General features: G+C 36.4%; 1 protein-coding gene across 1 annotated transcript; it reads left to right on the top strand.

Annotated features, from left to right (window-relative positions):
* Nucleotides 1–9,900: 9,900 nt before the first annotated feature.
* Nucleotides 9,901–45,655, top strand: TRAT1 (T cell receptor associated transmembrane adaptor 1). Its single transcript, XM_082625376.1, has 6 exons — nucleotides 9,901–10,039; nucleotides 21,012–21,122; nucleotides 28,747–28,783; nucleotides 35,213–35,274; nucleotides 37,364–37,452; nucleotides 43,535–45,655. The coding sequence occupies exons 1-6, from the start codon at nucleotides 10,033–10,035 to the stop codon at nucleotides 43,787–43,789; spliced, it is 561 nt and encodes a 186-aa protein (XP_082481502.1). The 5' UTR covers nucleotides 9,901–10,032; the 3' UTR covers nucleotides 43,790–45,655.
* The last annotated feature ends 23,178 nt before the right edge of the window (nucleotides 45,656–68,833 follow it).

Below are 68,833 nucleotides of genomic sequence, written 5' to 3'. Positions count from 1 at the left end.
TTGCCATTGCTATGTGGCAAATACTCCTTAACTGTCAATCATTGATACTATGTATAAAATAGACAACTGAGGGGAACATACTGTATAGCACAGGGAACTTTACTTAATGCACTGTGGTATCCTAAATGGAGGGAAATCCAAAAGGGAGGGGCTATACGTATATGTATGGCTGATTCATTTTGCTGTGTAGTAGAAGCTAACATGACATTGTAAAGCAACTATACTCCAATAAAAATTTAAGTAAATAAATAAAACTTAAAGATATAAAATAAAATGTCAGTTGGATCCTTTTTACAATGTTCAAGGCTTCTATGTCCTTACTAATTTTCTTTCCATTTCTATCAATTACGGAGACAGGAGTTGCTAAGTCCCCAACTCTGGCTATTGTATTTTCTATTTCTTCTTAAATTCTGTCAGTTTTTGCTTCATTTATTTTTGGGGCTCTGTTGTTACGAGCATATACATTTGAAATTATATCTTTCTGATGTATTGACCCTTTTATCATTATGAAATGTTACCAACAAAATCATCTCTAGTAATATTCTTTGTCTTGAGGTCTATTTCACCTCATATAATGTAGCCACTCTAACTCTGTTATCATTACTGTATACATGCATTTTTTCCCATTCATTTTACCCTCACCTATTTGTATCTTTGAATTTTACATATTTCTTTTGTAAACACAGAGTAAGATCTTGGTGTTTTGGGGTGTTTTTTAAATCCCTTTACCTCTGCCTTTGAGTGTTCAGCTCACTCATATTTAATGTAATTATTGATATAGTTGGATTTATAGCCACTATTTTGCTTGTTTTCTTCATATCTCATTTTTTTGTTCTTCTATTGCTCCATTACTGTCTTTTCTGTTAAACAAAAACTTTTCTGATACCATTTTAATTCCCTCATTGATCATTTTAGCTGTATTCTTTGAGATTTTGTGTTGTTTTTAGTTGCTCTAGGGTTTAAAATGTTCATTTTTAACTTTCACAATTCAAGTTAGCACTGACATAATTTCATTAAAATATAGCATACTAGTAAAGCCCTATGTCATTTCTCCTTATCCTTCTGTGTTATTGACATATGTATAAAACCTTCATATATATTGTAAATCTAATAATACTGTTAGAATTATGACTTTAAACAATCTTCTAATTTTAAAGAAATTAAGGAAGGAAAAGAAAAAAATTATACATACATGCATATAGTTCTTATTTACTCACATATTTCTGGTGACCTCCATTTTTTCCTGTGGATCTGAATTATTGTCTGGTGTCATTTCCTTCAGCCTGAACGACTTCCCTTTTTTTTGTCAGGTCTCCTAGCAGTGAATTCTATCAATTTTTGTTTATCTAGAAATATCTTTATTCTGCTTTTTTTTTCTTTCTTTCAGCACTTTATGTCATTTTTCCTTCTTGTGGGCTCTATTGTTTCTTAGGAGAAGTTAACTATTAATCACATTGTAGTCCCCTTTTATACGAGTTGTGTTTCTCTTGCTGCATTCAAGATTTTCTCTTTTCTTTGGATTTCAAGAATTTGAATATAATGTGTCTAGTTGTGTTTTCTTTTGTTTGTGTATCAGCCTGGTGTTCATTGAGCTTCTTGGTGTTCATTGGGTCTGGAAATAAATGTTTTTCACTAAAATGGGACGTTTATAGCCGTTATATTTTAAAATAATTTTCTACTTCCATATCGCCCCTCCTTTCATGACTCCCAATAGATATATTCTTGAAATTGTTCTATAGATCTTTGAGACTATTTCTTTTAATCTCTTTTATTTTTGTTCTTTGGATTAGACAATTACTATTGATCTATCTTCTAATTCACTGACTTTTGCTATTTCAAATCTGCTGTTGAGTCTCCCTAGTGAATTTTTTATTTCATTTACTATACTTTTCCAATTTAGAATTTCCATTTGGTTATTTCATCTGGGTTTTCAAGAGTCAATTTTTACTGACTACTTTGTTTTCCCTGAATATGGGTCACACTCTTCTGTTTCTTAGCATGTCTTGTAATGATTGTGTGAATTTTAGATAAAATTGTAGCACCTGTGCATTCTGTTTTATTTTTCTAAGTCTCAGTGTTTTGTGGTTTTCTATTGTTTGTTTCTTTGTTTTAGTAACTTGCCTGGACTTAAACCACAGGATATCTTCTTCTGAAGCTGACAATGTATCTGGTCTTTTTTTTAAGTATTTCTTTTTTGGGGACCCCTCTGTCTGCATGGTTTAGTGGTCAGCCAGTGATCTGGGCAGACACCTTAATTATCTAAGGCTTCCTCAGATGTTGCCAGTTGAGGTATGTGTGTGGAGAACACCTTCAAAGTTGCAGCCAGTTCTCAAGTCTATCTTGGTGTACCATATCAGGAGATACATGACTTTAGTTGTTTCATTACTGATAACATTAACACTGATACTTAGTTAAGATTATATCTGCTAAGTTTCTCTACCAAGACATTAATATTTTCCTTTTAAATTAATAAATAATTTGTAGACTTTTTGGTCAAAGTTTGTAATTTTAAAATAGGTAAATATCGGGCCTCCCTGGTGGCGCAGTGGTTGAGAGTCCGCCTGCCGATGCAGGGGATACGGGTTCGTGCCCCGGTCTGGGAGGATCCCATATGCTGCGGAGCGGCTGGGCCCGTGAGCCATGGCCGCTGGGCCTGCGCATCCGGAGCCTGTGCTCCGCAACGGGGGAGGCCACAACAGTGAGAGGCCCGCATACCGCAAAAAAAAAAAAAAAAAAAAAAAAAAAGGTAAATATCACTTTGCTCATTGATCATTTACTTACTAGCTTAGCACCTACTGACTATTTTTTCTGAATCAGTTATTAAGTTGATAGATGGTGGATGTTCTAACTCCATTATTCCTTCCACTCTATTCCAAGAAACAATTTTCCCTTTTTATTTATTCATCCATTTCTTTATTTACTTATCAACATGGACACATAGATTCTTTTTTTTCTCTTTCCTATCTCCAAATTTTTGGTTTGGGTTTTTTTTTTTTTTTTTTGCGGTATGCGGGCCTCTCACTGTTGTGGCCTCTCCCGCTGCAGAGCACAGGCTCCGGACACGCAGGCTCAGTGGCCATGACTCACGGGCCCAGCCGCTCCGCGGCACGTGGGATCCTCCCGGACCGGGGCACGAACCCGTGTCCCCCGCATCGGCAGGCGGACTCCCAACCAATGCGCCACCAGGGAAGCCCTCCAAATTTTTAAAGTTAGTCTTACCAAAGTATAATTTTACACAGAGTAAAAATAGACTGTTTTTAATTTTTCCCAAGAGAGTTCCCTTTTGTCCTTTTTCAGCCAATCTCTCTTCCAACCTCTAGCCCCCCAAACCTACTGATCTCATTTCTGTTCCTATTTTAATATTAATTTCTGGTTTTTTGTTGCTAATATAAAATTTTATATATTAATCTTATATTATGAAACCCTGCTACACTTGCTAATTAATCCTAGCGGATTGTTTTTTGTAGCTTCCATAGAATCATGTCACCTGTGAGACCTCTTCCTTTACTTCTTGCTTTCCAGTCCAGATGCATTTGATTTCTTTTGCTTATTGCTTGGGCTAGAACTTCTAGTACAATGTTGAATTAAAGTGGTGAGAGTATATATCCTTGCCTTATGTCTATATTAGAGGGAAAACCTTCAGTAATTGACAAGGATAACATCCTTAATGATTAAGGATGATGTAAGTTGTAGGCTTTTTTCAAGTACTCTTAATTATGTTGAGGAAGTTCCCTTCTATTTTTAGTTTCCTGAGAGTTTTATTTTTTTAGACAGGAATGTTGAGATTTTGTCAAATAGCTTTTCTGCCTCTACTGAAATGATCACATGGTTGTTTTTGTTTTTTGAGGTTTTTTAGTCATTAACCTGATGATTTATATTGATTGATTTTCTAAGGTTAAACCATCTTTTGTTCCTGGTGTAAATCCCACTCAGTCATGATATATTATCCTTTTAATATGTTGCTGGATTAGTCTTGCTAAAATTTTGTTAAGAGTTTTCCCGTGTATGTTTATGAGGAATGACTTTTCTGTCATTTTCTTTTCGTGTAGTGTCTTTATCTTATTTTGTTATCAGGTTATACTGACAGCATCAACATCTATACTTACTATTTCACATATAGCAGACACTGTTCTAAGTAATTTACATATAGTTATTCCTTTTTACATTTGGCATTATTTCAGACTTCACAAAACAACTGCAAGAATAATACAGGCTAGTCTCATATACTTTTCATTTAAACTTCTCAAATGTGAACCCCTTGCCACATTGGCTTTACTGTTCTTTCTCCCCTCTGGCCACCTTTGAGTCTTTTCACTTTAAAATTTTTTTATTTTTCTTAAACTCTGGGAACTTTTCACACATAGTTTCCTTTATTATATACTCCTTCCATCATTTTAATACAATCTCTGGATAAATTTTATCCTTAGTTTTCCTGTGGCAGAACCAACTTATCACTTAGGACATCTCAGATATTATTATAGGGTCAATGATATTGTCTTGATGAATCTAGTTAAAAATTTCAAAATTGATTGCTCTTATTTACTCTTCTGTGCTCTGGAGAATAAGTCTACTTACAAAATTATAAAGTCCATGTCTGGCAGGACAGATAGTATCTACTTAAAATTAAGTTCATTCTCAGCACCCCTTACTCACATATTTCTCTCTCCAGGCCCATTCTCTGTTCTTCACCTTTCTTAGATCATGTGAGGCTGACTTCTACAGACCATATCCTGAGGGCTGCCTTTCCCTTTGACTTGACTGGGTTTGACCAATGAGGAAAATGAGTGGGAGATTGAGATTGGAGGGCAGAGAACAAAATTGGGTTGTTTTCCCACTAATCTCTCTTTGCCTGGTCATAACTGGAAATGGCTGCGTTTTTGAGGGGGAGAGGGGGGTTTTTAACTGAAAGCCATAGTTCCTGCCAGGCAGTCCTTTCTTACAGCTATATATAGTTCACTGGGTTCCAGTAACTGATACTTCTCTAATACCTTTAAGCCTAGGAGTTGTCATGGGCTCCCTCTGTTGTTAAGTGGCAAGTGCTTCACCATCTCCTGTTCTTTCCATTAGCCCTGCCTGCACCTCATTCAACTCCTCCTTTTGACAGGTGCACCTGTTTCTAGCCAGGATCCTGACTGTGCATCACTTCTTGGTGTTCCTGTTTCTACTTCTACTCTATGTTCCTCATCCTAGGGTCTCCAACTAGAGCTTACCTTCTCCTAGAAAGGTTCTAGCCCCAAATATCTTATTTTGTTCAAAATTTAATCTAACGCATGTCTCACCTGAAGGAGGATCCACTAGAATGAGTATCACTGTATAAGATATTCTAAGGATGCTAATTTTATTACCTGTCCTGGGGCATTTGAATTTTAAGGGCTAATTCCTTTATAATCTCAAGCAAAACATCTCAAGATGGAAATTCTTATAAAGGTGGTAAAGTTGATATTCTCTGTGGTGCCCCTCAAGTAAGCCAGGCCCCAAGTGTGGAAGGAGGCCAGAAGGTAAGAGCCTGTTCAACAAGAAGAAAAAGTTGCTAAAATACATACCTCAGAACAGTAGTTCTACAAAATGCTTTGAAAAAAATAAGGGAATTATTCTTTTATGTGATAATTTTTGGAAATGCTGCATAATAAATCTTCCTCTTGAGAAATTGCATATTAGCTCACTAAAACTATGAGAAGTCTTATGATAAATAAACTGGTTTTACTTTGTTTGAGCCAGTTGTGTTTCAAATAAGAACAAAATTTCTCAGAATGCTTTAACTTTGCTAATAACACTGCCTCTAGGGCATCACACAGAAATCTGTGTAATAGAGCAAATTGTTTTCTTCCATAAAATTTGGATGCTTAAGCATTTTACACATACGAAAATAGACTATATCTACTATTAGCTATTTCTCTCTTATTTCTGAATTTTTGTTATCCACTCTTTTATTTCAGTGTTTGATTTTCTAATAATTCTGGTTCTATATGGCTATAATAAAAGTAATAAAAAGATCTGAGAATCTCATGCCAAATCCATGCAGTGTTCTATTGCTTTTAACTTTTTTCTTTTCTGTCTGAATAATTACGTTTTCTGGAGGATCTTATAGTGTAAACTCGATGAAAATACGAATCATCAATATAGTCTGATTAGATGCAACTGTAACACTATAATTAATTCTGAATAATTTCACATTTTAAAACAGCATAATTAGAAGCACAGGGGCCCCTTCCCTCTTGTCTTTCATAAAGTTGTTTGCTTACTTTGTACTAGCTTCAGTCTTAACAAAGAATGATTTACCAGAATAAAGAAAAAAATCACCCAGAGCGATAAATTCTGTTTCTATAAAATAAAGGTATTTTCAAGAGTCTTTAAAATAAGGAAGCATTTTTTATTCCAACTATAAAAGTAGTACAAGTTACCGTAAATAAGTTTAAACAATAGATAAATATATAAAATGTAATGTCAAAGTCCCAGATAATCCCCTGCTAATACCTACTCTTACTACTTTGGAATTCCTTGGACTTAAAAATTATGTGTGTGTGTCTGTATAATATATCTGTGTGTATATACAGATATAAATAAATACACTATGGTGATAAAGATTAATTATAAAGCTAATAGATAACCATAAAAAAGAGGTTGGAAACCGGGCCTCTTTTTATACTCTGTGACCCATTTTTCTGAGTGTGGAAGCTCTGAATGGTAGCTGCCATTTTGATATGCTTTCTAGTTTCTTTTGGCAACAAAACGTCAATTTTGTTGGCCTTAAAATCCTCATTTCTTGACAGGTGCCCATCAAAACCACATAACTTTCCCTCAAATTTCCTACAACATTTCTAATTTCTTCAGTCTTCTCAGGACGTTTCTGTTTAGTCTAACTATCTTCTAAACTTCATTACTATGACCCCTCTCATGAAAAAGCACTACAGAAGCCTCATGTTTACTTATTATTTGAACATGACTCATGAAGGCATCATTCAAATCTCTGAATGCACTAATATATTCCATAACGAACATATATCCGTAGGTGTTTTTATATTCTGATAACATCTTCATGTGTTCAGCCATCTATATTTAATGAAAAGCTATCACTTTTCCCCCCTGGCAAATTTCAAACATCTGTGGAGCTATCTAATGCACAGACATGAACTTTCTCTGTGACCTTGGACAATCTTGTTCTATCTCCTGAGGGTATAGATCTATGGCATGGGGAACATTGTGATGCAGATCACTTTTCAAGAACATTATAATAATTAGAAATTGTGAAGAGGTTCGGATTTATCAACCTAAGTTTGACTGTTTTAGAGATACCAATCATGCACATTATGTGTAATCATGTACATTAACCCTTCTAAGCCATTAGGTAATTACTCAACATGTACCACGGACTGCCTTATTGACCCAAAGTGGGGGGTTATACCCTTCCTCGGTCCCTGCCTGTCTCCTCTGCTCTTGTGTTCCCCAGATCTCTGCAGACTTGTGTGTGTGAGGCTGCAGACTTGAGACAGGCAAACCTTAGCCATCCTCAGGCATTGTCCCACTAGTGGGTTTTGTTTGTCTCTCTCCCTGTTGGGCTGTCCTGAGAGTTACACTTCTTGAGCTAAAACACAGAATTCCTACATTTTTACCTGAGTCATTATTGCTGAGTCTGACCTCTGCATCCAAAGCCAACTACTGAACACCCTTATTGTTTCTAGAATTGTGCTTTATGAATCAGCCAAGATGAGGGCATCCTCATACCTTTCTTTCCCATCCTCTGCACTGTTCTCATTCTAACAAGGGGATGCCTGCACCTCAGTTTCCGGTCTTGAGACCCTTTCTCTCTCCCATGTCCTCCGCATGCCCCAGTTGATAAACATGGGAATCTACTTTGCCCCTGTGCTAAGGTCCTGCTTGGGTAATCTATGCAGTTCCGTTTTGAGCCTGGGGCTTCTACCCTTCTTGCCAATCATCCTGTTTTAGGGCCCAAGGGTAACCCCTCATGGCTACCACACAGCTGGTCCCTCTCCTCTTGAACTGATGTGTCAAGTGTCCAAACCTCCCTGGAAGTTTGGGAGTCAGCTCTTTGACAGTCTCCATTCTTGGGTTCTATCTAATTCTTGGACGGATCCTTTTGATTCTCTGTTGTGCTCTGGTCTCTAAATGAACCTGAGATTTCTGTTCCCTTGAGCTCTTGGTCTGTGGGCATCCAGGCCTGCTTCATACAACCTGCCACCCTGCTAACGGATGGAAGCTGAACAAAAAGTTCTCTGAACAAACAGGTTTAGAAAAAGCTCTGGTAAGAAAGCTTCTCGGGTTTCCTCTTTTGTAGGACTTATCTAAGCCTTTAATATACTAATATGCATCCATAGAGGTGAAAATAATATACAACTTTTCCAAATATATTTGCTGAAGGAGTATTTTTTTCCAAGAGTTTCTTAAAGACCTAGAACAAAATGTGTTCTAGGAACCATATTTTGAAATTGCTTTTTTAGAAGATTAGACTAGGGAATCCCATGGTCTCTTTCAGTTTTATAGATTCTGATTCAATGACTCACAAGAACTATTTTGGGGGAAAGTGATCAAAGTGGAAAAATCTGTTAGTGTTTAGTTTAACTCTGTCCAAGGAATAGAGCAGCACTGTATTTTATTTCCTAGGGAGTTGTTTTCTATGATGGAGCAGGGAGAAAGAATAAAACTAACATTCTTTTATTTATTCAATCATTGTGAGAATATTTATTGAGACTCACAATGTGCCAGGCATTATTCTAGACACTGGACTGTTAATGATGGATAAGATCAGTGTTCTCCCTGCCCTCAGGAATCTTAGAGAAATCAGCCAGAGCAAGCCACCTAGTATCTTTGCTCTGAGTTTGTGCATCAAAAGTCTCATTTTTAAGTTTCCTTTAGAGTTTGAGTTCTTAAAGTTTTGAGTACATCTCTTTTTGTAATAAACTGGATTCAGACTTGTCATTCTTCTATAATTAAAGAAAATGGGTGAAGTTACATAAGCAAATATTCATAAGCACATAGTATGTAACAGGTATACATACACAGAAATACATACAAACTGTATACATAGATATGACCAGGACAATTTTTTATCTGACTGAGGCTAGAAATAAAATGCTACTATTCACACACACACACACACACACACACACACACACACACACACACATGAGTTTCTCAGAAAATTGTTCAGAACACCTATATTAAAATAAGCAAGGGTAATTGTGAAAATGCAGATTTCCACTCCAGGTATTCTAATTCAGTAGGGCTCAGGAATATGCATGTTAAATTAATCCCAAATAACATACTTATGCACACTAACATTTAAGAACTTCTGATATTGAGACTCGGGGGTGGGAGAGAGCTGGAGCTTGTCACCATGTGACCCTAGATTGGACAGAGGGACTCACATTGGCTGGAGCAAGGATTGGCGGGGAAAAAGGCAGGCACCCAATCTCCTCGTGGGATAATGTACAGAAGGTACCTGATAGACAGTAAGTGTTCAAAAAGTGTTAATTCTCTTCCTCTGACATGCCTCAAAGAAAACACAATCAACAGCTGAGCATGCCTGGGGGCTTCTTACTATTTCCTCCTCAGTTTAGTACATTTTATTTTGTTTTCATGTGACCTCACTTGGGAGGAGATCCCCAGATTCTCTCCAGAGAGACGGGAAATCCCTCCTAGTCTAATTTATACCTTGACTTTATTATATGTTTTAAAATTAGATTTAGGTACTGATAAAAATTCAAATAGCAGAGTACAGAGGCCTGTGGGATTTTTCTTCTCACGTTTCACAAAAAATTTAACAGCTTACTGGTTTCAGATCAAAACTCTAGAAGCCTCCATCACCACATTTCCTGTTTGTAACTGAACAAAGTACACACAAAAGATTTTAAGAAACAGAAGAGAGAAAAAACTGAGGTACAGATAAGACAAGGTTTACTGCCACACTGCTTCTAACATAACAGAGCAACATTACTTAGAAAAAAAGTTTGTGGGAGTATTTTTAATCCATACATTTGCCTATGGCTACATAAGAATTTTTCTGGGAAAAGAAGCATGCCAGGTAAGTGGCATTTTAAATTCTTGTGTTCAATTCCTATACCTAAGAATTTACATAATAATTTCCAAGCCTCTAGCAAAAAGACACTTAAGGTTTGGAAAGTAGTTTACAGAATTATTTTTTAAATGTGGGATAACTTTTACCACAATTAGAACATATTTTGAAATATATTAATAAGCATAAATTGACTACTTTCTCTTAAAAAGTTGGACAGCGTTTTATAATATAAAGCTAGTTGTAGCTATTCAGTAAGTGTTCCTTGATAATCACGTCATTTAAAGTACTTGTTTTTAAAGGAACTTTCGTTGACCATGCATATTCCTCTTTAGTTTAGTTCTAAAGCAGGTTAGGAGTAACAACATTCTGGGATTAACATGTACACACTGCTATATTTAAAATGGATAACCAACAAGGACCTACTGTATAGCACAGGGGACTCTACTCAATATTATGTAACAACCTAATCAGGAAAAGATTTTGAAAAAGAATAGAGACATATATACCTGAATCACCTTGTTGTACACCTGAAACTAACACAACATTGTTAATCAACTATACTCCAATATAAAATATAAAGTTAAAAAAAATAAAGCTGGTTAGGAGTAACAACATTCTAATTCCTTGGATTTTAGGCGCTATATTATCTTCTCAGAAATCAATTCAATCATCAACTTTCAGAGAGATGACAATATGCAAAGACCAGTGAAAATCCCATCACCTGTGGAATGGACTATGAGAGTTGAATCCACATTGATTAGCCGAATGTCTGCTCCACATTGACTATCATCTATCATTCCTCCTTTATTCTTTTATGTACTTTTAACTTCCTTAATAAGCATCTTTTTGTAATAAGAGAAGACATGATTATATAAAGTGGGAGAACTGTGAAATACATATGAAAAAAAATTTACATAGTTTTCATCACCTTAGAAAAATAAGATATTATGTCGTATTTCCTTCCAACTTTTGCTTCTATATATCTTCATGGTTTGCTTTTCATAACTGAAATAATAATGTAAATAAAATCATATGTTCAGCTTTTTCACTAACATAACCATCTCCATCTTTATGATAACTTCTGCTTAGTTGTTTTACATGAATGCACAAAGTGACACCTTTTGTGTTATAGTTTACTTAGTTGTTTATTGTTAGACATTAATGTTGTATACAGTCTTTTTATATTTTAAATGACAGAAAGATGAACAGCTCTATAGCGTTTTCTATATTAAGGGCTATTTTCTTAGGAAAGATTTCTAGACATGGATTACTGAATACGAAGTTATGAACATTTTTAAGTCTCATTATTGCCAAATTGCTTTTCCAAGGCTGATGCCAATTCACTCTCATCCTAGAGTGTTTCTCCTTAACAAGCTGGTCTCATTTTAAAAAATCTTTACTAATTTGATAAGCACAACATGCTAACCCATTGTTTAATATGTTTTACTTTGATTATAATGAGGATGAAAATTTTTGCATGGGTTTTTAAACTGTTTATAATTCTGTCATTTGTGAATTGTCTAATTACATTTTTGCTTATAATTGTGCTAATAGTATTTTTAATATCAATATGTATAAGCCATTTATAAAGACAATAGATATTTTAATTCCTGTGAATTTGTTTCCCAGTGTTTTGTTCCATGGATTTTAAAACTGATTGATTGGATTAATCACACAGGGAACATAAACTGATATATGGTTTTCACAATTCTCTTTATCTTTTCCAGGTACATATATTAGCAAAGAAATAAAACAATTGTTCCAGTTTTGCTAGTGCCCTGCAAGAAATGGACTTAGCAATACTATGAACAATTTCTATGAGCTGACAGTCATGGGGAACTTGGCAAGGGTGGGAAGGCTGAAGGCAGTGAATATGATGTTCAACTATTTCTCATTAATTAATTTTAAATTTGGAAGGGATGATAAAATTTCCTTCACAGTATTTCACAGTTTATGTTTAGATCCCTTCAGGTGTTATACAGGGGCTCCTCCATTGTCAGTTAAGACCTACAGTTCCACAGAAGAGATAAAATGTATACAGTATTTGCCATTAAAGCCCCATAGATCTTAAAAGCCAAGAAACAAAACCAAAAACCAAAAATCCTTAATGTGAAAGGAGAGACTCAGATTATAGTATTTTTTACACTAGATAGGTGAAGTAAAAAAGAAAATAAGTGTGAACACAATGGAAAAGTGAGATTATTCCTAGTTGAGTAAAACAATGTATGAAAAGAAAAACCCAAGTCTTTCCTTTTCTCCTACCTATATGCCTCGTAGTCACTGCATCAATAAATGTGCCAGCATCATACTTTCTACTGTGTTTTTGCATTCACATAAAATCAGTATTAGCTAAATCAAAGGCAAAAACAACTCCTTTGGGCTACCATTAATTTAGTTTAAACAATGATTCACAATTTAGTTACATATCGCTGTTTTTCATAAAAAAGGATTTTCATTGTCTTTTCTCACTTTTCTCTTCCCGTGAGCCTCAATCACCTTTTGAGAACAATGAAAGCCTGTCTTTTAGAGACTAGATAGGACTGATTTATGAATCATCTTTTAAATTCAGATGTTCTTTAAATTAAAAATAGGTCAAAGACAGTGTTTCATCATTTAATTTAGGTAACATTTGACAGGCGATTTCAAGAAAACTTGATCCAGGAATGATTGCCGCTTAAAGATCACAGCTGTAAGAAATATCCATAAATTGCTAGTTAATAATACATAAATAAATATTGGACTCTTTTCCAGGCATTTTTTTTCATTTAATTATTCATCATTCCTGAATTAAAAAGAAGAGAGAAAAAATTAACAGGCCTTCTTAAAACATTAAAGAAACATAGTAGTTACAGTACTTTGTTGGATGAAAGTTGCCACACACCCACGCCATCTTCAGAGGCTCTAACCAAGGTGCTTCTCCAATAGGAAACAATAAGTACATATACAAAATGGAGCAGCTACATACAGATAAAGAGAGGTTTGTCTACAGCAGGGATTTTGGCAGCACTTCAATCCCAGTAGGATTTCCCAAGTTTACTAATTCCAAGTTTAATTATGAAAGAGACAGAGTCTAGTACTGGAGGAATCATAACATACTGTCTTAAAATCGACCCTCCATCTCACTCCTGTATGTCCACTTTCCTCCACTAAATTCAGCAAGTATTGGTTAAGAGGAATCGTGATGTACTAGAAAGAGGGGACCTTCATGTCACACAGGTGGGGATCTGAACTTCAGTTTTACAGCTGGCTTAGTGTGAGGGTCAGCGTTTTGCAAAAAGTCAACAGCTAGTAAGTGACTTCACTCCTCTTTCCCGATACTATTTGAAAACAGATGTTCCAAAGCTTCATATTGTCATTGTCCCTCTCCCCATCATGGCCCCTCCCTGATATATATCATTCACTTCTCAAATAACCTTCTATTCATAATAGACACTCATTTAAATTGGGCAGTTTTCAAATTTTGCATTAAAAACAGTATCTTATTTACTTGAAAGCCTGGGACTAGATTTGAGAATCTCTTCCAGTGATTAGTCCACGACTCTAATGCCTTTTACTGATGGGATGATGGGGATGGATAGTGGTGGCAGAGGCTGTGTGGTCAGTGACAACATGCCACATCAAAGAGTCATCAAGAATGTGCCTAGTTTGACACCAAACGATCACCACAGTAGGAAACATTCATTTTACGAGTAGAATCCATGGGGATTGTAATATCAGAACTTTCATGTTGAACTTTCTAGGGTGCCTAAAATAAATATACACATTCATGGAATGCAAAGAAGAGATGGTCACTGCTCCGAGAGAGTTTACAAGCCAAGAAAGAGAAACCATCAAGGGAAGCCATATCCTATATACTATAAACTCACACACTTGTCTCAGTTACAGATCCTCTGAAGGAGAAACAATTAAGGCATTATATGTATTGCTCTTCCATTGTTAATTGTTTAAGGAAAGGCTCCTGTATGAATCAAACCTGCCAGCAGAAAGACATTACATTTGCTTAGCTGGGTTTCCTTCCAGAGTACATGTAATTGTGAATTCCAAAGACAGCGCCTGCCAAGAACTTTTGGCTTTAAATGAGTTAGAGGTCTTATAATTAAACCTACTACTATTAGCCCCTGGTAGTTGAAAGCTGTTTAGAAACTTAAATCATGGTTTTCCTAGCTGTCATTGCTTCACTAACAACTTCCCGATGCTTTTGGCTTTTTAACAGTATAAATAGTTAAATTAAAATTGTGTAGGAGTTCTTTTTAAATTGATAAAAGCTATGTAAATGAAAGTAATTGCAATTAATGAATAATGATACTAAAGATTGCATTTGTCGGGCAAGAATTTTTAGGTACTTTGCATACGCACTATTATAAGAGGGACTGTCTATATTGAATAGATACCCACATGGGGCTAGAGTACTTTCCATACAACATGTGGAAAGAAACTGGGTGAGGGGTGGTACAAAGTATGTGTGTGAGTGTGTGTATGTGAACATTTACACAAATCTACCATTCAAGTTGAAAGTCTCCATCATTTAGCTATTCAATATCTTCTTATCTCTGTTTTGTTTCATTTATCAAAATGGGGGCATTTATTGTTGTCAATCAACAAATTATGAAAGATACCAAGAATGTGATGAAATACAAAGCTTCTAAATGAAAATCTTCCTATTTGTAACTCAGATCACATTACAAAAGAAAAATATCTTGGAAAGCAGAAGGGTTAGAAAGGAATCATAGACTCCTAAAAAGAGAGGAAAACTGGAGACTATGCTAAACCAACCCCCCACATTAGAATTTAGCCTGTGTTTTAAAAGGCCTCCAATTGATTATGTAAAACAAATTTACTGTTACAGCAAAGACAAAACCCAGCCCTAAAGGAATGTGCAGTGTGGTCCATGTTCTTACCTTGGAGTTGCTGACATATTTCATGAAAATTATTAGGACTTTCCTAAAGCCTTTAGTATAAGTGTAGTCTTGTGATATTGGTTTGGTTATTTCTTTGTAGCTGAGAGAAAAATTATCTTCTTGTAGCAATTAATGGACTAATACAACTTTTCAGTGCATCCTTTAATTAAAAAGGAGAAAGGAAAATTTTTAATTGAAATATAATTTTTGTGAATGATAGGATAATTTCTAGCTAGAATTAGTGTAATTTTTAAAATGAAATTAGGGCTTTCTGCTTACTGCCTTGAAGTACACCTTTTTATTTTTTGATGATTATTTATTTATTTGGCCGTGTCAGGTCTTAGTTGTGGCATGCGGGATCATCACTGCGGCACGAGAGATCTTTCATTGTAGCATGCGGGCTTCTCTCTAGTTGTGGTGCAAGGGCTCTAGAGTGCACAGGCTTAGTTGTCCCACGGCATGTGGGATCTTAGTTTCTTGACCAGGGATTGAACCGGAGTCCCCTGCATTGGAAGGTGGATTCTTAACCACTGGACCACCAGGGAAGCCCTGAAGAACACCTTTTTATACTGTGTTATATTTTATTTACCCAAACCATGGTATATACTAAATACTAGATGCTGTGAGAAATGGAAAAAAACTAAGTACGAAGGAGATTGATTTTATTAGTTCTCCCAAAGGTAATAAATTCTAGAGATTTGTTATAATTTTCTATGTATTTATTTGCTCTCTTACCCTTCCCCCAGAAAGAGTGGTATTAGAAGTACACAGAACAGTATAAAGGACAACCAAATAAATCAACACAAAGAGAAAATAAGGAGCAAGGTGTATGATTAGTTCACAAATATGAATAGCATATAATTCCTAGAGATTTAGTTAAGATAGAGTGTGTGTCAGATGATACACAAGGCCAGACAGATGACCAGTGACAATATTCACATGGATTATAAGAGTAAAAATGTATCTGTTCTTGAGGAGATCCTCAGCTTCTTATACCTGATACCAAGTGATGTATTAAGCAATATCTTCTAGTCCATAGCATCTCTATAATTAATAAATTCAACAGCAAGTTTCGTACTGTTGGTTCTTTTTCTTAAAATGAGTTTTATTTTGCTCTGATGACAAAGACAGAAAATGTAGAAATGGAAGAGAATAAAAAGAGCAACAGAGAGTTAATTTTTATTTTCTGACTACAACCTGAAGTTTAGTTCTCTGTTGCTATTTTAGGCAGGTCATCAGCTGAGATGGAAGCAAGTTTGATACTCTCTTAAGAAATCTTGGGAACATAACTGGCACATGTGTCAGTATAGAAATCATCGAAGCCACCATTTAGAGATTGATCCAGGGAAAACCTACAGGGAGGGTCAAAAATCTTCCAAAATCAGTTTTGCACCCTTTAAGCATGTGTATAAATGAATGAACAAATTCCTAAAATATGTCATGGGGATTTGATGCAATAATTCTAGACTGGACTATTCCTAAAGCAAGGTTACAAGTCACCCAATTTGGCTAAAGGTAAGTTATCAAAACATCCATCAAATTCTTAATTTTAAGCAGTGCAGCTTTTTGGTCAATGTGTTGTGTTCTTAGATAAGTTATACTATACTACTTTATATTATGGTATATAATTTCTAGGCTGAAAATAAAAAGAAATAATAAAGAACACCTGCCAAAAACAATAATTTGAGTTTTAAGTGCAGTAGTTAATCTTCAGTCATTCTCTCTCTGACAATGGCTAGACAAAACAATTTCATGAGGTTACTCTTGGTTTATGCAGGTAGAACCACGTTTCAGCATATATGAAAACATCCATTTTTCTGTTCTCATAGTAGGAGAGTGTGCATTTAATACGTAAACACAAACATATTAGGTCTTTAAGGTAAAGGTTGAAGAAAAGAGAATGGAAGCATATCCCCATTTCATGCTTCTCAAAATTATTATGTGGTCTGTGAAGAGGCTGTTTCTACTCACCCTGACTCTTACGTTTTATGCAAGCATCCGAGTTTTATGCAAGCATATATGTCCTAGAGTTGCAATAGAGTTCACAGCTTAGCTCAGCTAGTGGTATTTTCTAAATCTCTTTTTCTGGAGATTTTAATGACACTAATCAAACTTCTCAAAGACTGATTTTCTAAACAAGAAAATAAAATTTTACCTTTATAGTTGTTACCACCCCTATAAATCTAATCAGATAGCTATCTGTTAGCTCCAACTACCTTGTATCAAGTTTCCTAGGAAATAAATAATAATCATCAGATGTTTTTGGCAATATAGATTCGGTGCAGAGAGAATTAGGTTGTGGTTGATGAGTAGTTTCACCAAAGCTACAGTGAGCACTCTTCTCACAGTGATCTGTTTCCCAGCCACTGGGAGATAGATAGGTCCTTTCTCAATAGTACTAGAGACAAATGTAGCAGAATCTTCACTTGGTCTTTTCCTGGGTTGTGGATGTGTCTAGATGTCATACTTGATCAGAACCTTTCTGTTGGCCCTGGTTATTACATTTATCCTTCTTCAGCCACTCTTCATTTACTTAGTTGGCACGTGTTTAGTGAGCACCTACTTTGTGCTGAATAGGTTGCCGAAATAATAGTGGGAGTCTTACTAGTAGTAAGATAATAATAATAACAATAGCTACCATTTATTGAGCATCTATTAGTGAGAAATGCTATTCTACAAATTTCATTATATGTCTTAATGAATACCCATAAAAATAGGTATAACGAGGAAATTAAAGAATGAAGACAAAGATCAATAAATCATTCTTTCTGTCCTTTGGGTAGCTCACAGTCTAGTGAGTGAGTGCTTCAGAAAGAAGGTACTTTCGAATAGTTTGTCAGATGGCCAAGGGGGAAAGTATTTCAGGAAAAGGGGCAAATATACAGACATAAAGGCATGAAATGGTAAGTATGGTATCTACTGAAAATTGCAAGTGCTTCAGAATGATTGGAGCATGGTACATTATTGGGTGGATATAGTAGGTAAGTCCTAAAAGACAGGCAGGAAACTTAAAGTAACATTTTGTGGAAATTACTCATGGTAACGAAAGAAAAGTGTTACATCCTCTATGTTTAGGGCAGAGATAGGAGCAGGTACCTTCTCCTGAAGGACCTATGTCACAGGCTCCAAAGAGAAAACAAAGGGACAACTTTCTCCAGAAACCATGGAGGAGAAGAGTGTATGGGGATCGTGTGTGTAAAGACAGTAGCTGGGTTAAGAGTGGTGTTTGATGGAGCAAGGATTAATGGAAAGAGCCATAAACATAAAGTCAGGGCCAATTGAACTAATAGGAACAGAGGCCAAATTGACCTGAGCAGGGTCTGCTTAGTATTGTGTTTTAAAATATTGGCCTTCAAGACACCAAAATTCTTTGAGATGTGCATGTCCTTTGATCCAGCAATTCACCTTCAGGGATTTTTACCTTAAAAAAAATTCAGGTTGGGTGTATAGTTTTAGCTAAAGCTAGTCATCACAAGATTTCTTATATAACTAAAAATTAGAAGCAACTTAAATGTCTAAGGATAAGGGATTGATTAAATAAATTATGGGGGCTTCCCTGGTGGCACAGTGGTTGAGAGTCTGTCTGCCGATGCGGGGGACACGGGTTCGTGCCCCGGTCCAGGAAGATCCCACATGCCGCGGAGCGGCTGGGCCCGTGAGCCATGGCCGCTGAGCCTGCACGTCTGGAGCCTGTGCTCCACAACGGGAGAGGCTACAACAGTGAGAGGCCAGTGTACCGCAAAAATAAATAAATAAATAAATAAATTATGGAAAATCCATACAGTGGAATAGACAGCAGCTAAAAGAAATGGAAGAATATTTTGCTTATAGGAAAAGACCCATGCTATAAAATTATCAGGGGAAATGTAAATAACAGTATAGTCAGTATAACTAAATTCTATGCCTCCGACCATAACAACTTCTACACAGAAAATAATAATAAGTTTGGAATTGTATTAACCAAGGTGTTCACAGTGATTGTCTCTTGATAGTAGGATTAGAGTTGATTCTTATCTTTTTGTTTTGCTTATCTGAGTTTACTAATTGTTTTTAACTTTGAAGATACATGATGTGTATAATAAGTCTGGCCTCTTTGTAGCAATTAAAGTTCATTTATTTCAGTGTCACCAAACTCTGACTGTAGAGGGTGAGTGATGAGAGTCTACATTTGGCTGAGTGAATAACCTAAAATGACAGTTGTAACATATCACAATAGAAAATATAGTGTGTGAACTCAAACTGCTTTAAAATGTGAATGAACTTAGAACTGTATCTAGACTGTGGGTCCTTAAGGGACATACACAAGGAAAAGAAAAGAAGAAAACTCTTTAATAATAGAATCATTAATTTAATCATTACTTTAATAACAGAAATCAGAAATTAATAACCCTATACTGTGACAGCAAAGAGGGAAACTGAGACCCATCTGGCAAGTGAGACAGCTTGCTGGCCCGATTGTTCACCATGATAGTTAAATCAACCACCTGAAAGGGGTTATTATCAACAGGAGGTGGGGAACAATCGAGCTCTGAAAGTTTGCCTTAAAAATTTGCTTTAACCCAGCAATTTTACTCCCAGGAACCTTTCTCCAGATAAGTTCACATACATGGAAAATGTCTATCCAATGGAGTTTCTTGCGTTATTGTTTGTAAGAAAAATGTTTTAAAAATCAGACTGTCCATCTTAGAGAATTGGGTATATAAATTATATTACAGTAACACTATGAAATTCTATGCAACCACTAAAAATAACATACTAACATGGTAAAAATCCCCCAAACACAGTGGTAAGTTTTTAAAAAAAGTCTAGTAAAGGGCTTCCCTGGTGGCGCAGTGGTTGAGAGTCCGCCTGCCGATGCAGGGGACATGGGTTCGTGCCCCGGTCTGGGAAGATCCCACATGCCGCGGAGCGGCTAGGCCCGTGAGCCATGGCCGCTGAGCCTGCGCGTCCGGAGCCTGTGCTCCACAAGGGGAGAGGCCACAACAGTGAGAGGCCTGCCTACCGCAAAAAAAAAAAAAAAAAAAAAAAGCTAGTAAGTGTAATATTAGTGTCCCATTTATGTTTTCATAGAGGACCTTAAATGTTACTCTATATTTGGAATTTTTAAAATTTATACTCAGCAGGCACTTGTTTTTTAAATAAACAATTAGACATAAAAATCAAATCTAAAAATATATGCAGTATCATATAACTAGAATTTTTAATATATTTAAAATAGTTTATTATATTATAGAATTCTATAAGTATTTATGGGACTATGTTCATGATGAATAAATTAAGCGCCTCCAAATGTTAGTGTTTTAACCAAATTAATTGGTAGCTCTATTGCAGAAGATAAAAGACTGCTCAAGTCTTCTCAGTTTTCTTATACTTTATGAAATATAAAAATTCCCTTAAAGAAAATAAAACCACTCATTTCACTAATCAAGGGCAACTGACAGGCAATATCCCACAAAACCCCCTTTACAGCTCAGGAATGAAAAAAGAGGCCTTCGCAGAGGGGAAGAGCAGAATCAACCCTCCATTATCTGCTCATGGAGCTCTAAATAGTATGAGAAAACTCCTTATGGCCAGTCTTGACAAAACTGGGTTACTATTATTCCAGTATTATTGTTTTATCCCAACACACAGTGTCCTACAGTACTGGGATTAGTAGAACGTGATAAGTGGTTCTCCATAATAATGAAAGCATGTATTCAATATGACTACAGACAAAGGATTAAAGAAAGGGGAAAAGTATAGCCTATTATGACTCTGCATAATTTGGAAGTTCTTAATTTTGAACGAAAGTTTTTATAACCTGTCACTATTTGTCAAATCTTAGTAGCTACACTAAAAATGTCTTCCATTTCATCTTTACTAAGAATGTGGGACACTTGCTTTCTTTTACCCAGGCGGGAATTTGAATACCCATTTTGAAATCTGTAAAAAGCCTTTGGCTGTCAATGCTAACTGACTTCTTGACAGAGATTTGTCCTTTGTTGTGAATAAACACAGTAGTTTTAATTGTGGGAATACCTAGTTCAAAACAAATGAATAAGCAGCTACTATATTAAGCGTGTGTTTGCTTCTGTTCACAGAAAACTCTGAATGCCAGTTTTATGTCTGGGCAATTCTAGCCTTCTTGGGTTTAGCTCTGACTATATCGCTTATCTTCAACATTTCCCACTATGTGGAAAAGCAGCGACAAGGTAAGACATTTTCAGAAATAGCCATATGAAACCACTTGAGTGGAGATTGAGTCACTGGAAAACCTACAGAATAAGATGATTTTATGAAATGTTATCCAATAAGATATTTTTATCTGCAGAAAATCTATTTGGTACATTTTTTTCACGCTGAAGGTTCTCTTAATTTAAACATGTAATCATGTTAGAAATGTAACTCCCAATTTTAGCTTTATCTCTACTAGAGGGTAGAGCATAGGAAGGGATTATCCTGGGAAAATGTCTTTTTCCATCTTCCTCCTCCAGTTGAACAACTCACGAAATTGTAGCCTATTCTGGAGCATCTGTAAAGGTTCCTTCTGGTGTGTGATGAGAAGAGTGAAGACTAGGTCTTTAAGGTTCCACTCAAGTCTATTCAAACTTCTCAGCATCAGTCAGGGCCTCTAGAGTGCAGCAGGCTTGGTTGGGATCAGAAGGGAACTGGAAAAGCAATAGACTTAACCACGGGCTTTTTGTCAAACACTCCCAGGGTCTAGGATCTGCCACCGACAGCTTTTCTTTCCATTAAGCTGGGCAGAAGTTTTAACCACGTGGCTTTCACCCTCTTGTGCCATGATTGAATTAGTGTGGTGCCCATCAAGTGGCACAATATTTGCACACTGTAGGCACTCAACATAGGCATGTATGCTGAATACAATGATGGGTGAATGGAGGAATGAAAGTTCAGCTATTTCTTGGAGTGCTCTTAATATTCTAGAACAAAAAAAACTCTTGGGGGCAGGACATTTAAGTGGTAAACAAATAGAAAAGAAAAGGTAAATACATTTTCTTTAAACAGATGAAAATAAATAAAGCAAAGTTAACAAAACTAAGTTAGGTACATGTGTCCAAGAAAAAGTACATGAAGCTAAATTAGAACAATGGTCAGATTCCAAAGAGAGTCCTTGATCCACTTAAGAGTGTCTTAAGTGTTGATAACGCTAATGTAAGGTATGAAGAAGGCATTATTGTCATACAGATTTGAAAAAAAAGATGAGAGGCACTAGCAAATGAAGTGACATGGCTGAGGTCTCACATCTATTCAATACCAAAATTACGAATAAATGCTCAGTTTTTCTAATCATCTGTTTAAAACAGTTTCCACCAGCACATGCTACTTTTACACTGTTGACCAAATGTCCTCAGCCAGAAACCCAACACTCTTTTAGGCTATTATATCATCCCTATACCAAAGATGAAATTCCAGGTAAGCAACACATTTTCATTAGCAATGATTTCAGTAGTTATTTTTTATTTTCAAATATTTTTCAGACTAACAACCTTTATATGTCAGTGCAAGATGACCCATCAGACATCTTCTAAAAAGTTTCCTTTATAGAAAGAAGAGAGCTAAGAGTAGCACTTTTCTTTGTATAATAGCTTAAGATGACTACATTTCAACTTTATTAAAATATTTTATGAATGCAGATAATATTGTCACCTGAATTAGTAAAAGGTGAATTGAGAGCTGTAAGAGATGAAATAATTTAAGGTGGGAACCAGGACAAGAATAATTATCTGAGCGAGTACTTCACTCTTTCTTGATTCCCGCCGAAATCCTCTGGAGATTTGTATGGGGCCAGGGAACAAGTGTTTATGTGTTTAACGTAAACCCAACTGTTTAACTTAAATTTTATTTAGTAAATTTGACCTATTTACTTTCAACCTAAATAGTCCTTTTTTTCAGCCCTATGATTGCACTGAATTGTGGTGAATATGTATGTTTAGAATCACTTTTTATCAATGTGATCAAGATCAGGGCTGGTCTAATTTTACTGACCTATTACTTCTGCCCAGAACTATTTGGCTGTACCAGTCTATTACAACACAAGGTGAATAGGTTTTCCAATTCTCATTTTTGGTTGTTTGTGTATTGGGATTTATTTACCCATATTCATACCATTTTGCTACCATACAAACTTTTGGGGGGAGTTATTTGCTTGTGATGATTAGTTGACTACTGTTAAAAGACAGTTGCCTAACTAAAAAAAAGCAGGCTTTTCTTTTTTCTACAAAGACAGATTTTTTTTTCTTCTTTCTAATTGTACAAACCCAGGCATGCTATAGTGACTCTATTGCCTGAAATCAACAGAGTGGGAAAGAACGCTTAAAAAAACAGGAAATTGTGAATTACATTTATTGATGTACTTTTCAAAATCAATTTCAGTTCCCTCAATTGTTTTTAAAATCATGGCCTTTGAAGTCAAGCTGACCTGTATTAGAACTCTGTTTTCAATATCTACCTGGGAGAACTTGTCTGAGGAACATAACGTCTCTGACTTTCAGATTCCTTATCTACAAAATGTGGAAAATACTATCTAGACCATAGAGTTCTTGTGAGAAGTATGTAGATACCTCAGCACAGTGCTGAGGATTTAGTAGGCGGGTCCTGGACAGGGTACAGCCCACGTCACTGTTCCTGGTGGCCCTGGTGCTTCCTTCTTTTGCTCCTTCCACAAATGTTAGAGGTTTACTATGGCTTCATTGAATTTTAATGTCTGTTATTTCAGCAAACATTAGCTTCTCTGGCTTTTTCACCCCTCCCACCATCCTTAAACTCTCTAAGCCCTCTCCAGCTCTCGTCCCATTTCCTGCCCCCCGTCTCTTTATTGTTTAACATGTCTGTACGATAACCTGAGTTTCAGTGATAACGGTTGTGTTCAAGTCACATACAGGCTCATTTTAGAGAGTTTTCTGTAGGCTTCCATGGAGTTGGTTCTAAATATTAGTCTGTCTCAAATTAATTTATCTGAGCAGTAAAGAGCTAAAGACTCTCGAACACATCCCTCTTGTGTACCCTCACCGACTCCTTCATGGTGATCTTATGCCCTACAGATGCATATGAGCCCAGTGGATTGCCTGCTGCAGAGCCCTGCCTCTCTCTTTCTAAGGATGGTGAAAAAGACAGAGACGCCAGTGGGAGGGGGAGAAAAAGACACCTAGAGAGAGGGGAGTGGAGACATGCCAGAGTGCTCCAGTCTCCACCACAGCCCCCTGATGCTCACTGCACCATCACTCCCACCAGCCAAAGACACTACACCCTTACCCAGGTCTGAGCCAGGTCCCACACACTCTGTCTGACTACTCCAGGCAGGATGCAGTGTCCAGCAGGGGAGTCACAAGTTTCAGCACTGGGTCAAGTATAGGGATGGAGTGCTATCTCATACCCTCATGTGCACCTTCCCATCCTTTTAGGACAGCCTCTTTCCCCCACACCCCACCCCACCCCCAATCCCCTAGACCTGCAATCTGCTAGGAATTATGGTACCACCCACTTCCACCACCGGAACTTGGGTTGGGTCATGGGTAGGCTCACCCCCGAGCTCATGGATCCAGAAAAAAACAAAAAAAGACAGACTTCACTCAATCTTTACTCCTTAGGCAGAGCACATTACCCTGGGTCTTGCACTTTATAGATGTGCAAATTTAAGATTAGCCTTGGAACAGTGTTTGCTGTTGCCAAATAAGGCCCTTTGTTCTTATCCCATCTCCCCTTTTTCTCTCTGCAGTCCATTCTCAACCACTCAAGTATTACTAATGACCCATCCTTTCTACCTCATATGAACGAAGAGCACTGTCTTTCTTTCTCACCCAGAGATTCCAAGTGGATTTGGGATTAGCTCTGCAAACTTTTTGACTCCTTTTCAGTCCTCCTGAAGACTCCTCACTGCTTTGTTTCTCCTGGACAGACAGACTAGAAGAGATTGCATCATATTAGCCAGTTTTTCTGCCCCTTGGTCTGTGTACACAATGCCCCTGCATCTGGCCTTATGTAGCTTTTTATTTCTACATCTTTGTGCTATTCTTTGTGGCTAAGAAACTTGCAAGATATGACTCCACCTTGGCAAACAGTCAGCGAGTAAGTTTTGCAGGTGTATTAAATAGCTTATAAAAGAAAATCTCTATCCCAGCAACAATGCACTATCTACACATTCAATCAGATAGACAAGATAAGCCTCTCCTTGATGTTTTCTGCAGCAGGGCTAGGTAGAAGCTTTGAAATGGAGTCCTCCTTCCCCCAAAATAAATCTTTCATTTTTATGTGATTCTTTGTCCAAATCTGTTCTTTAGTAGGATTATATTTATTTCTTTTTCTGATAGGAATGCATTCACTTTTTCTTCCTTTAAGCCCCAAAACTATTTTTTATCTAATCTTTCTTCTCTGTTTTGAGAAGGATAAAGAACTGCATGGTTTGCTCATACATCAAAGTCCTATCAGGGTAACTCCTATTTGCTAGAAAATTATGGCACATATTTCACATTAAAAATGTATCATAAAATTTGTATTATGGGGTTTAAACCATGTGTTCTTGTTTCTTGTTGTTATGTATCGCACATGGAAGAGTGAACACTATAAAGGGGAAAACATAAAAGAAAATGTTAGCTCACACCCTTTCAACCATGAACCTGACCACAGTGTTTATATCTGAATCACAGAGAGAATTATGAAAACTCACCCAGCTTTTCTCACACAGAGTCTTGCAAACATAACTGCTTTATAATAAAAACTGTGTTTGATTTTATTAAATATAACTGAAATGTTTAAGTAGGTTTTAAACCATGCCATTTACTTTTAAATAAACCTATAAGGCCTGATGACAGAGCAAGCTCTTTTCGGGAGCCTGAGCTTGCTGACCTTTCTCCTTTGCCATAACCTCTAAACCTTTGACTGCTATACCTCTATTGAAAGAGATCATATTCTATCACAGTTCTTATGGTAAGTATTGTAAAACTAAAACCACGCAAGTACTGATTGTCCCACTCCAGATTATACATTTAAATTTTAAGAGTAGTGTGATGTGGTGACCTCGAACTTTTAAGGTTCCCTTTCAGGGTGCTTCTTCAATACAGTTGGTTTTGATGTATAATATCCTTTACCCATTACTTATTTTCTCCTTCTTCACATTGTTTTAGTTCCCTCTCCTTCCACCTAAGCATCGCATTATTATATTGTAGCCTTTATATAGTTGTTTCCTTTTTCACACAAAGCTTTTTGGTCTAAATCTTTTATACATCGAACTACATTTTCCTTTTCCTTCTGTAGAACTATCCTTTTACATACTACAGCAGTGTATTTTCCAGGCACCATCATTCATACTCTAAGCACCTCCAACTGGAAAATCCACATTATCTTTAAGAACTATTGGTCTGTTTGGAGAAACATTTTTACTCCATACCTAGTTTTTTTTTTTTATTCTATTTAAGTACTGTCACTATTTTTTGTTTGTTTTTATCTTTTCTTTGAATTTACTACTCAATTGGTGAAAATCTTCTTGCGAAAGGTGAGATTTGATTATTTCATTTCAAATCAAGCTTTACTTATAATTCTTTTATCTTTCAAATAGCATTTAAATTATATGAACTACTTTTCAGCTAATCCATTTAATGAAGAAACTTTGCAATTCAAATCAGCACAATTAAACATGGCTTGCTGCAGGATATGGATTTAGAATATATAATATTGATAACCAACTTTGTCATTTTCTAAAGTGTTTTTACATAAATTATTTCATTTATCTTCCACATCTACTCCATGATATAGGCATTATTAACACTACTTTATTGATAAACTAAGAATCAGAGTTTTGCAATGATTTTCATGTTCATTTGCAATGAAATGCATTGAAGAGCTGGTACCTAAATCCAGTGTCTTCTGATTCCTAACCCTGAATTTGTTCCATGATACCTCAGGCTACAGGTGGACTAAATTTTTGTGTATGCACTTTAATTCCAGACAAATTTGAATAATAATTAATGACCTGAGTATAAACATGTACCTCATATAAAAAGAAATCAATACATACTTTATAATTTCCAGTTAACAATTTTCTAATCTATATTAACTAATTTTTATTCCTATGCTTATTGATATTTTTTATATTTCTCAAGCTTTCTGATTTTGCTGCGTTTCCATTAACTTGTGGCTACTGTGCAACAGTAGACTTCTCTAGGCTTCTCCCAACATGCATGTTGCATTCATATTCACAAAACTAGTCTGAAGGTAGTTGAAAACAGCTGCATCTTTTAGATGCAGTCCATGGTAAGACATTTACTGTGGGCTAGAAGAAACATATTTCTGACAGATCCCAAATGGGATTCATCACTTTCGGTCCCATAGCTGCTTGATGTTTGTGCTTTGCAAAAACTTCCCGCATTTGGTCCTTTACAGAATTCTTCCCAAAACATTGACACATGACATATCCATTTCACCCTCCAATGTGGTGATTTTAATAATTTGTTTGAAACATTATTTAATAATGTTTCTCTAAGAGTTAATGACCTCTCTGGAGAATAACAACTTTGTCGCACATAAATCTAACTAAAAATAGTCTTTGTAGTTGTTTGGTGACTTGCTCAATTATTGGGAAACATTTTTGTTAGTTTCTTACCAACACACAGTGTTTTCCAAATGTTAAAACATAAAGATCACCATTTGATTGCTATTGTCTCTGAGTCACTGTCGGAGACTTAGATAATACTGGGCTTTACTTTCATATGATAGCTTTTGCAAGATTTTGGTTTTTATTTAATGCCAGGCTTAATGATATGCAATCAAAATATAATAAATATCATATTATATACAACTATTCAGTTCAAAGAAAATTTATTGATAAACCAGTAATACACACTGCTTCATAATTTTGATCTTAATTATTAAAACTGAACTCTGAATTTCTCTTAATTTTCTCTAACTATTGCCTCTCTAAAAATTTCTTGGAACTATTTTTTTCCAATTTTGAATACACATATTTAATTTGAAGTACAAATACTTCCTCTCAGTTGCCTTTGAACCACCACCTCCAAGGTTCAACAGTGGATACTTTGAGATTTGACCCCTATTTTTTCATGATTTTACAATCTTACATCAAATCTCTGGTCAGTCTGGTTTTTGCAGACCAGCATACTGTTTCCCTTAAAAGCCATTCTACTGTTTTGATTACTTTTAGAGACTGTGTTGCCAACCTTTTCTGAATTTCTTCTCTCTAGAACCCTTATCTCTCCTTACCTCTCTATTTTTACCATGTGGGTGAAATGTAATCATGACCAGAGGAACTTCCTGAGCATCATTTTTATGATGTTGTTGTCACATACCAAGAAATGATAATGGACACTCCAAGATTAGATAAATAAGTAAATAAATAGTAGTGTCTTCTAGGGACTTTTTTTTTTTTTTCTTGATAAGGAAGAAAAGCCTATCCAAACCAGCAAGGGCAAAGAGGGAAATCTGTCAGAAGGAAGCAGAGGTGTTTCGTGGAACCTGAAGGCAGAGAGTACAGCCAGGCCCCACAACAGACTGGAACCACAGAAAAGGCAGGGACAGGTTTCCAGTGTACTCCGCTTGGTGTTTCCCTGCATGAAATGGTCACACAGCTGGGCTCTGCATTACTGCCAAGCTGCACCATGTTTTCATTCCAGATTACCAAGAGGGAACCTGATTGGCCCAAATCAGAGAATATCCTTATCCCTAGTTCAAACGGTGGTGGTCAAGTGGCTTGATTAAAGATGTTAACTGACATTGAGGCTAAGCTCCCCTCAGAGCATGCTCTAGAAGGTTTAAGACATGTACGTCAACATTTCTTTTAATGTGTCTATTTTGAATATCTTTCAGATAAAATATACATGTACTCCGATGACTACTTTCCCAGGTATGTAGAAAATGAGTCATAGATTATGATTCCCAAGGAATAAGGAGAAGTAACTAATGTTATATTGCTTATAGGTTTGGCTCAGGAATGTTTCACTTGGGTTAAAATAAAATGTAAAGTGAGTTTTAATTACTTTTGCTTCCACCTGAAGAATAATACTTATAATATTATTATCTGCCCTAGTTACTTACTCATCCTGAGTCAGTGAGAGAGCTGGATAAAGGACAAAATGAAACTCTAACCTGGTATCTACAGAATCCTCATTAATTCTGGAAGAAGATATCCTAGATTAGGATTCAGTTCAGGTTGTAAAAATGTCATCCAATTGAATATAGAATTGTGTGGCTCTTAAGAATTCAAGGTAGAAAGAAATCTGGCAATATTAATACAATTTAAGATATGTATGCACACATACATAAACAAGGATGATTTGTGCTGTGCCATTTTTAAGGGTATTGCCAATAAATAACTCTAAAATAATATGCAGTTATAGATATAACATAACTTAATCGCTTATACTTATTAAGCATGTTGCAGATAAATTTGTGTGGTATAGAACTTTTTTTAAAGAAGGGTTTATAATATAAAGCATAGTAAAGAAGTTTCATTTTCTTGGACAATACATTCTGACCCAAATGTGTCATTAGATTGGAAATTTCTCTTTTAGGATTAAAAAAATCTAAATATAGAAAATTTCCTAGAGGATTCTTCAAGACCTTTTTGAAATGGTAAACTGAAAGGCTGAAAAGGTCTTTCAAAAACACAGAGCTTTCTCACTGTACAGGGTAAGACTGCAAGCTTTCTATTGGTCTCTAAAATGTCCTTTTTTAAAAAAGAATTCTTCTCCGTGTGGAAATGTCTCTGGAAGATTCAGATCTGGGCTACAGGCAGACCCATACAAAAAAGACAATCTATATTTTATGACTGTTTTTAACATTGGATTCTATAACATGAGATAATTTAAGTCATTAGTTCATTTCAAGAGTGATTTGCTGATTTAGTTACAACAAAAAATATGACAAAAAGAATCCTACATAACCATGTAGAAGTTAATCTGATGATTGATTTGATACTTGTCATTTGAAAGGCAGTTAAGATGCAGTGTGTAGTTTGTGATACTATCGTTCTTCCAAAGACTGGGTTGGTGGTTTTTGGATTAGGATGGGAAGAATCAGAAAGAAAAATTGGTAAAACACCCATCTCAAAGCAAGCAGGCTCTTAGCTGCAGGGAAAATTCAGAAAGGAGGCTTGTTCTTTTATAACATCTGTTCCTTCAATAAATATTCATTCAACAAATAAGCATTTGTTTAAACAACAGAGATACAAAGATGAAAAGATGAGATCCTTCCCTCGAGGATTTAATAATCTGTTATCTATTGTAATAAATCTCCATCTAGGCAAAATTTGAATATACAATGCAGATTGTATCTATTAAAAAGAGGCTGGCATATTAATTCACAAGTTTATGTATGTACTTCACAGTTTGTCTATTTCTCTGATTATGTAGTTTGGGAGCCAAAGTCACCTTTATAGGAGAGCATGGAGGCTTCAGAAAAAAACAAATGAACTATCTCCAGCCATTAAGCAATAAACATTAAAAACAGCAGGTGGAAATAGGACTATCTTTCTTAGGTAGGGCTAGAATTGTGGATGCTTCCTCAGTCCTTAGATGGTTCAAGGATGGGTAGAAGGGAGGCAAGCTTCCCTCACACTGGGTTCCCTGCTGCACTGTCCCCCTGCTCCTACTCAGCATTGGTTTAGGTGGGAAGCTATGCTGGAGGGGAAAGAAATTTGCTTCTCTGGTCTTATCTTCCTGCTTCCCCAAATCCCTGCCTTCCTACATTAGTAAGTCAGGAACATGACCACTTTAAGGACAGCAAAGCGTCTATATCTAATAGAAAGTTAAATATACACTTCCTGGTATTTACCCCTGGGTTACTTTATTTGTCCTTTAAATGTAATTCTACACAATTCTTGTCTTTTGATCTGTGTTAAGAGGATAATGCAGTAAGAATATCATCGGTTTGAGATACAAACAGTTCTGGATGTTAATCACTCTTACAATTACCAGGTTTGTAATTTTGGGAAAATGAGCATTGCTGAAGTGGAATTTTATCATCTGAAAAGTATGGATTATAATATAATACTGTACTTACAAGGGTAGCTGACTGATTTAAAAACAAACAAAAAAAAAAGGCTGAATGCTTTATTAGGTGAAAATTAAGGTCTAAGAAAATTTCCACCCATTTGAATTATATTTACCCCTTAATTTAGGAAAGCAGTTCAGATTTACACTAAGCTTATTGTACCTCCTCAGTGTTCAGAGTCTCTCTCAAGGACTTAGAACAAATCCCCAGCAACTTTTGCATGGTCTTCTCCTGTGTGGCACTGAAAGGTGCTTTATCACGAAACATATCTCATCGCAGCTATTCTTCTACCTTAAGATGATTTCTTGGATTTCTAGTTTGGCAGGCTGAGAACCACCCCACTTCACTTCCCCTCTTTGCTAAATATACTGAGCTGGTGCCCTGGAATAGACCTTTAGTCTCAGCTGTCCTCTCCACCTGTTCCCAGGGGTGAGTATCCTGATGACAATAGAACTCCTGGGTAGCCTTCCCTGGTGCCTCAGACTTCCAGGTAGATATTCAGATGAGGGCCTCACCATGACCACTGCCACACTTGGAACCAAAGTATCTCCATGTTTTCAAGACTTCTGTTTGTTTTAATGTACAAGTAACCATAATCCAAGCTCCAACCCTGTGTGAATGCAAGAAGTCCAGTCCCTAACCTAAGTATTTTGGGGAATCCCCCAGAATGTGCTTATAGGTTCCAAAAACCTTATTCTTGGTTGCCTCTTGGGCACCCCTAGCTCTGTGTCACTGCTCTAGTTTTCTTTCCCCATCTTGTTTAGAATTCTTCATGCTGGCAGATCTTTCCAGTCTCCTTTCCCCCAAACTTTGAGAAAAGACTCTTCTTTTCAAGGGCTCCAAAGCACTGGCAATATAAGCTCCTGTGTTTAACTGACTTTACAAAAAAGTAGACATCATTAGAAGGACATATGAACACTGATCAAGATGATAAAAATTTAATGTTAGATATCATTGCCTGAGAGTCCATTAACTTCCCCCCTCATAGGAGATACTACTGGTTCTTAGCTAACCCTAGCCAGACTAACCCTAGTTATACAAAAATTGCTGGGGTTTACACTTTTCTCCTGGACCAAGGGTCTATCTTTGATATCCACTCACCCCAAATTCAAGAAACCTACACCCATGGCACAATCCCTGCCAGAGAAAGTAAAAATTTAATGAGCATATACTCAGGAACACATTGTTGCAACAACTTTCCCTTTTCTCTCCTCCTTCATTATTGCTTTTTCTTTCCTTATTGTCTCATTCCCATCAGTATATAAACAGACAGTACTGTCTGACATCTTTTTTTAAAAAAAGAAAAGTTCCCTTGATATTAGATTGCCTATTGCCTATAGTTACCTCTCCATTGCTCTGAACCCTTTATAGCAAAACTTGGAAGTGCCATCTACATTCTGTCCATATGTGCTGACTTCTCTTCCTCTTCTCTTCTTTCTTGAACCTACTCTATTTGATCTTCTGTCCTCAATAATCCACTGACTCGGCTTTTGTCAAGATCACCAATGAAATCTACATGGCAAATTTTAGTCTCATTATATGTGGTCCATCTGTAGCATTTGACACATTGACACTCTACTTCTTGAGACACTTGTTTCTCCAGACTCTGGGCCACCCCCTTTTTGATTTTTCTCAGTTAGTAGCAGCTTCTTCTCCTTTGCTGGTTCCTGAACCTTCGACAACAGAGTGCCCAGGGCTCAGTCTAGTGAGCCTCTTCTCTATCTACACTCATTCCATTAGTAATTTCATCCTCTCTCATGGCTTTCAGTAACCTTTAAACACAGGTGAAGCCCAAACATATATCTGCCTATTCAAAGAAATGTCTACTAAGCAAATCAGGTTAACACTTAGCAAAAACAACTTCTGATAGACCCTAAGCTTACTCTTTTTTATCAATCTTACAACTTCCCAGCCCTTTAAAATCGTTTTATTTAGTTTTACAGAAATCTTTCATTTTTATTTGGATATTGGAACTCTACATTTATGTCATAGATTTTGGGAGCTGAAAAGAACAATGGGGATTAAATAATTTAATATCCTTGTTCATAAATAAGGAAATTGAAATTCAGAGAATGTATGTCCAAAATCACCCACGCAGAAGTAATGATTTTTTAAAAATTGAATTTACTTATTTAATCTACTTAGATAATAAAGTATTTGAGGCATTTTCTTTAAAGGACTTTACAATAAAATAATAATAAAATATAAATACAAACTTTAAAAATAGAGACTAGAGAAAATTTATATGAAAGTAGAAAATTTGAACCCTAGTAAAAGATGCAATTAATATTATTTTAAATCTTGGAATGTCAGTAGATGTGCTGATTAGTTAGAAGATCATTTCAGACATGTTGAGAACAATGGAGAATCTGATCTGGCTCAAAACTCAGAGGTGCACTAGCCTCTGGGCATATTTATTAATATATTTTAAATAGTAATCAATCTTCAACATAATCTTCAACATAAAACACTGCCAAACGTTTGTGCTTGAAGTTTATTACATATTTGCAATAGGCTGGAGCTATTTGGCATTGCCAAGTAAAGACATACATTTTAATTTGTTGGTTAGGCAACTGCTTCTTTATAATAGTTTATTTGCGATGATTAATCATTTGAGACCTGCCTGTAGACACAAGGCACTGCATTATAAATCACATCTTATTTTCATTCATAGAGAATGAAATGATGTTCATTTTGGGGACATGATTTATCATTTGCAGGTTGTATCTGCTATCTGTGTGGGCTAGGAAAAATGGATGGATTGTCTTATTAAAAATTCTTCACCTTTTGCTATTATATTCTCTGTACAGCCAGAGAAAAACCATGAGCAGGGACTATTCCATATCCCAATATTAAGCTGTAGTGAATTACCAATGGATAGAAAGGTTATGGATGAGTTTGTTATCAGATAAGCTAAATACATGCCAGCATCTGGATTTTCAAATCATTTCATACAGGTATCATTTGATCTGTTTTTTTTTTTTAATGATACCTACTTACTATTTACATACACTGTCTTCTTTCAGAAGCATGGGAGTAATATAGGTGCTTGCCTTGAGATAAGAGTTCTTTTCCCTTTGATGCAATTCCCTCCAGCTCTCAGTGATATGTAATCTCAAAGTTAAAACATTTGCTGCTGTTTAATGAAATGCCACTCTCACTGCCTGAAATGTTCTTCTGTCCCCAACCTGCTATTGTGAAAGCTGGTCACCAGGGCCATTGTCACTGTTTGGTGACAATGGTCGGTTGTCTACTGTAATCCTAATAGGATTATTCAGATGAGGCTATAAGGAAAGCTAATCAAACATCAAGAGCAAATAGTATTCAGAGCTTTAGGACCAGACTTGCATTACAATCCTAGCACTGACAGTTACTGTCTATGTGTCTTTTGACAGTTTACCTCTCTAGCTTGCAAATTCCTTATGTGCACAATGGGGCTTTTAAAAAATGCACCTCATAGGGTTGTCCTGAGGGCTGAATGAGTACTGGCATAAAGAAAAGCCTTCACAATTGTTATTTATTGCTGATATTACACATAAGGTTAGGGAAAATACTTTCATCTATCTGAATCTCAGACTTATCTGTAAAGTGGAAAATAATAATATTTCTGCAGAATTTCCCTTGGTTTTTGATATAATGCATGTAAAACAGCACAGTATTTGGATGTAATAGGTGATCAATCATTGTATTGCATCTGCCAAGCTGAGTCTACGATATTCTCTGGCCTCTTATTTTTTAATCATCACTGTCAATTAATATTTATTTAGTAAACAGAGTGTTAGGGGTATGTTCAGAGTGATATTCTTGGCAAATAAACAGGAAGTACAATGTATAGATTAGAGCACAGATAATCTAGGTTCTAATCCCAGCTCTGCCATTTACTAGTCTTGTGACCTTCAGCAAATTATATAACCAGTCTGTGCCTCAGATTCCTTATCCATAAAGTGGGAATGCTGTAGTGCCTATCTGGTCGAATTGTTGTGAGAATTAAATGAATAAATATATATAATGCACTTCAAGTAGTATCTGACACACAACAAGTGCTAAATAAGTATTTGCTATTTTTGTTCCCCAAAAGAGGGTCCAAAACACATCTTTTCAAATTCATACACACATACACATACACACTTGCATTTACTCACTTACTTGCCTATCTACCTTGGCTGGTCAAGGCTGAATAAAAGCATGCAATAATTTACCCAACATTGATTTTAGCTGAGAGATTAGTTTTGAACTATGTGTAAAGTAGATTCTAACAAGGCAAATTATTTCCTTATTATAGGGAAAATGAGTATGACCTTGAAGACACACCAATTTATGGTAACTTAGATAATGTGGTCCCAGGTAAGTTTTATTTTTCCAGAAATTAAATTTATTTATAAATCAATTACCCCACTTAATTCCACAAAGAATTTGAGGTAGCTTATTTTTTGTCACAGTCTCATTTAAATGTTCCAATGGTAACCATAAATTCAGTACTTTTTGCATATCATTTAGCATATATTTCCAAAGCTGCATATCATAAATCATATTGCAACATTCAGTGTAAATCAACATCCTGTTTTTCTATATTCTCTTTATTTTACTCTAGTAGTAATGAGAATACCGGAAGACTCTATTACCATGAATTTTGACACACACAGAATTCTATGAAATAAAGCTATTTCTAGAACAGTAAATGACCCAGGAAAACAGTGCTTTATGCTCTGTATATAAAAGCAAATCTACAGTGAATAATTTGGAACAAAGAACACGTTCTCTGGTTTCCCTTGTTTTAACTGGTTCTTTTAAAGTAGAGAACCTAGGTTTACACTGATGACAAGCAGGGAAAGAGAAGCGCCAAACCATCACTGAGTGGGTTATACATTTTTTTTTGTTCTTTTGTAACAAGTACTCTTCAATTCCCAGCATCCCTTATTACTTGAAATATCCCAATCACCCCAAAAATAAAATGCCCCTAAATGCCTCAAAACAAACAGCTGTGATCTAATTCCAGCGCTCTGATGAGAGCTGCTGAGAGTAACACTAGCATTTAACGCTATCCTTGCCCTGTAAGAAGTTCACTTAATTCATGATAGGAGACTTGGGGGTTAATTCCTGTTGATCTCTGAGTCTCGAACACAGAGATTTCCAGTAATGGGCTAAATTCATCTGAATCTCTATATATCAAAACAGTATGGAATCTCCTAAAGTTACACACATGAGAATTTTATAGGAGTCAAGAATTTATTTAATTTTTGTCTTTCCCCCCATTGTAAAGTGTCCTCTAAGCTCTGCACTCTGAGGAATCAGAAACTATTTTTCAGGAATAGACTATTAAAAATAATTTTCCTTCCCATTTCCCCTTGCAGAATTTTGGTGCCCACCTGTAATATCTGAGGACTTAATTTCTTATGCATTCTGGTGGCTCAAAGCCTACTATATCTGCAGTCTCCATGTCTAATGAGCATAGGTGTCACTCCTACAACTTCTGATTTAGTAGTTCCATGATAGAGCTCAGGAACCTGCTATTTAACAAGCCTTCCAGGTGATTCTAATGCATGTTTTCCATGATCCATGCTTTGAGAAACATCACCCCATGGGCCAGTTCTCTGCATTGCTTTTCAGAAAGGGTTGAATGATTTTGAAGTACCTTGTATTATAGTAAACATATATTTTTATCTATGGGGTCAAACTGGTGCAATCCACATCTCTGCCAGGTTACTAGCTGTCCTACAAGTCATTAACTCTCCTTCTTCTCCCTTTTAAATAGGAGTATCTGGGGAAAGAAAGGTACGGATGATTCAGTAAGCATCCCCACAGGATGAAATAAGTGCAGGTCTGCTGGCTGGTGGACATGGTACAAAACCCCTCAAGTACTCAGTACCATCATTATACACCCCAGACCCTCAAAACAGCCTGGCTGAACTGTCCTGTCACTGATTTATGGGACGACAAACATAATCTAAACCCTCTTTTTCAAAAATGGTATGTAAGGTTAAGAAGGCCTCTTAGTAAAATGTCTTCTTATGGAAAAAATTACCAAATCGTAATCATCAATATATGTGCTCTGTGCTTTATGCCATCTGCACCATCACGCTTAAAGAGAACACAGACAATCCTTTAACTCGTGGGATCTCAATAACATCTAAATGGTAGTTTAAGTTGAGACTGTCATGTCCTACAATGGTATAAAAAATTAATATGATCTAGTCCTTATCCCAAGTGACCTTCTTTGGTCTAACTGTTAATTAATGCTGTAGGGCAACAGACTTCACAGTCTGATCCGCAGAGCAGTTTGTGCTTCTTTACTTCTTTGTTTCTTCACAAAAAAGCCTAGTCAAATGATCCCTGAAGGTTTCACAGTTATAGCTAAATATTGTTTGGGTCATGTATTTTTATTCATGCCAGCATTTTTTATTTTTCCATTGTAAATCTCTTTTCCACTCCCAAGAACCAGTGGATGAAAACTACTATGAACAAATGAAAGCCCGGCCAGAGAGATCTGTGAACAAACTGCAAGAAGACGCCCCACCTTCACAGGTAAGTCTTGTTTTCCATATCAAGGGCCAAGTTCAGCCTAGGTCATAGCACAGCTGCATGTTTCAAGAGCATAAAAGCAGCATGTTCTGATAAACATCAGAAGCAGCCTTTTAGAAATTTTACATTCTGAATCGGTGTCAAATTCTGGAGCCTGAGCTCTAATGAAAAGCTCAAAGGCAAATAAATAGTACTCAGGGCTACACTTAAAGAGTCAAAATTACGTACAACTACAAAGGCAGTAGATTTCAAGGGAAAAGTGGATTCTCTTCCTAAAGAATTAGTTAAGCTTTTCCTTTCAGAGTGAAAAAAATTACATGTATCATAGAAATAAATATAAAAGTTGACACATGCAGAATTCTCAGAAGACCTAGATGTTGGGAATTTATGGCGGATGGGGAGAAAGAGACCTTTAGTGAAAAGATAAATTAACTAACTACAAAAGACCATACTTCTGTTTTATTTTTTAAAATGAGTGTAAATTTAATACAAGTCCTATGGCTATGGTCTTATGACAAGAGATTTACACGTGGCTTGTGTGGAGATAGGCAGGACTAAAGCCTAAGTAGAAACAGAAAAACCCAAGAAGAAATGGGTAGTTTATCTTTTTACTACCACAATCAGTTCAGCATCCTCAGACATAGCACTGCCATTCATGATTTTTAGCATACGTGAGGCTGAAATGTTATAAATTTCATTTATAATGGTTCTTTCTTCTCCCCAATCTTGTCCCTTTTATTATGTGCTCTTGTGCTATTCCCTAGAAACAGTCATAGGGCCAGCATTTCCTGTGCAGTTTTTACATGTCAGGCTTGTATTATGTGCTTTATAGGCATATCTTTTTAGATTCCTGTAAGGGAGACAGCATGATTATTCCCATTTGACAGAGCCTTGCAAAAGATGAAAAACTTAACCTAGAGACTCAGAAACTAAGTGGGGAGACAGAATCCAAACTTAGTCCTGCCTAATAGAAAACACTCTCCTCCAAAAGATGGGTCAGAACTTGGAAACTTCCCATTAAGATAGAATTTCTATTTTCTTTATATGAATCTCCTAAAAAATGAAATTCTTGACATTTTAATTAAGAAACCAAGATGTGGTGAGGTTTAAGCAAAATGTAAGGTCGTCCTCTCATGGGCAAATCTGTCATGTGATGTTCAATTAATTGTAAATGTATTTCTTAGATAAAAGATATGAAAAACTGCATGTTATAATATGATCTGCAAAATTCATGGTAATATTCATGATAATAAAGAGAAAACCTCTCAAGAGGTTAAAATGTAACTACACCACCTGAAATGCAGAGATTCACAGCACCTTACTTATGAAAGAACTGAGAATTCTGAGTAGAAGTTGCTGTTTAAAACATATAAATTAAACAGGCTAGTTTTATTTGTGCTGCGTCTGGTTTTTACTCAACTGGAAATTGTGCAAAGCCTTAAAATATCTTTCAAAGTCTGCTATTTTATAAATTATATATTTAAAGACACTTCTAAGGAGATTAGTCTTTATTCTATTTCACCCTTCTGACAAATTTAATTTCAAAAATTATTTCTTTTTTCTTTCTTTTTTCTTTCTTTTTTTTTTTTGCGGTATGTGGGCCTCTCACTGTTGTGGCCTCTCTCGTTGGGGAGCACAGGCTCCGGACACGTAGGCTCAGCAGCCATGGCTCACGGGCCCAGCCGCTCTGCGGCATGTGGGATCTTCCCGGACCAGGGCACGAACCCATGTCCTCTGCATCGGCAGGCGGACTCCCAACCACTGTGCCACCAGGGAAGCCCAATTTCAAAAATTAGAAGTAATCTCTTTGGTTTTTTAAATTAATTTTTATTGGAGTATAGTTGATTTACAATGTTGTGTTAGTTTCAGGTGTTCAGCAAAGTAAATCAGTTATACATATACATATATCCACTCTTTTTCAGATTCTATTCCCAGATAGGTCATTACAGAGTATTGCGTAGAGTTCCCTGTGCTATACAGTAGGTTATTAGTTACCTATTTTACATATAGTAGTGTGTATATGTCAATCCCAATCTCCCAGTTTATCCCACCCAGAAGTCATCTCTTCATATTTGCTCAATTCCATTTTATTAGAATGACCATTATCATCAAAAACACTACCCAGCTAGCTACTATGATACATAGTTACTTTGGTCAATTACAAAAGCATAAAGAATCTATAATAGGGCTTCCCTGGTGGTGCAGTGGTTGAGAGTCCGCCTGCCAATGCAGGGGACACGGGCTCGTGCCCCGGTCCGGGAAGATCCCACATGCTGCGGAGCGGCTGGGCCCGTGAGCCGTGGCCGCTGAGCCTGCGCGTCCGGAGCCTGTGCTCCGCAACGAGAGGCCACAACGGTGAGAGGCCCGCATACCACACACACAAAAAAAGAATCTATAATATAATGCAATAAAGCCTGATGGATAAAGTGTTCCTTGGAAAAGGGAATAAGCTTCTTGCCCTTTGAAAATGATGTGTACAGTTCAGAAGTTGTAATTTCAGTATCTAAGTCTACTATTAACTAGGAAGAGATGATCAGGAAACCTAACGATAAAATGAGTTCATGAGAGTTCCCATGTCTTAAAAAAATTTGAAGGATGCAAGTGTGAACTTGTTTCTCTTCTCTTATCCTCATGTTAAAACCTCTCACCTATCCCTCCTTTCCCTCCTATGTCAGAAGCAACCTCTCCTCTTTCCAAAGCCAATACTCCTACTTGTGCTCTTGAGTATTTCTCCTATTTCCTTCAAGATCTTGCACATTCAATTATTTAATTTGTCTCCATTTCTTTCTTTAAATGAATTACTATTGACCTACCAATATACACAAATCTCTGCAATATTTAAAAACAAATAAAACAACAAAGCTCTACTTCAACCTGTTTTTCTAATTCCTAAACTGGTTTTTACTTTCCTCCATGGTTTCCATTTTTTTTCATAGATACAAATTCTTTTTTCCCTGTCTATATTTTCCATCCATCTATTCAAGTAAAACAACACTCTGGAAGTCACAAATGACTATTACACGTACACATTGTGGTCCTTTCTCAGGACTCTTGTTCTTTGAACTCTGCAGGACTTGATAAAGTGGACCAGTTGTTGACCAGACATACATTACTTGTTTTCAGTTATAAGTGCAAAAACCCAATTCAAACCACTTCAGCATAAAAGGTAAATCACTGGCTCATGTAACTGGGAGATGAAAGGGTGTCTTTTGTTTTTGAAATGATTGAATATGAGAGCTCTCTCCATTTCTTCTCCCTGCTTCTCTGTTACTGACTTCATTCTCTTCTATTACCAACAGACTCTTCCATTGAGGCTGGGAAAGCCACTGGAGACTCAGATTTTCTTCCTCCCAAATCCAGAAAAAGATATCTTTTCTATTTCTGCATCTGTACCTCAATCCCAAAGATGCCATGTAATTGGCTCTACTGAAGTCACATGTCCACCCTTGGGCCAACTTCTGTTGGCAGGAGGATAGGTAGTGTAATTGGTTCCAGCCTGGGTTGCATGCTTAACCCTGTGCTAAGCTTGGGAGTACAACATGGTGATTGATAGGCTCTCCAGGACCAGGTAAAAGAGGGAAATTTCCTAAAGGAAAATGGAGAATTTATCAAAGAAAGAGAATAGAACAAGGTGCTGGACAGTCAAAAACGATATCCACCCCTTTGTATTACCGAGTGCCTTTTGGTTATTTTTCTAACTTCACTGACATCTTCTCTATCTATCTAGTCAAAGGCAAAGTGGGTCTGAAAAGCATGAAGTGTATTCAGGAAGCAGTGAAATGTCCAGTTTGCTTGAAATAGAGTTTATGTAGGGGAGTACTGGGAATCAAAATAGAAAGTGTGGAAGTATAAGCATAGAAAACCTTGATTGCCATGCTATAAAATTCAGATTCTAGGCTAAAATTTTTGAGGCAGAATGGTAAAATATTGAAGTTATGCCTTAGGAAGATAACTTGAAGACAGTATATGGGCTAACTGGCAGAGTGTAGAGACTCAAGCAAAGAAACAAGTTACCTATCTTCTATACAATTTTCCAGAAATGATTATTTTACAAATAAAAAGTCAGACAAACATACAAGAGAGGTTGTAAATAGAGCCATCCCCCTGCCTGGTAGAGAAGATTTAAGACATTTAACTTTTAGGGCTTCCCTGGTGGTGCAATGGTTGAGAGTCCGCCTGCTGATGCAGGGGACACGGGTTTGTGCCCCGGTCCGGGAAGATCCCACATGCCGCGGAGCGGCTGGGCCCGTGAGCCGTGGCTGCTGAGCCTGCGCGTCCGGAGCCTGTGCTCCGCAACGGGAGAGGCCACAACAGTGAGAGGCCCGTGTACCCCTCCCCCCCAAAAAAGACATTTAACTTTTAGCATGAAAACAAGTGCCTACAGGGAGAAGCTTATCCATGCATAGGGGTTTTGTTAATCCAAATGTTGCTTCTTTACCCTAGACTCCACAAATTGATATACCTTTGGCTTACTCTGAATGGTAAATCCTTAATACAGAATATTTTGGTTTATTCAATAGCTATCCTAAAGGTTTAGCCTACAACTCTGATAATTTAGCCTACAGCTCTGATAACCTTGAAAAACCAGGTTTGAACTGCACAGGGCTGCTTAAACACTGATTGTTTTCACCAGATGCATATTACAGTGCTACACGGTGAGGAGTTAGTTGAATTTGTGGATGCGGAACTGCGGAAATGGAGGGCTGACTGTAAAATTATATGTGAATTTTTACCTGCTCAAGGGGTTGGCATCCCTAATCCCCATGTTGTTCAAGGGTCAACTGTATATTATCTCTATTTGCTAATAATGTTGTAAGATAGGTACTCTCATTTTATAGCAAGAGGCTCAAAATAGTTAAAACAAACAAACAACAAAAAACTGCCCAAGGTCCCATGACCAGTATATTACAGAGCTGGAATTCAATCCTAAACTTTCAAACACCACTTTCAAGGTCTTGTCTTCAGGCCTATTGCTTTCCCCAAGTTTCTCTAGTCTCCTGCCCTTCTTATTCTAGTACTGATGCAGCCCTAGGCCAGAGAGTACTACCAGGCTTTCTTGGATGCAAATGAGTATCTCCAAGACCAACCTAAAGGAGCTCAAACAGGATCTGGGGACAGGTAGGCAAGAAGGAAGTAAAAAAAAAAAAAAAGGGAAAAAAAGGAAAAAATGGGAAAATGGGAAATGCAATTCTTGCCAAATGCCAGTCATATAAGTGGACAGTTAAACTTATACTTTTTTTTATAATGTAGCAAATACATATAGTTCTTATTCTTTTTACATGATTTTAATATTTATTTATTGCTGCATTGGGTCTTTGTTGCTGTACGTGGGCTTTCTCCAGTTGCGGCGAGTGGGAGCTACTCTTTGTTGCAGTGCACGGGCTTCTCACTGCAGTGGCTTCTCTTGTTGCAGAGCACAGGCTCTAGGCATGTGGGCTTCAGTAGTTGTGGCACATGGGCTCAGTAGCTGTGGCGTGCGTACTCTAGAGCACAGGCTCAGTAGTTGTGGCACACGGGCTTAGTTGCTCTGCGGCATGTGGGATCTTTCTGGACCAGGAATCGAACCCGTGTCCCCTGAATTGGCAGGAGGATTCTTAACCACTGTGCCACCAGGGAAGTCCCTAACATTATACTTCTGAGTCTCAAAAATGTAGAAAAATTTGGGAGTTTTGCGGGGTACCATCAAATGAGCAAGTATTAAACATATGTAAAGCAGATTTTTGATTGGTTAAATTCCTTCCTGTCATGCTTTGTTCCCAGTTTAACAAGTCAGTATTATTACTTGATAGGTGAAACATAGGGCAGGCACTCCCTGAGGTGAAGGCAGGGGGAGAGGCAGGTAAAAATCCATCTAAAAGATTATGTATATTTTGAGTATAAAAAGAAATAAAACTATACACACAAAAAGTTCACTTAAGCATTTCCCACCTCAAAGTCTTATCATCCTAATTGACAAATTTGGCAAATAAGGTAGCTGAAGCCCAGAAAACAAGCTGTGTGTTTTTTATAGGCCTTAGAAATACCCAGAGGTCATCAAACTTAAAGAATGGCTAACAATGAAGAATTAACATACCTTTCTTTCTAGGAAACTGAAGCAAAGATGTTCTATGCCTCACTAGATCACAGCTGTGAGGGGAAGCGCAGAAAGCCCAAGAAACAGAAAACTTATTTGTCAGACAAGGATGAAGATGGGCAGGTACATGCAATGGATATCAACCTTTCTAAGACCACTTTGGTGGACAGTTTCCCACCAGAAAGCCAGGCAATAGAGGAAAACATTCATGATGATCCCATCAGGCTGTTTGGATTGATCCGTGCACAGAAAGAAACTGTAAACTAGCTGGACTATGATCTAGTTCAGTGATCCAGCTCTTACTGGAAGTGGTTGTTAAAGAAATGAAGACCCCAAATGACACAACATGATTTGTCAGGGTGATGAGCTGATCGTCCGTTGGTGCGATGGTGGCTTACCTTTTATACAGAGCTTATGTTATACACAGCAAATGGAATACCATACAAATTAGTTATTTGAATTCACTTAAAAAATACTGATGTAGTCAAATGTAAATGAAATCAAGTTTGCAAACTGATCCTGATAACAAAATCATAACTTCAAAACAATTATTAATACTCAGCGAAATAAACCAAAAAAAAAGTTTTAAGCATAAATATGTTCTGCATCATGTTGAAAGAAAAATAAAAGTCAAAGTTTTTTTTTTTTTTTAAAGTTCTCGTTTCTCATCAATGTGAAACACCCCATAATTGGAAGAAATTTCTGACTGAAAGGCATGGGAGACATTAAAACTTATTTCTAAGAGAAGAGGGATAATCTTCTTAAGAAATATTTTTCACAAATGGAAATATCTTTATTAGTTCTAAAAATTATTATAAAATTAATGCATATTCCTTGTAACAATAAACAGTATCAAAAAGAATTTAGATATTCTACTAGCCAGAGATAATTACTGTGATCAACTTTCTATATATTCTCCTAGATGTTCTTCTGGGCATGACCATATATATACCCAAATATATGACCACTAGTTGCTTTTTTAACCAAAAAAAAAAAAAGGGGGAATGATTATTTTATACATATGATTTAAACTTTTTCACTTAACAATAATATATTATAGATTTATTTCTACTGTTATTTTTAACTGTAACTAACTAGAGTTATAATTTTAATGCCTGCATAGCATTTCATTGATGATTATACCAAAACTTATTTAAATAATTTTGAAGTACATTTAGCTCATTTCCAATCTCTGTTTTTTCGCTTTTACAAATAACATCGTAATGAGAATGCATCTCAGCACATATTTGGTACTTGTCTGACTTCTCCTTGAGGCTAAATGTCTAGGAAAAGAATTGCTGCTTTAAAAGGTGTGCATTCTGTAAGTCTCTACAGAATATATTTCTGAAAGACCAAGAGTTCGGTCAAAGTGTGTGTCCTATTTAATCTCATAAGTGCTCTTAAATTGCCCTCCAAAAAATTTTTTTTTTAAAACTTTCTATGTCTCTCCATTTGGAGTAGGCATTTAACTTGGTCTCAAATCATCACTGACCAAGAAAATTGTACATGACAGCTATCAGTCCTGCCCTCTGACCAGAGCTTAGTCACTCTTTCTTCAGTTGTTTGTGGAACTCCTGAGGCAGTTTATGTACTAAGTTATACAATGATGAGGGAAACTGAGACTCTGCACCCGTTGAACTACAGGCTAGGAGAAAAGATGAGTATCAGGTTAACAAAGAAAAGTGTAGCTACTAGTAAGAAAAATACTATTAAGAAAACAGAAGAAAGAGATAATGGAAAGAGGGCATCTCTGAAGAAGAAATTTTAATTCTGAGAACTGAACAATGAGAAGAAGCCACCCAAGTAAAGAGAGGAAGGAAGAGCACATTTTGTGGAAGAAGTCTATCCATATTTGGAAGTGCCTACTTCTGTCAATAATTATTTTCCATTATGAATCTATAGAAAATTAAATGCTGATGACAAAGTAAAATATTTTAAGTTGTCCACAATGCCATAGGAAAGACAAAAAATACTAATATTTAAGGGCAGAAGAAAAGGAATCAGGTTTCTGATTCCAGAGAAGAGCCAAGAAAAATCCACAAGAAATAAAGTTAATAATTACATACTGACTTTAAGTTTTTATGTTTAATTTAAAATAAAATCTTTGCTATCATATGTTTATGTTGTTGCATTTCTATATATACCATGGTTCAGTAAAAATAAAGTTAGATTGTATTTTTGGCAGTTGTTTTTTCCTGTAATTATTCCACATCATTCACTTACATTATTTACCTGGCACCTGGAAATCTTTGAATTTTTTGCCTCTGGTTTATATCATTTGAATTCCAAAATATTTTAAAGTTTTTTGTACCAGATATATCTGATGCCCATTAGTCAGGAAGGTTTTTAGTTACAAATTTAAATTATTTAATAGATATAAAGCTTTTCAAGTTACCTATTTCTTGTTGAGTGAACTTTGTAAATTTGTGTCTTTTGAGGAATTTGTCCCTCTCATCTAAGTTGTTAAATTTATTGGCATAAAGTTGTTCAAAATATTCTCATATTATTCTTTTAATATCTGTAGAATTTTTAGTGATTTCACTTCTCTTTGATACTGATAATTTTCTTCTTTTTTCCCCATCTGGAGATTTATCAATTTTATTGATTTCCTGGAGAACAAGTTATTGTTCACATAATTTTTCTATTGTTTTTACATTTTCTGTTTCATTGATTTACCCTCTGATCTATATTATATCCTTTCTTCTGCCTGTTTTGTGTTTCATTTGTTCCTTTTTTTTAGCATTTTAAGGTGGAAACTGAGGTCACTAATATAAAACTTTTCTTGTCTAAAATAGGGATTTAGTCTCATAAATTTCCCTTTTTAAAAATATTGTTTTGCTTTAGCTGCATCCCACAAATTTTGATATGTGCTTTCATATTCATTCATTTCAAGCACTTTCAATTTCCCTTTTGATTTCTTCTTTGACCCATGGGTTATTTATAAATGTATAGTTTCCAAATATTTGAGGATTTTCCAGATCTCTGTTGTTGACTTCTAATTTAATTCTATTGTGGTCATAGAACATATGACTTAAATCTTTTTATATTTATTGAGCCTTTCTTTATTGTCAGAATATAGTCTATGTTGACGGATGTTGGTGTACACTTGAAAAAAAAAGATGTATATTCTACTGTTGTTGGTAGAGTGTTCTATAAATGTCAATTAGGCCAATTTGGTTGATAGAGCTTTTCAAGTCTTCTATAACCTCACTGATTTTGCCTACTTGTTCTATCAATTACTGAGAGGGGAATGTTGAAATCTCTGACTATAATTGTACATTTGCCTATTTCTCCATACTATTCTGTCAGTTGTTGCTTCATGTTTTTTGAAGCTCTATTATTAGGGGCACACATGTTCAAATGCACTCTTTTTTTGATGAATTTAATCTTTATCACTATGAAATGACCCTCTTTATCCTTGGTAGTATTGTTTTCTCTGAAATCTACTTTGTCTAATATTAATATTGTTATTCTAGCTTTTGATTAATGTTAGCATGAAATATCTTTTTCAACCTAGTTACATCATTATATTTAAAATGCATTTTTTGTAGGTGACATATAGTTTGTTTTACTTTTTTAAAAAATCCAGTCTGAAAATCTCTCATTTAATTGGGTTGTTTAACCTATTTTCATTGAATGCAATTATTGATATGGTTGGGTTAAAAGCAACACTCTTGATATCCGTTTTTTATTTGTCCCATCTGTTCTTTATTTTTTCTTTTTATGACTTCTTCTAGATTACATCAGTATTTTTTTATGATTTTTTTAATGATTCCATTTTATCTTCCTTGTTGGATAATTAGTTACAAATCTATGTTGTATTATTTTAGTAATTTCTTAGAGTTATTAATAAACATCTCTAACTCATTACAGTCTACATTTAGATGATATAATACCTCTTTAAATCTTAAAACAGTGAACTTTTACTTCCCTCCTCTGACTTTTGTGCTCTGGGTTTTATACATTTTACACATTGTTATTATTTTTTACTTTAAAAGGCCAATTATCTTTTTAAAAGGCTTAAATAATAAAAAAAAAGTCTTCATGTTTATCCCTGTAGTTAACATTTCTAAAACCCCTCAATGCTTTGTATAGATCCAGGCTTCCATCTAGTATCACTATTCTTCAGCTTAAAGGACTTCCTTTAACATTTATTTTTCAAGCCTGCTGGTGATGAATTCCCTCAGCATTTATGTATCTGAGAAAGTCTTTATCTGCCTTCATTTTTGAAAGATATTTTCATTGGGTAAAAAATTTCAAGGTTGAGTTGACTATATGTTTCTTTCAGTGATTTAAAGATACTGTTCTATGGACTTCTTAGTTGCATTGTTTCTGAAGAAAAATCTGGTGTCATACTTGTCTTTGTCCCTCTATGTTCTTATTCTTCTCTGATTGTTTTAAGATTTTTTTATCACTGGTTTTAAAAAATATGTAATATTTCTTTAAATATATTTTTTATCCCATTCCCCATTTCCAGGTTCTTCAACTACTTGCAAATTATCCCACATTTTACTTTGTTTATTTCAGTCTTTTTCTTTTTTTCTGTGTTTTATTTTGGATAATTTCTCTTGCTGTGTCTTCAAGGTCACTAATTCTAAAATGTCTATCTGTCAGTAATCCCTGAGAGATACTTTTAATCTCAGACAATTCAGTTTTTATCTCTATAAATTCAGTTTGGGTATTTTCTTCTTGCATCTTTCATGTCTCTATCAAACATGTTTAATCTTCTAACTTCTTAAACATATTGAATACAGTTATAACAACTGTTTTAATGTTTTTATCTAATTCTATCATCTGTCATTCAGAGATTCAACTGATTGATTTTTCTCATTATGGGTTGTATTTTCCTACTTTTAAAAATTCTTGTTAATTTTTCATTAGGCAGAAAATACTGTGAATTTTACTTTGTTTGGTGATAGATATTTTTGTAATCCTATGATATTCTTGAGTTTTGTTCTGGAAATGGTCAAGTTACTTGGACACAAGTTGATTCTTTAGAGTCTTGCTTTTTAAACTCTGTTAAGCAGGACCAGAGTAGGGTCTTGCCTCAGTAATAGGCTGAATTTAACTTAGGTAAAAAGCTATTCTGACCCTCATGAATTACGAGGTTTTTCACCCCAGGCTGTTGAAAACAAGTATTATTCCCAGCCTTTTATGAGCCATAGGCACTGTTTTCTCTACTCTTTTTTCTAGGTCTTTCCCCAAGCTTTGCTAGTTTTCTTACATGCATGCACTGATCAGTATTCAGCTGAATCCTCAGTGCGGACTCTTTACACATCTCCAGAGTTCTCTCTATATGCAGCTTTTTCCTATTCAGTACTCTGCCTTCTTGGTTTCTCTTGACCTGCAGCTTCATCTCCTCAGTTCAGGAGATCAGTGGTCAATACTTTCACTCCCTCTACCTGCTCTAGGGCCTGAAAACTTTCTCCAGGCAATAAGATAGGGCAATAGTAGGGTTCACCTCATTTATTTCACATCTTTCAGGGATCATTTTTCTTCATTGCCTGATGTTCAAAGTCTTGAGTATCATTGTCTCATATACTTTGTCTGGATTTTAGTTGTTTAAAGTGGGAGGGAATATATTCAAGTGAGAGGATAAATCCAAGATGTTATTCTATCTTGATGAGAAGCAGAACCCCAAGCACCTCATTTCACTTTAGTGTAATTTTACAATATATTTTTAGTGTAATTTTGTGTAATTCTATAACTTAATCAGGACTCTTTGAAATGTTAATTAATAAGCTATGAATTACTGATCATCATGCAATCATTAAAAATATAGGGCTTCCTTGGTGGCACAGTGGTTGAAAGTCTGCCTGCAGGGGACACGGGTTCGCGCCCCAGTCCGGGAAGATCCCACATGCCGCGGAGCGGCTAGGCCTACGAGCCATGGCCGCTGAGCCTGCGCGTCCGGAGCCTGTGCTCCGCAATGGGAGAGGCCACAACAGTGAGAGGCCCACGTACCGCAAAAAATAATAAATAAATAAACAAACAAATATATATATATATATATATATATATATACACACACACACACACACTTCACCTGTGACAGTTCTCAGAGATTATGTCCCAGGAGGAGTATCATTATAAACTTTCACATTTCAACTGAAAAAGAAAATGTACAGAAGAAAATATAGAGAACATTTCTGACTAGAAAAACAGATGAATTCCAAAGTCTTAAGATTTTCACTGAAAATATCTTAAGGTCCCAAAAAGTTCAACTTAAATCTCAAGAATAGGAACAATTACTCATTTTCCTTTGGTATTAAAGGACTTATTTCTAGCAGAGTAAAGGCAGGATGATTAGTTTTGAAATATGCTTAAACCTCTCTGAGGTTTTGCCTTCACTTGATAAACAGAATTGATAATTTATATTAAGACACTAAACAAAATTTAGAGAAGATAACAAGAAAGAATACAAATTTGACAGGTGCTCTAGTAATGATGCTTGCTGTTCCTTTAACCTCTTCTGAAGAAGCTGCCTTACCTACTCATAGCTTCTACCACCTAAGACGTCACGGCAAGACAGTGCATCCTCTAAAGCAATCTATAGATTGGACAGTTATCAGTCGGGGCTGAGCCAAAAGGATGCTATTAAACAGAATTGGGGCCTTGGGAAACAAGGCACAACTGCAAGGGGACAGAAACTAAGAGTAAACACAAGGAGATAGTTGGTAGAGAATGGAATTCAAGACTCTACAAGTGGTCAGATTAATTAGAAAATCAGTATAACAACTATTATTTATTAAGAACTTACTAACTGTAAGACACTGGTCTAAGTACTTACCTGCATACATAATTTAATTATGTAACACCCTAAAAGATGGATGCTATTATAATCATAATCTTACAGATGAGAAAACCAAGACTGATAAAGATTAACTTGCCCAATATTGCACAAATATAGATTCAGGGTTTGAACAAGCAGTCCAAGTCCAGAGCTGGATCTGTTGAGAAGCTGACACCTTCAGTTGGTTAAAAGCACCTTGGGCCCTAGTTTTGGATTGCCCTTACACCCTACCTATTTAATCATAATGATCTCTCTCTATTTCTAGTATTTAACATCAAAAGAGGCTAACTAAAACAAATTGAAAAAAAGTATTTCTTAAAAATGTTGAAAAATAATGAAATTTATGGTAGTTTTCACAATACTAAGAACCTCTCTAGTTTAGGACGAATCTAAATATAAGTCCACTTAACTGACAGTCTGTGGCTTTCAATAAGCACCAAGACTTCTACCACAAAATGTTCCTATTAAAGTGTTTTTTACAAGCTAGTATTTTATTAATGCCACTTGCCTTTAAATACCTAGGCATTTCTTTATCAGTCTTGTATCCCAATTTTAGGGGAAAGAAATAGATTTCATTGCTTCAGTGACTTTGGATGCTAAGTCAAGTTCACTCCCATAAAAGACAAAATCCAAAACAAACTTGCAAAAAAAAATTCCAATGTTAAAGCTAAAACCTTGTTTTGTGCTCAATTTTGTCTAATTTTGAACACAGAGTTGAACGTTATCTCATTTAGAATCAGAGAAAATTTTATTTTAATCAAAATGGAAAGAATGGAATAAGAGTTTCAATGAGTACTGTCTTTGGCTGCCTTTGATATAATAAAGAACTCTCTTAACAAATCAGTATCCATCACCAACCTTGAGAGTTAGTAGATATTTGGTTTGGTTTTATTTTCATCTAAATTGATTGAGACAGTAGTTGGTAGATTAATTTTAAAATTGGTCCAAGTGTTGAGTAATAAAAAGGCACCATTAGCATTTTAACTTACAATATATAAATATTTTTTATTAAACTTTTGATGTAGGGCAAGACCATTTCTTAAGACAGCCTATGATAGGAGTTCCATGCCATCTTGTATAATTCTCACTGCCCATAAAACACTGTCTATAGTCCGAGTTTTAGTTTCTTTAAAGTGAAATTAGAACTTAAAAACATTTGTGATGAAATGTAAGTGCAGAATCCCTCTAGACCTTTTCTTCCAAGACTTTTATGGGAACTTTACCCACATCTAATTTGGCAGCAATTTTTAAGCAAGTCACATTTATTTTTTTCTTGGCAAAACAGTGAACTTAATTATCATACAGGAAGTTCTATCCACACCCATATTTCATTAGGACACATAATAATTATCTTATGTAATTACGATAACAAGTATAGCTAGCAAGTTTAGAGATAACACCGCGGACTCTTGGGAAGTATACAACCCTGGTGGTGGAAGAAATTCAGCAGGCTGTAAGAGTCTTATCTACTGGCCTTTACCATACAAGCAATAGTAGTAGCTGAAATTCTACCAACAGAAAGATTAATTTTTGAATTAAGCATTATTGTGTTTTTGTAGTCTTTCTTCAAAGAACAGAGAGAGAAAACTATTGAGCCAGCAGGAGCAAACTGTCAGTAGTTCTCCAATTTTTATTCTCCCATTTATTCTTTCTCAGTATAGAAACTTGATTTTTTAACTGGTGACCAAGCAGGCCTTAATATTTCCCCAGCTTGAAAAATTTTAGACAGATCTCTTCCTGACTATAAGTCCCCAACCTCCCTTCTCCTGGAGTATTCAATTTAAAATACTTGTAATTACAAATTACTTCTTTGTCCCCTTTGAAATGTACATAAATTTCCTTAGGAGCCTCTTGGCAGTTTGAGGACCCAGAGGATGTCTTTCTCAAGGTCCTGGGAACCATTTCTTTGAAATGTAAATATCAAGGATGATAGTGCCCTTATTTCTCAGTCTCCTTGGGAGGGTAGAGGCCTAACTCTAGTGGGTACCTTGCTCCAAGTTGTAAAACTACCTCCTGTCATGGAGATAAGAGAAAATTTACATTTCCTTTGGGTAAGGCCAATTAGCAAACAGGTGGCCTAAGTGTACCCGCACCCCAGCTCCTAAAATTTTTCCAGTCCTTTGTTTCAGTGGAGTTGAGTTCAGTCTCCCCCTTCTATTGCAAAAGTCTTGAATACAGTCTTCCTTGCCTGTTTAACTTTGTCCTGAGCAATTGACGCTGGGTGCATAGCTGCTAGAACAACTTTCCCCCCTGAAGCTGGGTGTGGCCTGCTTTGGTAGTCTTTTTCTCTAGCTGGAATAAAGATGAGATGGCTGACATATGATTCAACAATCCCACTCTTGGGCACATATCTGGAGAAAACTCTAATTTGAAAAAGTACATGCACCCCAACGTTCATAGCAGCATTATTTATAATTGCCAAGATATGGAAGCAACTTAAGTGTTCATCAACAGATGAATGGATAAAGAAAATGTGGTATACATAGACAATGGAATACTACTCAGCCATAAAAAGAATGAAATAATGCCTTTTGCAGCAACATAGATGGACCTAGAGATTATCATACTAAGTGACGTAAATCAGAAAGACATACACCGCATGATATCATTTATATGTGGAATCTAAAATATGATACAAATAAACTTATTTACAAAACAGAAACATAATCACAGACATAGAAAAACTTATTACTAAAGGGGAAATGAGGTGGGGAGGGATAATTAGGCATTTGGGATTAGCAGATACAAACTACTATATATAAAATAGAGAAACAACAAGGTCCTACCATATAGTACAGTGAATTATATTCAACATCCTGTAATAAACCATAATGGAAAAGAATATAAAAAAGTGTGTATATATATATATATATATATATATATATATCTGAATCACTTTACTGTATACCAGAAACTAACACAATATTATAAATCAACTATACTTCAATTAAAAAAAAAAACAAGATGTGATGGCTGAATTTGAGCAGCCATGTTAGATCACAGGATGGAAGCCACAGGCTAAAGATGGAAGAGAAACAACAGGAAGAGCCTAAGCCCCTAACACAAGCAACATCATTCCAATCTTGGACCAACTATATCCAGCTTCTTTAATGTGAGAGAGAAATTTCTGTTTTATTTAAGCCATTGTTATTTTGATGTTTCTGTTACTTCCAGGCGGGCCTCACCTAAGTAATGCATCCACAAATATCTTGGTTTCATTCTTTAGCTAACTTTTCTCCGGCAGGAAATAAGGAGTGCTAAAATAGTGTTGTCTGGGGTGCGGGGGGTTGGCAGAATGAGATCCATTGGTATATATCCATACACAGTATCTGTTCATACCAGTCAGAAAAATCTTAGCGATAAAAGAAAAGCCAGTTTTCAGGAAGATAAACACATACTGAAATTCCTCACATATGCATAAACTTGTTTCCTCTACATTAGAATTTGGACCTTTTTTTAAAATTTAGACTGTTTTATATATGATTTTGAAAACTAAATTTGCATACCATTATTGATTATTTACAAGTTCAGAGGAAATACAATCAAAAGAATAAAATTGTGCCTTAAGAGATCACTGAAAAGAAACTATTTGGCAAGATATTTTAAATATTTTAAATAAATATTAAACAACTAGTTTGCCACTCTAAATCTTGCTATCAAATTGTTAGGGACAATAACACTTGCTGTACTTTTAATTACCAAATTGTTACTTTTAATTACCAAATTGTTATCAGTTTGACCCAATTCAGTCAGCCCATCTGGCCCTGGAAGACAAGGTTCCAGCAAAGATGTAAATTAAGTGGCCTGCAGAGTTCAACCCTGATATAGGTCAGAAGAAAGCAATAGAGAAGTAAGATCAGATTCTAACCAGGAGGCAGGTGTGCAGCCTCTTGTTGTAGAGTACTTAGGCAAGCAAGTTTCCTTGTTCCTCTAGCCAGGAGTGCCGCAGTGTCCCCTGCTCTATAAGTTTTTAAACCTTTGATTACCTTAAAAATGGAATACCTTTGGGGCTTCCCTGGTGGCGCAGAGGTTGAGAGTCCACCTGCCGATGCGGGGGACGCGGGTTCGTGACCCAGTCCAGGAAGATCCCACATGCTGCTGAGCGGCTGGGCCCGTGAGCCGCGGCCAGAGCCTGCGTGTGCTCCGCAACGGAAGAGGCCACAACAGTGAGAGGCCCACGTACTGCAAAGAAAAAGAAAACCTTTGCCTGGGACTGTTGACATCTTTTTGTCAATTTTGCCATTCTTGCATTCTTTGCATTCAATGAGGAATAACACATACCTCATTTGCAGAATCAGAATGTGGAAGATTAATGCTATATATACCTTCTTTCACTGCTAATCAGTAAAATCCCATTCATCTCTTAGTCCATTTCTGCAAATAAAAATGAAGTTGCAAGCCTGCTTTTTACTTTTTATGTTAAGTAATGAGGTTTACAAAGTCTCGTCTTAAAAAAAAGCACCAGTCTTCACAATTAACAAGAGGAGTCTAAAAGAAATGATGTCCCCTCTCTCCTTAAGTTACAGAGATAGAAAGCTTTCTGCATCATAAAACAAATTCAAAAGTTCTGATTTGATAAGATATTAAATTGAGAACATTCACAAGAATATCAATCTCATCTCTCGCGCAAAAAAGGAGATTTTGTGAATATTCATAACCATTACCAAATTGTACTGTTCTATTAATATAAATTTGTCCTTGGAAGCAGCACCTGAAGAAAAGATTCTTGGAAGACTTCGAAGACTTTACAGATTGTTGCCATGCCCTGTAATAACCACCACAAGAAACGTGCAGTTCTGATTAGTTATCTTACCTGAACCGGTAGTATTACTGTCATTGTCATCTCAGTGTTTTTAACCAATATACGTACTTGTTGTACTAGTAAGTTATAACAGGAAATAATCACTGGCATTTTCCAGTTCTCTGACAATCATGACCGAACAACTTAAAGCCAATAACTGCAATTTTTCTTATTTTAACAAGGAGATTGTCTACTAACTTATCAGGAATAACATGTCACAAATATTTGAAAATGGAGGAATAATCCACCTATAGGCAGCCTACAAGTAATATATCTAAAACATAAGGACACAAAAAATTAAAAAGATGAAAAAAGATATAATAAGCAAGTAACAAAAGAAAGCTGACATAGCTATAATGATGTCAGGCAAAATAGACATGAAAACAGAAAGCAATAATAAAGAGGATCATTGCAATTCATAAAGTTAACATTTACTAAGAATATGTAGTGATTCTAATTTGTATGTACCTAATATCATATCTAAAGCCAAAATTTACAGAACTAAAAGGAGAAAGTATAAAAATAAGAGACTTTGTTGAGGAGGAAAATTTTCCTCTACCCTTACTGGTTCTTCTGGCTGGTATAATAATTAAATTAAAATAAGACAGATTAACAGAAGAAAAACCAACTTAGTTTTGTATGTAGGGGGTCCCCAAAAACCTGAAACTCAGAGAAGGGACCAAAGCAGGAAGCTTTTATACCTTTTAGACAAAGAAACAATAAATTTGTGAAGAACTGACAAGACAAAGAAGCTTAGGTCTGAGTACTAATTAGTGAAGAATCTAAGCAGAATTTGTTTACATAACCTTCTCAGCCCTAATTCCCTATCTTTGGTGATAAGGATGTCTCTTTACCTCCTGGTGCAGGGAAGCTACCTTTCGTATGGGAGATTTATTTCCTGCTTTCAGGGGGACAAAGGAGGGTCAGAGCGTCCTTCTGGCACTGGCTGTTTCTTAAATAACTTTAAAATAATCAATATGCCACTTTGGCGTATTTTGTTATGGTCTGCCCTAAGCCACAACAACTTAAACACAACTTTCTCTGTAATTTATGGATTAATACACAAAGAAATCAATAAGGATTTGGAAGATGCAGAAAATATAGTTAATATTGACCCAATGCAAAACGTATAAGCTGCTGTGCTCTGGCAAACTGTTATACTGTGAAAGGGTTACAAGTTGGCCTAGAACTTGATTCCCTCTGTCCTAGGGAGTGCAGACAGTGGGTGTCTTGAGCCTCACAGATCAGTCTCGTCTGACCTCAAGTAGCCTCATTCATTTACCCTAGTAAGACGTGATATGAAAATGTTTGAGAACTGAGACAATGGACTTGTATAGAAAACTGTATTCAGTAACTAGACATTCTTTTCAGGAACACATGGAACATTTATGAAAATTATTGACCACATTCTAAGCCATAAACTAAGCCTCAATATACATCAAAGAAGCAGAATTATACAGATACATTCTTTGACAATTAAGATAGAAATTGATTTTTTTAAAAATAAGTAAAAAAATCATAAATTTGGAAATTATAAAAACATTTTTAAATAGACCATAGATAAAAGAATAATGAAAGTTAAAACTGAAAGTTAAAACTAAACTCTAATTCCACCTACTTGTGGATTGTTTTTAAGTGATACTTAGAAGAAAATGCATAGTCTTAAATGCTCATGTTAGAAAAAAAATGTGAAAACTGAAGCATTAAATATCAACTGTAGGGCTTCCCTGGTGGCGCAGTGGTTGAGAGTCCGCCTGCCAATGCAGGGGGCATGGGTTCGTGTCCCGGTCCGGGAGGATCCCACGTGCTGCGGAGCGGCTGGGCCCGTGAGCCATGGCCGCTGAGCCTGCGCATCTGGAGCCTGTGCTCCACAACGGGAGAGGCCACAGCAGTGAGAGGCCCACGTACCGCAAAAAAAAAAAAAAAAAAAAAAGAAAAAGAAAAAAAAATCAACTGTAAAAAGCTGGAAATAAAAATAAACATCAATAAGTCCAAATAGAGAAATAAACAAAGGTAAGAGCAGCAATTAATTAGAAAAAGGAAAACAAAAACAGAATTAACAAAGCCAAAGTTCATTCTTTGATAAGGCATAATACTTTCAAACTTCTAGATCAGTGGTCTGAGACTGAGAGCAATTTTGCTCTCCCCTCTCACAACCTTTCCCAGAGGACACTCTTGGCAGTGTCTGTCGACAAAGTGTGATTGGAAATACAACCTGGGGTGGGGAGTGCTACTGGCATGTAGTGGGTAGATGCTAAAACTCCTGCAAAGCACAGGACAGCCCCCAATAACAGAATTATCTGACCCCAGAATGTCAAAGTTGAAAAACCCTGCCTAATTAGATGGATTAAGAATAGGGAGAAGCCATTAGTACACAGTCTTAGGAAAGAAAAGGGGCTCATGTCCACAAATACAGAAAAAATATTAAGAAAGATAATTATATTATTACCAAATGTATGTATGCAAAAATGGGTAGACATTTAGACAAAATGCATAAATTCCTAGGAAAATACAAATTACCAGAACTAAAGAAAAGACAGAAAAACTAAAATGTTCTATAACTGTTACAGAAGTTGACTCAATAGTTTACATTCTTCCTACTGAACACAGGTACTCTCCTACTCTGCTGGTAAAGAATACAATACAGTGCACAATGGAGGGCAATTTGGCAATACTTATAAAAATTACAAATCCATTTGCTCTCTGACACAGCATTCCCATTTTAAAGAATTCGTTCTATGGATACATTAGGATATATTTGAAATGATATTTTTACACAGCATTTACTGCAGCATTATTTGCAACAGCAAAGCAATAGGAATCTTGTTAAATGAACTCTGATAAAGTCACTAAATGGAATACTATGCAGCTACAAAGAAGAATGAAGACATACTGTGCATTAATGTGAAAAGCTCTCAGGATATGGATTAAAAATTTTTTAAAAGCACAGTCTGTAACAGTGTATAATGTATGCTGTCTTTTGCATAAGAAAGTCAGGGGTGGAGGAATAAGAATATACATATATTTGCATTTACTTTTATTTGTATAAAGAAAAATCAATATACACACAAAAAAATCAAGAAATGGAGTGAACATGGAGAAGGTTGGGAGTGTGACTTCTCACCCAGAGAACAGAAAAAGAAAAAATAGTCCTTAATCTATTTTATGAGGTTATGATAATCTTGATAGCAGAAACAGATAACAATGGTATAAGTCCACCCCACTTAAGAATATAGATACAAAAAACTCTAAATAAAAAATTAGCAAAACAAACCCTGCAATTTATTAAATACAGCTTGACAAAAGATAGCGCTTTACCACATTAAAGATCTCAATATATGAAGAAAATGCAACATTTATTCAATAAAAAAGAAAACACTTGGTATCCACTCAGTTGAGAATAATGCAACTGTGCAAAATCACTTTGTGTCCTAGTTTGTGTAATGTAGATTTGGTTAGGGACTTTCTTTTCTTTGAGCTACAAGGCCATTAGTCTGGTTTTTCTCATGACTTTTTTCAGAGAAAAATAATTGATCTTCTACTATAATAACTATAGTACCTGCATTTTAATGTTTCATGATCCCAAACAGGTCACACATTCTATTTTTCTCATCTGATATGACCTTAGCGTTTTAAATTGCTATTCAGTCAGTATATGAGGTATACTAGCTGTGACCACACGAGCTTTGTTGCAATGTATTTCTGCCTAAAAGAATGTAGCTGAAAATACTGAATAATTTTCAAAATTGAAAACAAGCAGAGAGTGTGTGTTTTAATGGACAATCTTAGCCTATACAGAAAAAAATAATACATTTCCTAACTTTAATCAGAACAGAGGGCAACACAGAAAGCTACTTATTCTCTTTTGTATAGACACCAATTATTTTACACTGCAAGATCATTGAACTATCTGTTATATGTTAATTATGTTGGGTATTCAGTGCTACTGCACAAATTTCACATTTTTTCACAACAGGGACTCTGGAGGGACTCTTGCCTGGAGAGAACAGCAATTTAGAGTTTTTTGTGTAGGAATTACGTTTCTAATGCAACTGTCTTGATTATCAGTCTCCCCTCCAACTCCCCATTTTCCCCTACTTCCAAAAACACACTTTCCTACTGCTGGTCTTAACTTTGCTCACCTGTCCTAGCCAACCTCATATTAAATTGGAGGTTAAATTTTTAAAGGATGCTGTGCGTTTAAGGCCTCAAAATTCATGGTTGGATCACAAACTACCTTTATAGACTATTTTGGGAAAAATCCAAGTAACAAATAATATTTTGAAATCAAACTGTTTTGCTTTCAACAGTGTCTTCTTAAATTATCACTGAACAAAACCACTGAACAAATTGCCATATCTTCTTTATGTAATGTTTCATATATTTTTTGCTAAGCTAAGTGTAAACCACCAAAAAAGTCTCTCCCACAAATGAACAGTATTGGAAAAAATTAAAGTGACCAGTGCTTCAGATGGTGATTTTACATCTTTTCAGCCTTTTCTGTGTAAATGAATTATTTGCAGAACAGTTTTCCACATCTAAACTTGTATGTGGCTTTTTGGTAATGCAGCTGTTATCATGAAAAAAATGTCTTCATCATACATAAAATATCTGTCTCATTTTTTGTTATTATTCAGTTTCAAATAAGCTTTTTTAAAACTTACTTGAAGTAATTTTCCTATAAATGGACATCTTATTCCTTTACCAGCTTTAAATATAGCTGTGGAAAATGAAGTTTGGATTGGCTTGATAGTAAACTGTTCATATTCAAATTGCCATCATTTTTCAGCCTCAAAGTTTTTTGTTGTTTTATTTCTTTTTTGTGACCGATGTACAAGATTGTCATTTAAAATTATGCTGACACAGGGCTTCCCTGGTGGCGCAGTGGTTGAGAATCTGCCTGCCAATGCAGGGGACACGGGTTCGAGCCCTGGTCTGGGAAGATCCCATATGCCGCGGAGCAACTAGCCCCGTGAGCCACAATTACTGAGCCTGCGCGTCTGGAGCCTGTGCTCCGCAACAATAGAGGCCGCGATAGTGAGAGGCCCGCGCACCGCAATGAGGAGTGGCCCCCACTTGCTGCAACTAGACAAAGCCCTCGCACAGAAACGAAGACCCAACACAGCCATAAATAAATAAATTAATTAAAAAAATAAAATAAAATTATGCCGACACAATGTCTAATACCACCTTTCTAAAGAGGCAAATGGTCAGAATAAATATTCGCTGAATATTAGTGCCTGGTAGGTTTCCAAAAGTGTTGTTGGAAAGAAATTAGACTGAGAAAACATCACTAGTTATAAAAATGTAATCAAGAACTTGTTTAAGCCTGCTTCAAATGTTCAAATGAACATATCCGATTTCTGAAAAATAAAGATATATTTCAGTAATATTTTATGTAACCTAGTGGGCTACATCTGAAGGGAAATTATATGTCAAAGGATTTATAATGACATCTAACTTAAAGATACGTTACACTTTGGATAGAAAATATGAACAAAAGCAGAGTTTGTTATATAAACTTTTTGAGAGCATTCTGCCATTTCCCCCTTTAATTAGTGGAATTCTTAAGATATACTGTAAATAATATAAAGCAATGTAAATGACACTTGGAAAATTTTTTTTCACCATTTTTTTTTCATTCTCTCTCTGCAAACTTTGACTCCAGCCCTGGGAAAGCGTATTTCCCTATAGATTCATGTTGCTCATTAAATGAGATCTGGGTAACTTCGTAGGATAATCATCACCACAGCCTGTAATTCTCCTTAAGGAAAAAAAAAAAAACTACAGACATTTACCCATCTATTTCATTCTACTGCTTGCTGGAAACAGGCACTGCAATTAGAGGGAAAGGAAACATGTAGAGATAAAAAAAAAAGTAGGAAAGAGTGGAGGAAGCCATGCTGAGTCAGTAGGCTGAGGTCTAGCTTCATTTATTCATTCAAAAACTATTTTGCAGCCCCTGCCATTTGCCAGCTGGATGATAGCCCTAAGGATAGAATGGGGGAAATAAATAATTATACAAAGAAGTGTAAATCAATGACTCTGGAAAAAAAAAAAAGGATCTTGTTAGGGAATTTGGGATCATTTACCCAAGGGCATATCATTTGAGCTAAACTCTGAAGGAAGGTAGTACTGGATAAATGGGAAAGAAAAATCTTTTCTGAGAGTCGTTACGGTAAAACAAAGGCCCTATGTCAAGAGGAAGCATGATGAAGAGAAATTGAAAGATGACTGAAGCACCCAGTATGGAGTAAGCACAGAGGAAGCACAGTGTGAGCTGAGGCTCACAGAAAAAGCCAGACAAGGTAGAGCCTTATAGAGACTCATATTAATGACCTGTGGAGGGTTTGAATTCCAATGATCGATGAATTAACTCCCTTAAACACAGGCCACCTGGGCTTGAAATCCCTTCATTGGAAGATAGGCATACTGATCAAGAGCTGGTTGCCCACACTGCTAATCAGGCAGCAGGGATCTGGAGCAGAAAGTTGGATGGCAGAAGAGCCACACGAAACACTGTGGTTCCAGAAAGTCAATTTTCCATCTGCCTGCTGGTGTGAGGGTCTGCCCTTGGGTCATTAAAGTGGTGAACAGAACAGGGTATCTGAAGGGAGACCAGGAGAGAAGTGGTAATACAAAAGTGACTCATTGTTTTCTATTTTAATATTTTTTGGAAATTTATACAGAGACAGATTTCAGACCCTGACAACAAATAACTTCCTAATAGAGTGACCCAAAGACTGGGTAGACTTTCAAGGAGGAAGACTGTTGCCATGTTTGAGATGTTCATGTAGAGACGACAGATGGGTCAGATGCCTGAAGCAAATATGGTGGATCGATATGCAGTAGCCAATCAGTTTACCATTCTTGATATTTTTTATTATGCTGTGAACATTACCGTGTTTAATGGGCAACATTTGTTGCTTCAGTGGGTGGGAAACACAACAGTAGAAAAATGACCCTTGTTTGTCAGAAGCCAAGGCAAAGAGCCTTGAAGGACTCAGACAATAAAATTTTTGTCCTAAACAAAATTTTGGGAATATTTGGAAATATATATGAAAAGCCAGGCTACAGTGTCCCCTCTTAAATAAAGATTCTTTAGAAGGAGAGTGTTTAATATGAAATAATAGAGTTAGGAGCTGAGATTTCTGAAAATTATCTGTGCCTTATTTCAGGTACCTGATCCCTGCCTCTAACCCAAACCCAACTCAAACCTTAAGGAAGGGGAAACCAAGAGCAGGGTAGCCCTCTGACACCAAGCCCCTTCCTCCAATTCTTGCGTAGAAGAGGAAGATGTGAGGCCCATAATTTCCCCTATGTCCCAAGGAGTAGTAAAGAAGACACAGTTCCTATGGCCCAAAGTGGGATAGGTGCAGTATAATGCATTTAATATTCCTGTGAAGCACTTGGATACGGCATAGAAACTTCTATGGGGACAAAAATGTAGCTGTGGCTTGGGTGAACCAATAGCTGAAGACCAGAAGGGCAAGGTCATCAGTAGGTGTTGTTCATTTGTACTAATTAGTTACTACAGGCATCCGTTTTGATTGTGCCTGTGCCATTTTGATTTTTGAATATTTCTAATATATTTGGATGATTATTCTTGATCACTATGGAAGTCAACTGGATATATGGCAACACACACTAGATCCCACCCTTTCATACATCGGTGTCACCAGCAAAGCCCCTTAACAATTCCCTAGAATCTGGGTGATAAAATGAAGTCTAACCTTCTTCCCTTTGTGCCTAGTCTAGTTTCACTTGCACATAGGGTTCCACGAGCAGAGGCCCTGCACCTCGCCCTTCAGACCAGAGTTCCTCATGCAAAACGGCTGCTCCTGACAGCTCAGCTCCGCGGGCGAGGGCAGAATTCAAGATGGCGGCTGCATGCTGCATGCAGAGATGCAGCTCCCACACTGAGATCTGGAGCGTGAGCAGCACAGCTGTGCCAGCCTCACGAGAACTCTTTCCTTCCCACCCGATGGGATCCCTGCTTTATAAAGCAGCCCCCAAGGGCCTTTCTCAGGGAGGGCGTGTACTCTGGAGCTCGAGCTCGCACCTCTCCAGTCTTTGATCAAACAATAAAGCTCTCCTTTGCTTCTGAACCAAACTCCTTCTTGTTCCACTGGTTTGAACGACATTGGGCAGAGGGACCCTCACTGGGAAACGACTTGAAAGGGTTGGTAACATTTAGTATTCAATAAGTTCACCTTACTACAGGCGAAAGAGAGAATGGAAAAGAGTTTCTAAACTGAGATTAGCGTTATTCTTGGTAATAGAAATGTAATCTTAAAATAGTTTTTAAGTTCAATTATAGAAAATACATTACATTCCCCACACATCTGACTCTGTGGACTAAGAGTTCATGCATACATGACCATTTTACACACACGCACACACACACACACACACACACACACACAGTCCCCAGAGTTTGTAGCAATGTCATGTTGCTATTTCATTAGTGGCTTTTTGTGTAGATTCACTTTCTGTGACATCTATCAATATGAGACAGGCAGTGCTAATTCAGCACTCTGTTTACCATCTAAAACAAAAACCTCTTCCTCTTTAGGAGAGGAAAATTTACTTCCCTGAGAACAAAATAAATAAATAAATAGAAATATAAACATATCAAAGCAAGTGACAACAAAAACACTGAACCCAGTCAACTTAAGAATTCTCCCAGTAAATATCATCTAGGTGTCAAGACTCATCAAGGATGTTATTTGTTTTATACAAACTTTCCACCCATAGCCCAATTCTCACAGGCATCTCAAACCTAATGAACTGCTCACTAGAGGAGAACAGCCAAAACACCATCCTTTTTAAAATTGGCTGTAGTCGCTTTAAGTCAGGGAACATTGGCAAGCTGTTCCCTGCCTCTGAGCCTCGCTGTCAGAACCATTTCAACTAAAGCACATCACCAAAGCAGGTACCCACATCTCTTTCTGTCCACATCTGGCTGGTCCCTGATGCATACTTCCACAGTCTTTAATATTTATTGTCTTTCAGTTAAGTTCTAGGGAAATAAGTATGGGAAGAAGCTGTAGGGGTTAAAATAGGAAGCTCTTTGGTGGGGTTGGCATTTTAGGAGTATAGGGTGGTTGGTGGTCGGGGGGCACAGAAAGTTGCATTCATCAATCTTACTAGTTTTAAATTCATTACTTATTTCACCCTTGAAGCCACAATGTTGGGGCAGAGTTAGGAATAGAATCCAAGCCTTTTAACTTCAAATCAAGGTTATTTCTATTGCACCAAACTGCTTTTAATCATATTCTGCAATGTGGGATGCGGGAGCAATTTTGGGAAGTCCAATAGTATGGAACCCTCACTCTGCCTTGGTACCGTGTTTTGCCAAATGAACTGAAAATAAAAGAACAGTGGGTAAGACTAACTCAGCTGATGGCAGACAAATAATAAGAAATGGACAGCGAAGAACAATTCTGATTACAGGGATTAATGTCCAAAGAGGCCAGGGAACTTGAAAAAAAATCATACTGTATCTCTATTACTCTCCTTTTGTACCGAAGTATCATTCTCATACTTAGTTTCCCTTTCTCCAGTATCCCTCCTTCATATAGATACATTTAAAGATTTTTAATAGAGATAATACGCAAATAGAGTCTCCTTTTTCAAAATCTGACACAGTCTTATCTCTTTCTGGTCTTGAATCGGAAATGAGAGTCAGGGATTGATGTCAGTATAACACAGAAGATGCTTTGGTTCCTACATGAAAATTTCTATCTTATTAGTATTTTGAAGTGATCAGGACAAGCTTTTTCACAATTCAAGAGAAAACTTTAACAACATATGAAACCTTAGAGAAAAAAAGAAACAAATGAAAATCTTGCAAGAGTATCTTCCTTCATCCCAAGTAGTGGCTGAACTGCCTCAATTTCCACACCTTTAAGCTATCTGGTGAGGCTGCGAGATAAAGAATCTATGAAGGATATAATTTCCCTTGGTTAAAAAAAAGTGATTGATGGAGAAGGCTACCCTTTCATTTTAATTCTGATGAGCTTGGCCTCTACCAGAAGCAAATGCTGTCAGGGGTGCACATTCTGATGCAGAAGGCCTGAGTCAGGGTTTAAGGCCATGGGGATCTACTGACTATGGTTGGAGATTTAACTGTTTAGTATTTTTGATACAATTTTTATTAGTTTTTGTGTGCATGTTCTACTTACACAACTGCATTGTTTTTGAAGTTTCCCTCTAACTCTACTTTTTCCATAAGCCCAATTATTTTTCATGTACAATTTTGCAGAACATGTGGCTTTTCAAGAGTACACATGTCACTTTATAACAGAAAGACTGCCGTTGCAGGTTGGGTTCTCTGGAAAGCAGACTCCGAGACGGAGTATTCACTGTGAAGAATGTTTATTATGGACGACCCATGAACACCACCTGTGGAAGGAAGTCAGCAGGGATGCAAGCTGAACAGCCTCATCTGACTCCACTGAGTAGCTGTGTAGGTAGAGTGGTCCTTAGAGTGCTTATAATTGGTCTAAAATAGCTGGGGTTTTCTACCCTCCCTTTGATCAGTTATTCCATGTGGGACACCCCCTTCTACCACCAAGGGTTTGGTGAATGAGACAGCTCTCTGCAGTTGGAGCAATTCCAGAAGGAGCTGCATCTGGGGGTTGTCTGCTGATAACACATTAAGCAGCTGGGGCAACAAGTCCTTCCTTGAAGCAGGATCTGGGCAACATCATCATGTCCACCACATCTTGAATTATAAATAAAACTAGAGACTCTCACCCACCACTCTCACAATTAATCATTCTTGGGATTTTTGATGTGTCCCAACAGACCTTTTCCTATGTATCACTGTACTGTTTTCTCTGTGTCTGTGTGTGTGTATGTGAGCGTGTAAGTGGCATTAGACCATAGGTTTCGATACATAACTTTTTCATTCACCAATAGGACTTAGAGATCTACCTTGATTCTTTTGGATTAGCACGTCCCTAAAAATATACCACTTACATGAATATTGTTAAGAACTGATATTTCCCAATCCAGCATCCATTCTACCCTTCCTCTTTCCTTCTGATTTTATTTAGGGTGACAATGTGCCCAGATAAGGCAGTACATTTTCCAGGCGCCTTTGTACGTAGTTCTGGCCAAGATGTAGAAGTGGAGGTCACTATGTGAGGCTTCTAGGAAAGCTCTTCAAATGTTGCTGACTCAGCTGTCATGTACTCTCCCTCCTCCCTTCTATTTAGAGCATAGTTGTGATGCCTGAGGAGAGTGTCAGGAACCTGCTTGAGATCAGCTGGATGGGAGCAAGACTTAAGGACAGCAGGGAGGAAAGGTAGAAGGGACCTGGTCTGTTGATGGTACTGTGGATCTGTTTCACCAGCCCTGAACCAACTATCTCCAAATTCTTCAGTGTGAGAAAAAAATCATCTATTTGGCCAAGGCACTCTATCTATTATGTGCACCAGGAACCAATCCCTAACTAATGCAAGTATACTACAGTTTACCAATTCCAAGTTGATAGATAGTTTGTTTTCAACTTTACAAAGCCGCAATAAACATCCTTGTATAAGTCTCCTTGTGTGTGTGTGTATGAATGTTTCTCTAGAGTAGATTCAGAAAAGAGGAATTCCAGGCTGATAGGGCAAGAACATGTTCAGTTTTAACCAGAGTGACTCTACAATGATATCATTACAGAACCAGGTTCATTTGGCCCGAGGCACAGCAAGCCAAAACACTGAGACCCCGAGGTTAGCAGCAAAGAGTTTCTTTGCAAGCAGCCAAGCAAGAAGATGGAAGAACAAATCTCAAGTCCTCCTACCCGAAGGCAAGGGGCTCAGGGTATTTATGAAATAAAGAATAAAAAAGCAGGGCGGTCTGAGCTGTGGGGAGCATGGGGAACATGGGGAAAGGTGACTGGATAAAGGTGCGGTAATCATTCTGTACAGTGTAATTTGGCTTCTGGGCTCTGCACATTCTGAGGGTGGAGTTTTCAGCCCTCTGATGTTAAAAGGTCACACTCTCGCATGCCCATCTGGAGGGTCGGAAGTCCCAGGTAGTCCTAACCTGCAGCTCAAAATAGATGCAGCTGACTCCAAGTTCCTGGAAAACAGCTTGGGCAGACATCTTATTGTTTAGGCTACGTGCAGCTTGGAGGACTTACAAGTCTTAAAACAACCTTGAATTAGTGAAGGCAGGGGAAGTGGATTTGACTAATAATTACCCCCAGTTTCAACCTCTCCTCCACTCCTCTTTGTTTTTATCCACCATCAATTTCAACCTTGATATTATTACCTCTACTTTTCCCCAATTGGTGACTACAACATTGTTTTATTTTGTATTTTCTGGATTATTAGTGGTAAACTTCTTTTCATATGTTTGGTGAATAACTGTGTTGCCAAAATATGTACATTTTTCCATTTGGTTGCTTATCTTTTTCTTACTGATTTTTAGGAATTTTTCACTTGACATTTAACTTTCTCTTTATATCATATTTTAAACCTATGATAAAAAATTAAATTCTGGAATTTTATCAATTTAAGTTTAATGTTAGTTGATAATACTTTAGAATTTGGTTTCTATAATAATTAAAATTATAAAGGTAATTTTTCCATAAAACTTTACTGCCTTGGAGCAATTAAGACAAACTAGATTGAATTGGAAGGAAAACCCAATTTATAGATGAATATAAACCAGTGGTTATTAAATTGTATTAACAAAGAAGTGTTTGGTATAGTCCTTCACTATTAAAAAAGAATATTTGAAATTAACATGCAAATTGTTCAACTTCTAATAGCTATTGCTATATCATTTTGGAAATATTTTGTATTTTATGTGTTCCAGAATTTTTCAAAACCACCACCAGGGGGTATTTTTTGGAAATTTATACCTGAAAATTTATAAAATTATTCAGTTTAGTTTAATGTAACAGACATTTATTGAATATATACTAAGTGCAAGGGACCATGGCAAGATTTGTAACAACATGGGTGGACCTTGAGGGCATTACATGTAAGCGAAATAAATCAGACAGAAGAAGACAAATACTGCATGATCTCACTTATATGTGGAATCTGAAAAAGCCTAATTCAGAGGAACAGAGAGTAGAATGGTGGTTACCAGGAGCTGGGGGTTGGGGGTAAGAGGGAGTTATTGGTCAAAGGGTAAAAACATCCAATTATAAGATGAATAAGTTCTGGGGATAATATACAGAATGGTGACTTTAGTTAACAATACTGTATTATATACTTGAAAGTTTTTAAGAGTGTAGATCATCATATACACATACACACACGGTAATTATATGAGGTGATGGAGGCATTAATTAACTTATTATGGTAATCATTTTGTAATATACGTGTATATCAAATCATCACAGTGTACACCTTTAACACAATGTTATATGTCAATTATATCTCAGTAAAGCTGGGGAAAAAGGGACCATGGCAAGGGCACAGAATATAAAAAGTGAGTAACAAATAGATTAGAAGGATTGCTGTAATAATTATAAGACCTAAATTTTATTGTGCACTTACAATATATATCTAAATACAATGCTAAGTTAGTTTCAGTAAGAAGAAATAAGTAGTTGTAAATCACAAATTGTCGATAAAGATAGGTACGTTGGGCTTCCCTGGTGGTGCAGTGGTTAAGAATCGCCTGCCAACGCAGGGGACACGGGTTTGAGCCCTGGTCCGGGAGGATCCCACATGCCGCAGAGCAGCTAGGCCCGTGAGGC

This window comes from Mesoplodon mirus (assembly GCF_964341445.2).
Source record: "Mesoplodon mirus genome assembly, chromosome: 6".
Lineage (NCBI taxonomy): Eukaryota > Metazoa > Chordata > Mammalia > Artiodactyla > Ziphiidae > Mesoplodon > Mesoplodon mirus.
The sequence above is the reverse complement of the archived record's forward strand: the minus strand, read 5'-3'. Positions and strand labels throughout refer to the sequence as shown.

Excerpts from the sequence above, each read along its gene's own strand:
- TRAT1 (XM_082625376.1), top strand. Across the intron at positions 21,123-28,746 it reads TGTGGAAAAGCAGCGACAAG|ATAAAATATACATGTACTCC; the intron begins GTAAGACATTTT and ends AATATCTTTCAG. Across the intron at positions 35,275-37,363 it reads CTTAGATAATGTGGTCCCAG|AACCAGTGGATGAAAACTAC; the intron begins GTAAGTTTTATT and ends TCCACTCCCAAG.